Source organism: Dermacentor silvarum, chromosome 10 (genome assembly GCF_013339745.2).
Source record: "Dermacentor silvarum isolate Dsil-2018 chromosome 10, BIME_Dsil_1.4, whole genome shotgun sequence".
Lineage (NCBI taxonomy): Eukaryota > Metazoa > Arthropoda > Arachnida > Ixodida > Ixodidae > Dermacentor > Dermacentor silvarum.
In genome coordinates, this window is record NC_051163.1 from 44,225,746 (window position 1) to 44,297,834 (window position 72,089).

At 48.2% G+C, this 72,089-nt stretch overlaps 2 protein-coding genes across 2 annotated transcripts in view; both read right to left on the bottom strand.

Annotated features, from left to right (window-relative positions):
• Positions 1–17,965: 17,965 nt before the first annotated feature.
• Positions 17,966–26,576, bottom strand: LOC125940778 (uncharacterized). Its single transcript, XM_049657344.1, has 2 exons — positions 26,150–26,576; positions 17,966–18,768 (listed from the first exon to the last, which is right to left on the bottom strand). Exons 1-2 carry the CDS (start codon positions 26,268–26,270, stop codon positions 18,176–18,178), a joined length of 714 nt encoding a protein of 237 aa, XP_049513301.1. The 5' UTR covers positions 26,271–26,576; the 3' UTR covers positions 17,966–18,175.
• A 32,624-nt stretch (positions 26,577–59,200) lies between these two features.
• The window catches only part of LOC125941008 (calcium-activated chloride channel regulator 2-like), an 18,717-nt gene continuing 5,828 nt past the window's right edge, over positions 59,201–72,089 (bottom strand). The window contains exons 2-3 of the mRNA XM_049657884.1: positions 70,834–71,133; positions 59,201–59,227 (exon numbers count right to left, since the gene is read on the bottom strand). Coding sequence (XP_049513841.1) covers positions 59,201–59,227; positions 70,834–71,133 — 327 coding nt within the window. The remainder of the gene's footprint in view (positions 59,228–70,833; positions 71,134–72,089) is intronic.

A 72,089-nucleotide genomic window follows, 5' to 3' on the forward strand; every position in this document is an offset into this window, starting at 1 on the left:
GATGCCAATAAATCATCATCATCATCACCATCATCATCATCATCGGCTATGCCCGGTAAGATTACTGGATGTTATATTGAGCTCGGCTACGTTGTGTGGATATGATTGCTCGTTGCATTAAGGCGGTAATTGAATCACATTTTGGAAGTGCCTAAGCGAAATGTGGTCCCTTTCGTGTGCGTAATTCATCAAGAAACCTCTGGACTCGCGCAACGCTACTATTTCGCTATATGTTTCTTGTGACACGCCACTCTATATATAGTGTACGACAGCGCCCATCAGAGCTACCTTTGTTCTCACCTGTCCGCGTTCTCTCGTGAAAAACGCGGTACTCTGGCTTCGAATCAGTGGTGTGTGCAAGAAATTGCTGCAAGTTGTCCTTTCGTGTGCTGGAGTCTGTATGCAATTAGTGTTTGCGCCGCAAACCTTGTCGGTGCGTTTGATGATTTCACATCTTCAAAGGTAAGAAAGTTTCGCGCTTGCGCGCATTGTTGTAGCTTATAGATCATGTAATAAGCTCTGCGCAACAAAAACAGTGAATTCAGAGCGTAGATTGTCCATGTTGTTGTGTACATTTCACAGACAGTTTTACTAGAGTTTCCGGTAAATATATTACCTCTTATCGCTTACCTGCTTTCTGCAGTGAAGTATAGGTTACCACCACTGATTGTTAGGACTGAAAGGGTAAACATTTATGTAAACGCTGAAAGTTACTGTTTATTCGGAAGTTTCCCAGGCAAGCAATTCTTCCGTATATATGCATTTTGCAGGTTACGTGCGTACTATATGTCGATTTGTGCTGGGCAGCGCGAGTGGGCACGCGACTTCTGTGTTATACATTAGCTTTTGGCAAGATATTTTTTATAGGTACAGATCAGTTAAAAGTCCAGCTTCGCGAGAACTTGTCTGCAATGTTTGTGTTCATGGATGCACTCGCACAGTTGTCTTCCCTATTGCATGGCAAATATAGGCCAATATTACAACAGCGACGTGTGTCCTTAATCGACACACATCAATCAGACGCTGGTACTTTTTCTTATTTTCATCTGCAGAACAGGATGGCACCTTTTGTGATTATAGTTCAAAGGAATACGGACACAAAATCTGAAAATTTTACGAAAATGCTGAAAATGAATCCTCAGTGTGTGATTAGACCGAAAAAAAAGCAGTCACTTTGCTCATTTTTGAGTCGATGGCTTTATTTTTGGCGTTTCTGTGAGCGCGCGCCTCCCCGCCCGACCCGCGGGAGTTGGAAGGCGTGACGTCACGACACCCTCCTCAGATAGCCAGCCGGCCGGCCGCGCTCATTCGAAGCGCACCGACGCCGCCATCGCGAGCATGGATTCAAGTTCGTGCCTCTACCAGCGATAAGTACACGTCTGAAGACGAGGACCATTCTAAATTGGCAAGAAATATTACCGCTTACGGTTACGAGGCTTCTGCATCAAGCGACCAAGAAGAGCAAGCGGCCGGGGACGGGCCTGTCAGGTTTTCGCGAACCGTAGTGCGAAGATTTCGCTCTGCAAAAGACACTCGTGCAAGAATTATTTGTCATTTCCTCTATTAACTTGCTTTTTCAAGAGCGCACGCAGGCGAGGCAGGTGCGGGCTACTTCAGCACTGCGTGGATGACTGAATAGTAGTTTATGCCATCGGCGTGAGCAACTGCACAAGAAGGCTGCAAGTGAACGAAAACAGTTGCGACATCTTTTCGCCTCTTCTTTTCAAACGCGCCGCTGATCATTTCTGCCTTGCGTTTTCGTGAGAAGACCGATGGCACAGCGTCAGGCTTTAGGCGTTGCCTTTTGCGCGGCGTGCCGAGGCTTTTCAAAAGCACAGCCAGGCTGGTCACATAATCATCGTCGACGAAGTGGCCCGCGCGAATGAAGTCATTTTTAGAGGTCTCCAGGCTGGGCGCGATGGCCGACAGACAGGTATCCAAAGTTTACGCACCTTCTCGTCTTTCGGAAACGTGTGCGACGGCGTATCACAACCGACGATGCTTTTCTAACAGCCTTGGGCGCTGCAGTGCCTGGCTATTTCCTTCCGCCGCGACGAACGCATCAATACCGAGTGACGACCGCGGGAAGGCACATGTAAGACGCGCCACCTGCGTGGAACGCCGACGGAGACAATGTTTCAGATGGACCGCGTGCGAAGATCGCCGACGGTGACAAACAAGTGCTACAATGGAACGCCACCACCAGAAAGACTGCGACGACTGTTGCCGACCTTTGCCGGGCGCGGGAACGCGCGGGGGTGTTATGACGTCAAATTTCAGCTTCGGCCGACGGCCGCTTGGAGGCTAGGCGCAGCGGAAAATAACAAAAAAAAAACGATGTTTTTCGTTCTTTTTTTCAAAGCAGCTTGTTGTATTCTCCATTCCCGACAGTTCAGCTTTTGTTCTGACGCAAAAAAAAAAACACCCGCAAACTTTTGTGTCCATATCTCTTTAAGACAGTAGGTTGCAGCGCTGCATGAAAAGTAAGCTTTGCAATTTTGTAGCGATGCTTTCCACTCGATGTTTGCCACTCTTATCAACCACCGTTCACGGCCGGCTGTTCCAATTAATAATGCAGGCGGAGTGTCAGTCAGACCACCGAGGAAAAGGAATAGCCTCGGAAAAGGCATCGCTACAATGTCGTGGCCTAGGTCTAAAAAGATTTTTTTCATATGCTTAAGAATTTTCTTCAGAATCGATTGCTCTTTTGGTTTACTACATATTTCAGTCTTGGTGATGATTTTCCTTGTAGTCTGATGTTTGCTGCTGATTGTATTTCCGCCTGAATTTTACAACGTAGTAGTGTAACCACCTGAGACGTCTGTACAAATAGACACAGATACCAGACACAACTAGGAGACGTCTGTAGAAATAGACACAGATTGATGTAGCGGGTTGTTTGAGGGCTCTTTTCAATTCCACATGACACTGTAAATCACACGTTTGCAGCTTCACATCGCTATAAATTGCAATGTTAAATGCTATGCGGATTCGGGAGGCATGCCTACATCCTTTAGAATCCTGCTGCATTGCTACACAATGGACAGCACAACAATGCACCTGACCTGCCTGATTTTACAAGGTGCGTACAAAACTGTCGCTGTGCTGTGAGTTGTAGGATATAATTGTGTAATATGCAATCATATTACTCTGTGCCGTTTTCAGGATTTCTAGTAGCATATTCGTTGCACGGTATCTTTTGGTCATCTGGAGCTCCCTCATTTGAATGAATTAAACTAAAGTAGCCCCCTCTAAGATAAATAGTAAACGGGCTTGAGTAACTTTACAATATACACTCCATACAAACTGTATATTACTCTTGACAGATTGCTTCTTTAAGAACATTGTTGAGAAGCATGAGATGTCAGATGTGTATATTTGTGCCTTTTCATGAGGTAGCCGATAAAAGCAGAAGGCTTTGGTTACTTGTATTATTACGCAGTCTTGTGGAGTTCGCTCCTCACACTATTATATGTATACCGGCATGCCTACATTCGTCCTTCTAATTGGTCCCAATTATGTATTGCAAACCTCACTTCATCGCCTAAAATGTAGCAGCATGAAAACATAAAATTTGTTGCTTTATTAGGTAGCTGTAGAATTGCTAGTCACAGTATGAGAGTTCGATTGTTCAAGTAAACAATAAACCATTAACATTTTAATGTCGCAGAAATTTGTGAAGAAATTTCTGTGTCATAGAATATGTCACAGAAATTTAAGGTGGTGATAACGCGGTATAGAAAATTGGTCAATTATAACAGTCAGCCCAGTAGAGCAGTTGCAAGTAGAGCACTGCACGGGCTCGGGTTTACCCAAAAGCCCGGGCCCGGCCTGGCCCACGGGCCGGGCCGGGCCGGGTAGGACAGTTTTTTCATGGGCTCGGGCAGCGCTCGGGCACGGCATGTGCTTTTTGACCCGGGCTCGGGCTGGGCTCGGACTTTCTGGTGGTGTGCATGTAACGTGCAGCGAGTTATCCTCGCGCGTCTCGACTCTGAAAAACCTGTGGCCCCGGCGCAGCTGGAACCTAGCAGTGCTACTCCTGTGTACCTACCTTTCCTTCTTCCGTCGTATTTTGCGCTGTTTGAACAGAATGTAAAAGTCTAAAAATACGGAAGTCGCCTCAACCCAAAAGATGCCATTGTATTCCTTACCTAAATCAATGTAATTAATGCTTTCAGCGCGGTGCAAGCGCGTTCGCGACTTGCTCATTCTTCAAAGGCGAATTGGTAAAACGATGACTGGTAAGATAAGATACTTCGTCACTCGGCTGAAATATGGCACTGAGTCCATCCATGATAGCACGCATGTTCTCAACTGCCCGACTAGCAGCAGCGCCTTACGCTGCACCACGGAGGCACGAGTAGGTTTCTTTCCCATTTACTCCATCCATGCGCTGCGCTCACAACTGGTCGTGGCTCCGCTTCGGCTCTAGTGTACTAGAATACGATCGAGTGGTACGATCGGCTGGGACGGCGCATGCTTTGCAGTAAGGCGCCCGATGTGGAAAAATACTGTGGCGGCGCTGCGATAGAAGTGGATCGGGCCGCATAAAGGTCGCGCCGTTGGAAACTGCTGGCTATACTACTCGGCAGGGTCATTCGTACTACTTCGCGCGCTCGGTATTTGCGTTAGACTGCTCAAATGGTGTTCATAATTGCACATTACATGTATTATGCCATAAATTCCTTTCATTCTCTTTGTTTTACTTTTTAAAATTGCGCTCGGTGATCTTTTTCGGTCTCGGGCCGGGTTCGGGGCGGGCTCGTGCCTAAGGCAGAGGGATTGGTGGGCCGGGCCGGGCGGGTAACGTAGACTATTTCCGGGACCGGGCCGGGGCCGGGCCAGGGTCTCGCCATACAACTTTTGGTCGGGCTCGGGCTGAAAAAATCGGCCCGTGCCGTGCTCTAGTTGCAAGCCACACCATAGCAGCGTAGCTGAAAGCTGTGCTGCCAGTGCGGCTATTCCAGTGTGTCTAATGTTGTTAAAGCCTACTCAACTTGCCAAGCGAATAGCACTTGGTGAAGCAGATGCTGCTTTCAGCGTGATGTTGTAGGCACACGTACAGAGCGTGTTTGCCTGCTCCCTTTTGTGGCATGCTGAAGGAAGTAATATGTATTGCTAAAGGTTCAGTAGTTGGCCCACCTGCAGCACCTGCAACTGACAAATAAAAAATTGTGTAAGAACTACAAAAACTTCGAGAAAAGATAAAAAGTGCACGGGATATTATAACACATTTCAATTTTGTATTAGTATGCGCACGCGACTAACTTTCTAAGCACAACACCGTATGGCGTAGACAGCAGTGTGGTGCGATGGTAGGCCTGTGATATAAGCAAGCTTTCATGGTAAATACTGACAAGCTCTTGCTCATGGCATAGCGAGGGCCTCAACTTCGGTTACCTTGATGCCATGAGGTAGCACACGAAGGTTTATTGGCCAGTTGCCTGCTGCTAAAGTTAACGTACAACTTAGCAGCTGCTGCAAGAACGGTTAAAATAATTTGTCAGCAGTTTCATACCTGACTAGACAGGCGCATATGAACAGCACAGTCTGTTTCAAACAACGATTTCTTTAAGGCTCCACTGTTGCCCTGCTGTTTTGTTGATGAAGTATCCTTTTGACTTCTGCGCATTTCTTCGCTGTGTGCATACGGGCCAAACTGTTCTTGCGTATATGACATTTCTTGCAGAAGTGAAAAACGTTTTGCCTTTGCTTGTTCTGTTTTTCAGGTGCCCTGTGAGCTCTCAGCCAAGCACCACATTTTGGAGGTCTGCTGTGAGCAGCTGTGGCATATCGAAGTAACATACAGAAAGTTCAATAAACGACTTGTAGTTTCAGAAAAGCCTTTGCAAAGCATATTCAAAAAATTATTTTAAATGATCAAGGACTTATCCAACCTTGCAAACATTAAAATTTATATTTGTGAGAAAAACATATTTAGAACAACAGCAACACTGCAGTGAGGAAGGTACAAGTGGTACTGCAAGTGTTATATTATACTAAAATTATTATCACAGAACAGTTTTGCGTGAACTTCTGTGCCCTAGCAGAGTTCCAATCAGTATGCTGCATCATGTAGGGAACAGTAACCTTCTAATAAAAACCAATGCTAAACATGAAAACTCATAAAATGTGCCTATGTATAAGATGGGCACAGGGAACTCTTCATCTATGTATGTCTGCGTAAAATACAGGATGCAGGATTTTATCAATAGGGCTACATACAGGATGCATAAAGGTGGGACTCATCAGGGAAACATAAAAGCAGTGGGCAAATTCTGGGATACTTAAAGGACGGTAACATAAAGCATACATAAAAGACGCACGCATGCAGGAAACAAAGGCTGTTTCGTCATGTGACATTCAGGAAACATACAGCAAACATAAAGGGCCATAATCACTTTTCATAATTTACCATCTCATCGCGCGACACACGTATTGCGATGTCTGGGAGGTGTTAGGGACGTCCCAGTACTTGTGTCACGCGATGAGATCGTAAACTCGTCTCTCTTGGTGTTTGTGGTGCGGCTTTCCACACTTTCCAGTTTCTTCACGCTTTTTAAGTCTTTGATGAATCCTTTGCCGCTTTCTTAATTTTTTTAACATGCAGTGATATCGCGTCACATCACGACACTCGCTGCAACTGCACGAAGCTGCCCGCTGCTTTGGGCGCTCAAGGGGTGGCGCCCAGCCAGGGCTAACAGCCCTAGTTTGCCCTTGATTAATGGACCACCAATAAACGCGAGGGCCCCCTCGGCTGACTGTGCGACACGGATAAATATTTGGCATGCGAAAGTGAACAAGTGCGACTTACTTGACTCTGCCGAAAACAGCAGTGGTGCGCGCTTGCCTCCTCTCTTTCTTGCAGTATATATCACGACCCAGAAAACACGTAGAATTTGAACAGCCGCGTGTTTTAGAGGCTGTTGTGTAATTTAATGGCAGGCTTGTGCGGAAAAACGCACGGTAAATGCAATCTCGCCGCCCGTGCTTCCGTTCACAAGAAGTTTAACGCGAACGCGCTGACTCGCGGCTTTCGTTATTTGCTCCGACGAGGGGCGCTGCTCAGAAGCGTAGGTCGTAGGAGAAAATATAGGTAGGATAAGAGCTTGGCGGCGCAACCAACCACCTCGTTTCAAAGGGGATCCTCATACCATACCATACCATACCACCCACCCACCCACCCACCCACCCATCCGTCCGTCCGTCCATCTGTCCGTCCGTCCGTCCGTCCGTCCGTCCGTCCTAGGGCCGCTGAACCCTGGTTGGGAAGACTATAGTGACTCCAAAAAGGCTTCTCGTTGTGACCAGAGTGGCTCGCTTCTGACTTTCTTCATCTAGTCCAGGGCCCCAAGGAGTGTGAACAGCTGGCTGACACCCAGAGTGTGCCATGTACATTCTTAAACCAGCTATAGATGCAAAAGTCTGAGGCTCAGGGTAGTTGCTTTCATCGAAAAGGGAAGTAAGGGCACCGGGAGGATTTAGATTGAATTCATCCTTCGATTAGATTAAAGGATTAAGTTTAAAATCAAACAGCAACTTGTTCCAGCTGTCCCTGCATTGCATGCTCATTTTCAACGCGGCTGGATTTACAGTCACCCCTATCCGATGCCTCTCTGGGAATTCACTACATTCTAAGAAAAAAAAAAGGGTCAAAAGTGAGTCACAGCAACGTGACTCGCTTTTTCTGTGCTAAGACCCCCTTTTGCGTGAGTAGAGTCACAAAATAAGGGTCAATCCTTCTGCATGAGTCAATTGACTCCCAATGGCTTGCGAAGAGCCGTCATGAAAGATCGCGACTTCTTTGTGTGCAGCAATTAACGAAAGATTTTAATGTAGGAAAGAAATACCAGATAATTTCGTCTGGCTTAAGCTTGCTTCTGGTTTAGGCAGACCCCCAGGGTTTATGTCCTGGTTGTAATGCAATGTCTCACTCTTTCGTTCCATGAAGAAGGGTAAAAAAAAGGACACCGACCACTGAAAGAATGTAAGAAAAGATGTTTTGGCTCCCCTGACGGGAGCCTTGTCCACGATCTGTTGTTCAGATGGTGAACAACGCTCCCGTCACGGGAACCGCGACGTCTTTTCTTGCGTTCTTTAGTGGTCGGTGTCCTTTTTTACCCATCTTCATGATGCCTCCCGACCAGATGGGCTTCCGTCAAAACCTCGACTTCTTTCGTCCCATCTTCTGCAATGTAGATTTTCCTTGACCATGTCTGTTGACAGCTCGCATGCTTAAGCGATAGCTGGTTTCCTGTGTTAAGGAATACCAGGTTTTGTCACGCTGGATTATGACCATTAGTAAATCTAAAAAAAAAACAGATTGGCTACTAAACAGAGCACATCAACCAGGTAACAAGTTCAGTGGATGCACTCAACAGTGCCGATTATAAATGTAGTTATGTGACGAAAAATTTTATTTTCAGGGTTTATGTGCCAACACCGAGATCTTATTACACGGTAATGGGAAACTGCAGTTTAATTTTCAGCAGCTCGGTTTCTTTAACGTGCCCGGAATTCATGGTTCACAAGTGGATTTGCATTCTGCCCACATTGGAATGCGGCCGCCGCGCTTGTAATCGTACCCGTGACCTCGAGTTCAGCAGCACAATGCCACAGCCACTGGGCTATCGCGGTTTGTTGCGTTCCGCGACCAGAAAGAAACATCACCGTACACTACACAGCTTTTGAGCCCCCTTAGAAATATATTAACAAAAAGTCGCAGTTTCGCCCGAAAGACGAAACTTTGATAGCTATAGCAATGCATTAGACAACTGCACGAAGCGAGGTTCGTAGTTTCATCGGCTGTATAAATTGCAGTAAACATTCGTTTACTAATTACATTAGCAAGCATGAGGTCACGCGCGCACGTGCTAACATGAACAAATCTCGCTCAATTGATCGCGAACGCTTGCTGTCACAGCGCTGGCGTAATGAGCGCAAACAGAGGGGACCGAACGCTTCTGCTGCCTCTTTCCTTCAACGCGTCTCCGAAACTTTAAATTACGCTACCTCGGCTCACCCAGCTTTTGGACCCATCGGATATTACCTCTAACAGGGCGAGTGTGGCGCAATACCGGTTTCAGAGCAACGGCAAGAGGAGTCGCGCGCTAAACCAAGGCCTCCCTTCCCCCGGCTTTCACGCGTGTTATCACGTTTCATTGCGCGCCCATCAAGCCACTATCCATCGCGGCTCACCCTCGAACACTTGCTCTCACGCGCGCAGTCACGGCGCGGGATAGCATCTTATCGCACTTGGACTTCATACGTAAGCGCACGGCAACGCCAACAGATAAATTTAACCGGTTGTGTCCATACAATCGCTATCACAAATAAACGGGAATAGTTCTACGTTGTTTAAATTCATGGCTCTTTCATTCGTGAACATTATTCACGTGAAGAAAATTATCAGTGAGCAAAACAATTATTTTTTCAACGCGAGGAAAGAAAAACTGAAACTAGTGCATGTGTTGTGCGGCCCCAAAGTGATCCAAAGCCGAAGCCATCGAAAGCCTGGCGCCATTTTGTAGTTGTGTTGCATGATGTGCGAGCAACTCGTGTGCGAGCACGCTGTCGTTGTTGAATGGCTCTGAAAGCACTGCGTTAGGGGTGACTGCATCCGTACGTTTCCGCAAGTTGCAGTCGGAGCTTCTTTCCGTGCTACGCGATTTCGACGACAAGGACGGCCAGCAGCAGCGTGTCGCCGATTTCGTCTTTGCCGACATCGAACAAGTGCAGCTCGCCGGAACGTGGCAAGCACCCGAAGTCTGCACTGCGTTGTCTTTTATTGTGATGTGAGAGATAGTAACGCACAGAGACGGCCAGATGCATATGAAAGCCTGCCAACATGGAGTGACTGTGCCATTTTTCTCTTAACGTCTCAGGTGAGTATATCAGCTTTCGTTCGAGTTTACAAACGGCGCGTACTCGGCCCTTCCGGTTTGGCTACATTTTGCGCGGCGTTTCTCTTGGCAGTTAGAGACATGCGCGCGGATGCATGCGAAAATACTAGTGGCACACGGAGGCTTCAGGAGAACATCTGATATTATAACAAAGCTGTACTGCTAGGAGAAACACCGTTTTTATCGATCCTAGTAATGAGCGGCATGTCGCATTGAAAAATCCGCAGAATAACAAGTACTGCATAGCTTGAAGTGTAGAAAAAAATAGTAGCACCAATGTGACATTCGCTGCCGAAGACAAGTCGTGGAAAGCGTTGAAGACAGCTTGTGTATCTTGAAGATTCGCTAGCGCTTCAGGTACATTACTGATAATAATAAAATCACTACAATGCTGTATAATCGTTGAAATTAAATAAATTTAATGTCTTTTCTGGCTGCAGGTCAGAAACACATTAGCTAACAATCTAAACCGATATATATATAATGTATTATTTCTCAAGTAATCTTTATTTTCACTGTTACTATTTAAAAGCACGAATTTTCTGCAACCTTTATATAGTGAAACCTACTAGGGTTTCAAAAGCGAGGTGTGTTCTGTGGTGAATTTGTAATATTATTACTGGTTTTTCTATTTTGTGTCTTGTGTTTCATGGAAAAAAGGGTCCTTTCATTTGTATTTTTATGTTAGTATATTTGTATTTGTATATTTGGCAAGCTGAAATGAGTACATTGCAAAGTTGTACCTCCCAGTGAGCTGCATATGAATCCACCCAAGTTAAACCTTTCTTGGCTATTGTAATGTACGTATAAAAATTTCAAGTACAGCTGTAGTTGGCAATCGCTGTAGGATATTTTATTGTAAAAGTGGAATTCTTGGTATTATTTTACTGTGACCGCGTTGAATGAAATATAATGAGGTGTGGTGTATTATTTTACTAATTTAATTTTTAAAAGTTTCGTCTGTCATGCACAGATTAGTTTACCTTGCTGTAGAAACAATGCTGTGTTATCTCCTACTCTACTGCTGTTTTCCTGCATATTTTTGTAATTTTGAAATGTATTTTATTTTAGGTATTGAAGAAGCGGCAACAGCCACAGGAAGTAGCCGTCTTATCCAGCACGTTATGGGTGAGAAATCGCGCAGGCACTTTGGAATTTTTCATTAGCAGTATGATGCTATATGTTGTAATTTTTTTGTCCTCATTCCTGTCTTATTCATTTCAGTATTATTGTGCAAACGGTAATACGTTTACATAGAGATAGAGTAATCGATCAAGGACGAGACATGGGTGGAGGAGACAAGACACACAAGCCTCCTTTGTCCGTGTCTCAATGTTGCGCAGTTACTCTGTCGTTATCTACCAACAAGCCAAAATTTCTCTTCAGTATGTTTACTAATTCTGTTATTCAAATTTCATCAACACAACACTGAAAAGACATATGTACACACACAGGAAGACTGAGACTTCAAATGATGATGAGCCATAGAACAAGAAGCATTGCTGGAGCCAATGTTTCGAGAAGGAGTAGGAGACAAGTCCTCTTGTTGACGCGTTGGCTTGAGCGACACTCCTTGTTCTACCACTATTTACCGTTAAAAGGAACCATTATTGCTCATGCTGAAGTATCGTGCATTATGGAATAAAAATTAGCAGGTGAAATGTCAAGAATGTGAAAGGTTTTCTGTATTCTAATGCTAGAGCCAAGACAGAGGCAGAAAAACAAGAATAAGATTTAGAGAAGCACACTATTATTCTTCACTACCCGGTTGGCCAGTTTGATTCGCAGCTTGCACTTTATTGCATTAATGACCATAGAAATTCGTTAATTGAAGTAGCTTGATAATTTCCTTATGTCAAGAGACGTTGAACTTAGATTAATGCAGGTTAAAAAATATACAATGACATTTTAAAGCGAAGCTTTGTACCTCTACCAGCCAAGGGTTCTGTCGTGTCCGTCGTTGTAATCAAAAAACGATCCCGACGAACCGCTAACAATTGCAGGTACAGCAGTATAGCTTACTTGAATTCAGGCATTCAGCGTACAACTAAGCACTCGTTTTCGCAAGAAAAACCACAAAAACAAGCTTCAAAGTGATGAGCCAACATGATGGATGATAAGGGATGCGGGCAAACAACGGAAACAGGCTCGGCGCGGTCCGTAAGATTAGATTGCAGCTGTTGCAAAGCTTATGCAGCTGCTTGAAAGAGGGTTGACGTCATTCGAAACCCTTCCAGCCTAGTAACTGCTTCGGTTCATTTTCTAGACTACCCCACTATGGGTAGACCACGCAAAGAGTTAGCACTCGTGTGCTTCACCAATGCAAAACAACCAACCACCATTCGCGGAACGTGCATTGATTTAACCTTGGCAAAGAATGTAACTACAGTGAAAACTGAAAATTTGAGTGTATATCACACCGATCATAAAGCAGCATTGAACATTGTTGTGAAGTAAACAATAATAAAGGACGTGGTTAAAGTTACGTTGTAGTGTGTGAAATATCAGGTCCGCCGCAGTCACCGTGAGGGTGGCGTAAAAAGCTTCGCTTTCCAACCACCTTCACAGGGTGGATTGGCGGGCAATTTTTTAAGATGGCAGGCTTGCAGTTGACAGGCACATCACTTCATGGCTTGAGCACAGGTTCGGGTTGCACGCTCTTTTTTGACTTTACTGGCATTTTCATATACATAACTGCTGCTTCGTTTTTGTCGGGGTTCTAGTTGTGTTGTAGGACCTAACTGTTTACCTTTATTTGTATTGGTAACCATGTTACACAGACAACTGCTGCATTTTTGAAAATTACGACATGGTAGAACTTCGAACATTTGTGCAAATTTGTTGCAGGTTGAACTTGGCGGCTCCTGCGCCTGCCTTCCGCCACCACCCTGTCCCCACTGCGTCCACTAGAAAGTTCGCAGCCTTAGTGATGATGCCAAGCAGGCCGACGGCAGGCAGCAAGATGCAGGTAAATACATGTAATCCAGCACCGTCCTCTTGACTGAAGCAGCTTGTAGCGACTCGGCAATGAATTAACTTTCAAGTAGTTTAGACGCCCCACTATTGGTGCAGCGATGCTCAAGTCCACGCAATTTGTTTTAGCCACTTGTTTTAGCCAATTTGTTTTAGGCTATGTGGACTAGACGATTTTGATACTAGTATAGACCACTTATACCATTTTTTTCTTGCTTAACACAAAAACTATGTTGATAAAGCTTTACCAATTTGAAAGCAATACAATGTGCTCTCAGATCTGGTATTTGACATATTTTTCCAAGGACTGCCGCATTGTTAAACCTGCGGATAAATATACGCCAAAACTGAGTTTTCTGCAAGTTCATCCTCATCTTTGTGCACTTCTGCATGAGATATATAACTCTGAAACCATTTTGTGTACTTAGCACATGTCCTGAGCACTTGGATCAAGTTAGTTGACAGCTTTTGCTAGAAGCCATTTCTCTGAAAATAAAAGTGGGCCATTTTGCCCATTTTCACGGCCCATAATAAACTGGACAATGGCCAATGCTCAAGGGATACAATTTTAGGCGTAAAACCTCTTCATTCTCCTGACAAAAATTTGTTCCGCTCTCATATTGAAGGAACCGGTATCTTGGCTACGCCTTTTGGTACCTTAGAACAAAACTCACAGAACTTACGCTAGTTCGGAGGGCCAACAGAGGGCCAAGTAACGTATCCTTGACATTACGTTAGGGTGCAATTATTGATACACGCAAGACAAAATGACAAGCATTCTATCCTATAAGTAGTTCCTCACATTTATTTATACTTTTTGCACACTATTTACCTTCAGTCTGTTGACCTGTGTCGGCTTTCATTATTAGCTTACCATCATAGATGGTAAGCTTCAGATTTGTCCTATGGTGAAGAATAATATGGTGCTTATAGATGGTGGGTTTCTGTTTCTCAGGTTGCCACGAAATTCTACCCAAGCTGTGCCACACACTTGAGCCAGGCTTCTTGGAAAGGATGCATAACCAGACTCCATGCGTTGATGTCGGATGATGCCAGGGATGAAGGCAACCTTTTTTGCTCTAGCATTCAACACTTGGTGACCCCTCTACATGTTTCACCTATTTCGCAGCTGTACCTCGGCTGCCATCTATCCAAGCAGCATCGCCAGCTGTGACCACTTATCGAACCATGAGCAAATATTGGCGTGAAGTGTTCCCTAAGTTTGACATTCTATTTGCTCCTTAAGATTCTTAGCAAATATTCCTGTTATAAGTTATGTGTTTTTAGTACCCAATTTTTAATATTTCCTTTCTCTTGGAATTCTTAGCATCATCTCCTATTAAATCTGTATTTATGCCCAGTTTCTCGTACTTCTTTTGTACTTGTGCATGTAATTGATAGGTTCTTAACTCTTGTAATGCATAAGGCTAAAATGCTGACTTATGTCATGTTTTGTTCATTTATTAATTTGCATTGCTGTGGAATGTTAAAAAATTTAACTTAACTCGGGCTCTATGGCAAGATAAATTCAAGAGGAACATACTACTTATTTCAAGCACCCATTATTTCTGAAAAAGGAAATAACATAGGAGTGTGCAAAAGAAAACAGTATTAAAGTATGGAAACCTGGCTTCCCGTCATAAGTGACGTGACTTCCTTTCACTGCAATGATACCAGTGGCACTGGTGGACAACGTTTGAAGCATGAAACCCATGATACCCTTGGCATTCGTCAGCGTGCCAAATGGGTTTACCACACTTAAGAATGCCAACGGTATTGTAGGTTTCATGCACATTGGTTGTGTTACACCTTATGAGTATTGCATTTCTCGAACATGAAGGTTTACAGCAGTGCTTTGAATGACAAATATATTTCCTAATTTTCATAATTTATGAATGCAAGAGTAATGGTACATGTACGCTCATGTAAAAATTATTTTACAGACTATATGCCCATAGATACACGCTTCTTCTGATGACATAGCAACGGTGGTGGCGGGATGTATGTCTTTATTTCAAATTTAAATATTGCCTTCCAGACCTGGGTTAGTCTACTACATTGAAGATTCTAGGCCAGAGTCCCTGCACTAGAGGGAAGTGAATTAAACTAATAATTTTAAACATGAAAATATCTTGTTCGTGGCACCAATTTCACAATCAGCAAGGTTCTTTCTGCATTCATTTCCAAATTTGTGATATATTTTATATGACTGGCTTCAATAATGCGAGAACAAATATTTGTTTACTGTCAACCCAGTTGATGGCACCCATTTGCACACCATTCCTTTACAGGCTAAAAATTCTATGTATTAATGGGGTGTTGAAGGTTTTGCGCACAAGAGCACTGCACGGGCCGATTTTTTCAGCCCGGGCCCGTTTTTACGTTGGAGTCCCCGCCCGAGCCCGATCAAAACTTTTATGGCGAGACCCGGGCCCGTCCCGGGCCCAGAAATAATCTACGTTACCCGCCCGGCCCGGCCCACCACCCCTTTACCTTAGGCCCGAGCCCGGCGTGAGCCCGACTCGAACCTGGCCCGAGACCGACGAATAATATTTTTCAGAGTTGAGACACCCGAGAATAACTCGCTGCACGTTACATGCACCCCACCAGAAAGCCCGAGCCCGGCCCGGGCCCGCGTCGAAAAACCCGAGCCCGGCCCGGGCCCGAGTCAAAAAGCACACGCCGTGCCCAAGCCCGTGAAAAAACTGTCCTACCCTGCCCGGCCCGGGCTTTCGGGTAAGCCCGAGCCGGTGCAGTGCTCTATTGCGCACTCAATGTTAAGGGATCCAAATGGTGGCATAGAACAGAATGCAAGAAAGAACAAAGGAATGCAAGTAGGGTATGGGGCTTTGTAGGCAGACGCTTTGGTGTGCTATTTCTAAAACTTCCTACGGTCTGCCTGAAGGCATTGCCCAACGCTTCGGCTGAATACATTGGCAGCCACATATTAAGGGGAAATGCTCCTCGAAACTAATTTTTAAGATTTCTGCGAGAGATTTGAAACAAAAACTTGCATAGAGTTTTGTAGATTTTAAGTATGTCAGTGGTTTTTGTGTAGCTGCTATATTTTTTTAGTTATGTCCTACACAGTGGCAAAGTATCTGCGGGCACTTTATTGTATATAACAGTTTTACAAGAATCATCGTACTGTGTCTTATTCAGCTCCTTGTAGACTGCAAAGTGCTGATATCTACCCAAACAGCATGTAAAATTACTGAAACTATGCAAAAAAATCATCGCCATCAGCCTATATTTATGTCCACTGCAGGATGAAGGCCTCTCCCTGTGATCTCCAATTACCCCTGTCTTGTGCTAGCTGATTCCAACTTGCGCCTGCAAATTTCCTAACTTGATCGCCCCACCTATTTTCTTGCCGTCCTCGACTGCGCTTCCCTTCTCTTGGTATCCATTCTGTAACTCTAATGGTCCCCTGGTGATGTACCCTACCCATTACATTGCAATTTCAAGTAGATATTAGCATTCTACATATCTTGAGTATGTATGCCAAATTTTGTTAGTATCGGACAATTGTAAGTGCACGAGGTTATTCTCATGGGACTGTGAAAAAATTATTGAAGTGTACTGAGCTTTACTTGCCTACTCCCACTAAATTTACATGTTATTTGCATAGATATCGGCAATTTGCACTTACAACAAGCTATGTTAGCTACAGCACAGTGTTTTTATGAAAATTTAGTACAGAAGAAAGTGCCCGCAAATATCACTATATATTGTGCCATTGTTTAAGACATAACTGAACAAATGTAGCAGCTAAACCAAAATAACATATGTGAAATCGGCTTGACGAACTCTCTAATTGGCTTAATTTTCAGACCTCTAGTACAAAAAAATTTTAAAAACATTTCGAGTAGCATCTCCCTTGAACACAAGATTTAATAAACAAACGTTCCACGCTCTAGCACTGGAACTTCAAGTCAACCACGACGCTGTGCACAATGCCACGTCAAAGCTGCCTACAATCAAACAACCAGATATGTTCACTGATTCTTTAGCGGCTATACAAGAACTCAAGAAGGTTGAAAAGGCGATGTAAATCTGAGGCGATACAATGAATAGAAAGACGTCAAGGTACACTGGATTCAAGACCATGCTGCGAACCCTCACAAATATGCTGCTGACCAGCGGGTACAATACCCTCCTAATGCAGATCTTCCGTCTCTTTCCCTCCCACTTCAAGCCCTTAACTCAATCCGAGCCCGTAAAAATGTTCTCTAGCAGGACACACGCGCTCTAATACCACCGTGTGTCTGCTCCCTCCGCCTTCAACTTACTACGGCGGAGAAGTTATGCATAGGAGGCTTCTGTCCGGGCTGGCCCTTACACCGGCTGTGTTCTCAACGTGGAACTGGTCGCATTTACCACTGGGTTCTAAGTGCCCATGCTGCTCAGTCCCAGTGATGCAGGCAGGTGCGTATCAGCTGTTGGGGACCAGGTCCAGGCTAACAATCGGAACGCTCGCAGCGCACAAAAGAAATTGTGTGACGTACGTTCCCTTCCCCCCGAATTCCGAAAAAACCAAATGCTCGTGCGCACAAACTTCTTGCGGTTTTCTTCTTCGGTACTGGGCGTGTCAAGTGCCTCATGCTCTCCAGCCAGCAGTCGTACTAAGAATGTGCCAATGGCACGGTTTGACGGAGAACCAATCCCCGTTATACATGTTAACTTTTCTCACCGCCATATTAATACTGCAAGCATTTACAACAATGTCCCTGCAGCCGCCCCCCCTCCCCTTCTTTCTTTTTCTCTTGCTTCCGTGCCTTTTCTTTCGCTTCTTGGTGAGATCATTCCATGAGCCAATCTGCGACTAATTATTTACACGTTTTTGTTGCTTATAGTTCATCATGCCCATTGTATAATCGGAAATAAATGCCACTTTTGCTCTAGGAATGCGTTTCTTACGAATTGCGATTCGTACAGCACTTATAATTGATCATCTAGTTTGCCGCAGAAAGCACGGGATGTTCACATGCTTTTACAGAGTCTTTCGTGTGCGCTGCAGGACCAGCTTAAGTGAATAAGGCGCCAAAGCATTTCTTGGCAAATGGGAGGCACACACTGAATTCGACATTAGCAAACTCTGTAGGCAGAAATTATGTTTTATTGTGGTTGCAGTGGTGTTGAAGAAAGTAATTCATATGCGCAACAGTAGTTCTAGGCATTAGGTAAAAATCTTCGCCGAGACACCAGGCTCATTTAAGGAACAGATGCAAGCCCAGTAGTAAGGCGACCGGAAATCCGTGTTTTGTGAAGTTTATAACTCCTAACATATTCAAACACTTTCACGCTGGCGAACTTGTAGCCTCAGCTAGTTCTGCAAGGCCCTTGTCCACAACTCCAGTATCACTTCCGCCCTTGCTTCTTTTGAGAAACCAGAGCACAGCAGAAGCCATCATTACTGCTGCCACAAGAAGAGCCAGGAGCCATAGCCATGGCGTTGAGGACGTAGATGAAGTGCCGTCATCGCTGTCATCGTCGGCGGAGTTGCCTTGTGAGGATTTCGGGCTACTTTTCCCAGCTGTCGTGGGCCTGGCCGGCAGGCCTTCTGGAAGCTTTGAGGTGTACTTGTTGCCATGGTAGCCAACTCCAGTTTTCGACCAATCGTCGTAGGCCAACTGCGCTATGTTTGATATCCCAGACATCAGGCCGTAGCTGTTGTTCACTCTAAGAGCAAACTTCACTCTCCACATTGTGAAATTTTCTCTTTCCTCTGCCAATTCACGTGTAAGCGAGATTGTCACAACGTTAGTTGTTCCTCCCGGTCTAGGTATCAGGTCGCCCTGAACCAAGCTCGTTGAGTCGATCTGCACTTGGGACTCGAAGTGTTCGTCCAGGCTTTTGAAGTCTTTGCTCGCTCGGATATCGATTGACGAAGCTGTTAGAGAGGATACAGAAGAACACCAAAGAAATGTTAGAGCTCCAGAATGAGTGAGTCATTCTTTCTGACAGAATATTGATAGTAAAGTTCCTAGAGGAGAGGTTAATACGTATTTTGATGCCACAGCAAATGTACACCTGTACGTTCCTACACTTGATGAATAAACCATCTCAAATGACCACTCGCTCAGTCACTCGCAGGGCCACAGCAGCGAATAAAAAGCAGGTTCCATCAAACAATTCATTTAATTTGGAAGACAACCACGGCTCATTACACGAGTACAAAAGTGGATTTTTGATAACCAGTCGATAGGCTCATCTGTGTTTAAGAACTTAAACAAGAAACACGAACAACGACATCAATGCGTTTATTGTTATACGAAAGGCCACCTGAACACGAGTTTTTGTTGGACGAAACATTTAATCTAGCCCAGGTGTATAGGGCAGTTCCACTGCGACGAGGCCTGGTCGTACAAGAACATGCGTCGGATACATCGGGTATTGGGAAGTGTTTGAAGAGACGCCGGTATAGAGAATGAACTGTACCACTTATAGCGCATATATGTGATCACATAAGAAGAAAGCAGAAAACGGAATGGCGCCCTCCTCTCCTTTTGTTTTCGCATCTCCCCGCGGAGCCTGGCCAGAATGTGGCCGACGAGGCTGCTTTCGCTTTCATAAAGATGGCGACTATACAACCTGCCCCAATCCATCAGACTGGTGCACGTTGTACACCTAAAACAATATTTACAATTTTAGGCAGTCAAGGCAAACAAAGATAATTTGCCAGGACGATGACGCTTTATTTTTTGCTAATTTTCCTCAAAAATGTGCAGAACACATATCACAGTGACTTTGGGTAGTTGCGCGATTAGCATTTAAGCGCTATACCAAGAAAACATTGCTGAATATACTTTTAAGTACAATCGGCTCTGGAGGAAGTCGGCTAATAATGGTAATCACAATTCACGCATACGCTACAGCGTGTACACGTTTGAATGCATTAATGGAGGCTTCAAGCACGTTCTGTGCCGCAGGCACTGCTGAAATTTGGGTCCAGCATTTCTGGCTTCGAATAATACAGGGTGCCACAGCAAACGTTAGCCAAGCTCTTACAAATATGAAATGGAATATACGAGGACGCAACCAGTGATATTATGTCAGCAGTGACGTACAGCATCAGGAGGATATTTTTTTTATAACTAAGCTATGGAAAATAAGAGGAGAATAAGGGACCAACTTTTTAATTGCTGAATTGAGACGCGAATTCTGATGGAAAAGTAATAATTGTGTTTCAAAACACCCGATTCAGCTTTTTTCTGTGTGCTATACCTCGGGTAATAATTTTTGGGCGTTGTAGAGAAAACGCGTGAAATGTGAAAATAGCCGCATCATTACGCGTCTCTCCATGACACCAGCGCTCCCAGGCGTTACTCCAGATGAACGCCGTGTTTGCACAGCGCCACATAGAAACCGCGCTTCGTTTATTTGTGACTAGTGATTCATGCGCACTCTAAGCATGCAGCACGTCTATGCTGTAACCATTCAATTCATCCTTGTGCCGCCTAAACAATAGAGATTATATCACAGAGCACGTGTTAAGTAATCCAATGCGTCCCACTTTGCATAGGTTGCATCACCCAAGATTACGAACCTATACAAACAGGTTCGGAAAACACCGATAAACTAATATTACGTAAATGCAATGTATCGACCCTTTGGCGTATTTTACGCAGAATAATCCCCCTGCCGAGTATACTAAGCACATGGAAAAATAGCTGATGGCACAGCATAGTGACCTCGAAATGAATGTTCCAGTGTATCGAAGTATCCTAAAATACAAAGTAGCAAATGCCGAATCCTGTATATTTATCAAGCGAGAATTTTATGTGTGTATCTCGTATCATCATACAAATTACTTTCGCTAAGTTGTAGATGTCTTGGCAGTTGTGCCGGTGGTGGGGACGAACTTCTCTCGCTCTAAAATCAACGATTTTGCAAATTTGGAGGTATTGCATTCATATATTTTTTAGCGACTTGGTACTACCGCAGCCGCTGCTGCCCAAATGTCTTCGAAAATGCCGCAAGCTGAAGCAACAAACATGTTTAAATATCTGCGCCAGGAACTGCACGACATGCGTTCTTCAAGCTTGAGCGAGGAAAGAGGGAACAATGCAGAAAAATTAAAAATAGCCTTGGAAACTTCAATGCGAGATTTGAAGAAAAAAAGTTGTCACAGTTTCACCTGAAAGGCGAAGCATCAATTGCGATAGCAAATTTGAAGACAGCTATACGGAGTAATGATAGCAGCTTTATCAGCTGTATAAACTTGGACATGCAGCAGCACCGGCAACACGCAGAACTGTTGTCGACGCCGTCGGCGTTTTGCCCGCGTTCGCTCAAAATGCGTGCGGCGTTGGCGACTGTTGCCAGAGCCTCTGATATAAATAAGCACTTGGTGCCGCAGCTAAACGTCGCCTCCCTTCCCTCCCCCCTCTCCCCCACGGCCAGTCGCGCGTCGGAAGAAGGAACGTTTGCTCTACATATATGGTGATTGTAGAGGAGGAAAGAGACGCCCACTTCTGCAGCCCTTAAATGAGCACAGCGCAGAACGCGCGTTTGTTCTCCGCCGTGCGTTCACTCCCCGTGAAAGCGCGCGTCCCTCGCGCCCTTTCACTCGCACATACAGCGTTCGGCGCGCGGCGACGATTTCATCTCCATTGACGTCATACGGAACCTCACGGCGACGGCGACGGCAGAAATCTGCCTTTGAGTGTCCATATAATTGCTATCGCAATAAAATTACACCATCTTCCCGTAGGGGAACCCCGAGTAGTATGCGAAGCAGCCATGGGGTCGTCTAAAGGTAGTTTTATCAGCTGTATAAATTTGGACATGCAGCAGCACCAGCAACGCGCAGAACTGTTGTCGACGCCGTCGGCGTTTTGCCCGCGTTCGCAGCGAAAGCGCGCGGCGTTGGTGACTGTTGCCGGTGCCTCTGGGGCGCCTACCGTCGCGCCTCTAACCTAAGCTGCTTCGCATTATCGCGCGCGGAGCCGCAGGTGTGGCCATTTGTTGCGCATTCCGGAGAGGAGAGGAGAGGAGGAATGCCGAGAGTAGAGGAAATGAGACAAGGAGAGGAGAGGAGGGGGAGGAGGATGTGCATGCGCAGTAGGGGTGTGGAGCACCGGGGTATCATTCGGGCAAAACGCCGGAAGCGTTCTACAGAAACCGGAAGCTGGCTTCCGGAAGCAAAAGCGGAACCGGAAGTGGAAGCGGAAGCGGATAGTTCCGGCTTCCGGAAGCCAGAGTTTGGCGTACATTCGCAGTAGGTGTGAGGACACTCTAGTGAGGACGCACGGCGGATGGATGGATTGAGGGAGTAAGGGAGGGAGGGATTGACATAGCCCCGAGCATAGATGCTTCGCATCTAATAAATCTATAAATTGCAAAAGTTTCTGGTATTTTCAATGGTGGAGGTAGGAATAATTTATCAAACTATTGACTCTTTTCGCGGCGCTCACGTAGGCGCTGCCATGTTTGATCATGTGGTGACGCGTCCATTGCTTGCCTCAGCTACCTCCTTTGCCTCCGTGTTTACAATGGCAAGCGCGTGACGCCGGTGCGGCGCTGCAGCCCTCCGTTTCGACGCATATCGTAGACGGCGACTGTGTGGACGACACGAAGCTTTGGCCACAGCTTTAGGTAGAGGACATGCAAGTGCTTTCAGAGCTCAATACGCCTTTTCCAAACGGCTGGAGCAGCGTATACGGTGCTTGTACTAAAAGCGGGCCTAGAAATATGTATTCCAAGCGGTCCAAGCTTTCGGCTTATGAATTAAATCAGGATCAGTGTGCTCTGCCTTATTTGGCAAACATTTTGAAGCAGCGGCTTGTCATGTTTCTGACTCAGCTAAGTTCCTCGGTGCGGCCACTATTTGTTTGTTTATTTTCAGCCTAATTACTCGCTGGTGTACTCTGCTGCGATAGATTTGTTCTTGCGGCGCACAAAGCTTAGCATGTAAATGTTCTGCACTTTGTGGTAGCTTGCAGCAAAGACGTATTATCGCTAGTCCCCCGCTTACTCTGTGGACCGTCACGATATGTTCAGCTTCCAACATTCGTGTCTTGTCAGTGTAGTCGCCGTCACTCAAGCTTTGGCATATTCATTCAAGTCAGCGCCCATTCGATTATTATTGATACTTTGGTGATAGGGTGGGTCTAAGTTTGCATGCGAGTAGGGGTAGATGTGTGTAAATCACGTGCGAGAAACTTACTATGCCAGTAAGTGGCGTTATTTCCTTTTGTAACGAGCGGTACTCTCTTAAGTACCGACGTTCCAGAGTTGATAATTCTTCCGCCAGCGCTGTATAGCTAACCTCAAAAGAAAGGAATTCTTTTTTTTATCCTCGAGGAAAGCCGTGCATCGCGAAGGGCGGCAACACAGGCAGTTGTAAGAGCGGTGACACAGGTTGATTCCTTTCCTTAATATGCGAATCCCTATTTTTGCAGCGAACTACTGCACACGTCTTCCCTTTACCGACACATTTTGCAGCATGAATTAGGCACAGTGCATTAGTGCACACACAGTTGCATTTCCGACAGCTGATCGCAAAGCAGGGCAGAAGCAGTAATGGTTTCGTATTCATGCGCATTCGCTGAGGCAACGTATGGCACGCCGCCGAAAGCGCTGTCTCGTTCCTGTAGAACAAACTGCTCCTCGAAAAGGGTCAATATAGACCGATTTTTGCTCTTCCTTCATTTGAAAGTACATTGTGAAGATGCGACACAGACGCATGTATTATTTTCTAAATGAGCACCTTACGATGACACCGATTCAGTTCGGCTTCGTCAACGGAAAATCTACAGAAGTAGCACTTCTATATCAAAAAGAAGTGATTTTAGATTCTTTTGAAAAACAGGCTTACGCTATGGGCATTTATGTCGACTTCTCAAAAGCCTCCGATAGGCTTCATCACAACGCTTGGCTTCAAAGACGCAACCATTACTGCTTTCGTGCTTAATTTTTAGACCTTATTACCACATAACTAGTGCACCAGAAATAACAAGTCACAATAAATCATTGCTTATCAGATATCAAAGATGGCATCCCTCAGAACAATATACTTGGCCCCCACTGTTCAATATCGATGTCAACGATATACTTCGCCTTGACGACAGCGTTCGATTTGTCATCTGTATGACAAATCATGTATATTTCACACCAACATATATTTTTCAGAAAAATCGATTGGCAATAACAGTAAACAACGCGCTTGATTGGCTGTAGGTCTGCAGTACCATTTCCTCGTTGACTCTAAACACTTCAAAAACAAGCCATTTTATTCCGAACTAGAAATAAATCAATCATCTCATCACTCTCACACTTAATCCTGGGCAGCACTAAGTTAGACATTGTACCAATTTTAAACTGTCTAGGTGTGACGATATGGCAAGCATCACAACGTGGCGTGGGACATTCATATCAGTGATGGTGTTACCAAACTATCGAGACAATTAGGTATGTTGACTAAGCTGCGTTTTTTCCTCGCCTACAGACATCAAAGTAGTAATCTCTAACACCCTATTTCAGTCAGGCCTTACATATGCACACCTGGTGTGAGTACGTACCACCACCAACACAAATATAGCAATATTACACAGACTGCAAAGAACGATTATTCGCATTATTGCTAATGTCCCGTTTCATGCTCACGCCACTCGTCTATTCGATTTACTGGTGATAAAACCATAAACTCAACTTTGAAATCATTTATTATTCCGCCGATATGAAACAGACCGCAAGAGGAGTTATTTGTTATCTGAATGATGCAGTTCCATCACAAATATAACCATAAATATCTCATTGTTTCAATTACATGTTGCTATGGTATTTTTGCTATGGTGTGATTTTTAGTGTGGTATTGGTAAGGTATGTTTGTTATTGTAGTGGTACAGTTGGTATTTGTATAATATTGGTATAGCATTGGTAGTATTGGTATTATATATATAGTAGGTGCAGCGATGGTATGGCATGGTGCTTTGGTTTTTGTTTTCCTCCTCTTTCGGTTCATTATATTCATCCTTTCATCGTTGTTATTTTTCTTCATCCATTATCCATATACTTCGACATTTTATATGTAAATACATGGACATACATAAAGTGTGTATTCTGTGTATGTAGTGGACATTAACATCTACGCATTAAAAAAATGTGTGGTAGCATGCCTAACTTGCCATGTTTACGGGGCACATTCCTCTGTCAAGCCGATTGCGGCTTTTTGATGGTGTCACCCAACACTTTATTGTCGAAATGTAGATTTCATATTACTTCATTTGATAGCTAGTTCTGTGCAGTAGAAACGTAAAAATGCCTGCCTACCCTATGGTTGGCATCCCGAAATATCACGACTAGGCTCTCCTCACTTTGCCTAGGTCAAGCGTTTGATTTCCTCTGTTATATTCATTTACTGTTGCTTATCGCGCGCGGAATTCGTCACAATGGACCGCGTGTGCAGGTTTGATTATTCAAGCACCAAGGTGACTGTGTCCTCAGCAGTCATCATCAGCAGCAGCTTATGTCCACTGCAGGATCATGACATCTCACAGCGATATCCAATTACCCTTGTCTTGCATTAGCTTATTCCAAGCAAGCGTGCCAGCAAGTTTCCTATATACATCGCAACCCCTAACTCTCTGCCGACCTCGACTGCGCTTGCCTTCTCTTGGCACCCTTTCTGTAGCACCAATATACCACCGGTTACCTGCCTACACGCTGCATGCCTGCTCAACTCGATATTTTTCTTTTAATGTCAACTAATATCGATTGCCTCCATTTGTTCTCCCCTCTACGCTGCAGTATTACTGCTTCTTCGTGTTATACGCTATTCAGCTTTCGTTCTATCGCTCGTTGCACTGTCCCTAGCTTCTTCTTAAACTTCTTTGTTAAGCTTCATGTTTCTGCCCCCTTCGTTGGTATCACTAGAATGCAATGAGTGTTAGACTTTTCTTTCCACGGATAGTGGTAATTTATCGCTCATGATTTGGTGAAGCCTCCAGTATGAGCTCCAAACCATCTCTGCTGTTCCGAAGATGTTTTTTGTTTCGTCATCAGGATCCCCTGCGAGTAATTGACCTAGTTAAACGTACTCTTGCATATATGCTAGAGGATGACTGCCAATTACGAATAATCATTATCTTTACACTCTATTACCGTTGTCTTCTACATTTCAACATTCAACACTACTGTTATACTTTTTCGGTTAAAGTCCTCAATCATTTGCTGCGGCTGATCCTTATCGTTGCGGAACAGGGCAATGTCATCTGCAAATGGTAGGTTGCTGAGTTAGACCACGGTGCGCTTTCAGAGCCAATACGAACCAGTTCCATGAGTCTTGTGTTTCCCTGGCCATGTCCAGGTCATGGTCGCCAGAAGAGTGCCATTGTTTCCTGGTCTCGCCTTAGAAACATGCAGGTCCCTGACAGCCACTGGAGGCACCATGTGTTCGTGCAGGTCGACTGTCACTTCGAATGATCCTAGATCGGTCTCCCTCTGGAAAGGGCCGATGGGCTTCGCTTGTGGTGGCGGGGCCGGCTTGAAAGTTTCGTTGCTAGTGGGAAAGCAGCTTCTGTCATACTCAGCGCCGGATTTGCAGTGCCCTGAAATAATGTCGCAATTGAAAATACTGAAGCCAGGTTTCGGTTTTGAGACACAACACGCGGCTTAGCCCTTGCTTTCAATAACGATCCATGTGTAGACAATCTCTGCGCCGTTTTTTATTCGATGTAAACGATTTTAGGTGGCGAGTAAATAATTGCATCGACTGGTCTCTACTATATAGGGCGCTAGCCAGAACACTAAGCGCCCTCGACTAAAGCCAGCTTCGTCCACGAAATTGGCGCTTTGCGACTTTGCAGCGGCACTTGGCGTGCACGGGAAATCGGCATTCCTTCTTTCCTTCCCCTGAAATACCTATCTGTTCCGCCGTAAGCTACCGGAACGGGCCGTAAAAGTTCTTTGGCAAGACGCCCAGAATTTGTCATCGTGGCGCTCGCTGGAAAAGTGGCGCTCGCTGGAAATGCTGCTGATGGCGAAAACACTTAATGCAAAAAAGAACGGTTGCATACGAGTTCATATTATCGCTAAAGCTCTTAGCAAAGATATGAACACAACACTCCATAAAACGCAGGTGACCAGCAAGAAAAAAAGTCGCAGCTTCGCCTGAAAGGCGAAGCATCTATTGCGATAGCAAATTAGTAGATATATATACGGAGTAAGAATAGTAATTTTATCGGCTGTGTAAACTTGGACACATTCGCTTACTAATTGAACCAACAAGCATGGTGTCACCGCGCACAAGCAAGCACTCGACAATCCCACTCGACGACCGTACACAACCGCTGTCCCAACGCTTTAGTGAGCAAGTACAGCTCAGCAGCGAGCGAAGGTTCGTGCGGTCTATCGCTTCAACGGAAACTGAGCAGCGAAAACACAGCGCATACAAAGCTATGAGCCCTCTGCAGATCGCTTTCAATATACGGTGCGGGTGACCGGTCACAGCCGCTCAAAGTACAAGTGCTCAGTTGCGGGCAGAGTAGAAGCCGCACCCCTTCCCTTCCGCGGTGCCTTCCCGCTTTCCTCCTTTTCCGTGCGAGAATTAGTGGCCAGGTCCCCTTGCGCCGTTGGTGCCGCAGCACAACGTCGCCCCCATCCTACCCTCTCATCGCCTCTCGGCTTTTCGCGCGACGGTCGCGTTTGCTCTCCGCCGTGCGTTCGCTCTGCGTGAAAGTGCGCGTCCTCCTTCGCGCGCTTTCACTCGCACATATAGCATACGGCGTGCGGCGACGATTTTATCGCCGTTAGACTTCACACGGAACCTCCCGGCGACGCCGACGGTAGAAATGCGCTTGGAGCGTCCATATAATTGCCATCGCAATAAAACAGAAGCACACAGTGACAAGCGCGCACGTCAGCTTAAAAAACACATATCGCTGCTCTATCAACCTAATATGTTAGATCATCTTAAGCGGACAAGTTTAATGTATGAAATTGGAGCTCATGTGAGTTTGTTACAATGTTTACGAGTGTTTTGCTAGAGTCGTAATCGCATAACAATGGTATATTTTGTACCATTGTTTAATAAATCGGTTTTGTTCACTTTAGATGCATTATTAGTTGCAGTTTAAAGAATCATAATTTTGATTGCCGAATGAAGAGTTGTTAAGTTAAGAGTTGCTATTAGCTAAATGTTGGTATTTTAACAAATTTACCAATAGTTCACAGCCTAAATCAAAATTATGTTTCGAGCAATGACTAGATATAAACTTTTCCTCGTAAATGCAACAAATGTCAGCAATTGGCGCATCGGTTGCCGATAAACACTATTTTTTCTTTTCCATGTATATAGACAGGAGGCCCCGAGCTAAGGCTTCCCCTTGAGTTCAATGCTTACTGATATAAAGGTGCCTCGACTATGTATTCGACCGCTGTTTTCATACTGTAGCCGAAGCATAAAACAAATCCGTTTGGTTGTACTGTAGTCAAGCTTTGGCTATGTTAACATCATGTCTTTTGTTCTTTTCCATGTTTCCACAGACGCCATCATGCAATGCCTAAAAAGCCACAAACCTCACGCTTTTGCCTCTCTCTAGTCAGAGCATGAAAACGTCGCAGTTTCGCCCGAAAGGCGAAGCACCGAAGTGCGATAGCAAATTGGCAAAGAGCCATACGAGTTAAGGATAGTACTTTTATCGGCCGTATCGACTTGTAAACATTCGCTTGCTAACTAAATTACTAACAAGCATAGTGTCAGCGCGCGCCGTAAACATGAACGCATCACACTCGATGACCGCGGACACTCGCTGACACCCCCTCCCTACCCTCCCTCCGATGCCTCGCAACGTTGGGTGCCTCGCGCGCGGCGAAACACGGCGCACTTGCTGCCCGCTTTCCTCCCTTTCGCGCGGACGAAATCGAGCCGCGTTTGTCGGCTCCTCACCGTGTTATCACCATTGGACATTATAGGGAACCTCACGATAACGGCGATGGCAGAAATTCTCTCTGAGTGTTCATACAATTGCTTTCGCAAGAATAATTGAATTGAACAATGTTTATTTCAGGTAAAGGACGGTGCTGAGCTGTGATAATCGGTGGAAAACAAGAAACGTCGGAGTGACTGCATGAAGTCGGTTATGTACCATGTGTTCAGTGTTCAATAAGGCCCATTTATGACTCACGTCAGTTACAAGTGGACTTCGACGTCAATCAGTCAATCATTTCTATTAAATACGAATTACGGAGGCTTCCTGCCGGTGTGGTTACGAACTTTCGACCTCAAACTCATCTTGTATACTAAGTTGCTTCTCTGTACTTCGACAATGTGAATGCCGTATTCCTCATTTAGCCTCGCATGTTTACCCGTAATCTTTCCTCACTTTCACCTGCCAACGTCCGCCCTTCCTTACCCTCGCCTTACCCTCGCCTTACCCACGACAAATGACCCGACGTGCACCATTTGTCATATACCATTGTTTGCCACGGGCGCGTGACGTCATCCGTTACGTAACACGTGGTTTGTCTTTCAAGTCATGTCAATAGTACAAGCCATTTGTACTCACAACGAAGCAATCATGGGATTGCTTCGTTGCAACAAAGTGGAGTGACCATGTCTGACGGAAATGTTCGATAACTCACCAGGTTGTAAGGTCAACAGCCTGTGGGGTGTAATGGCGCTTCCTGAACAAGATCCGCAGCAGGCTTCCCTCGTCTCGTTACCGTTCACGCGTGCCTTCACGGCGTACCTTCCTTTTCCAGCAAATTTGGTGTAATATTCACTGTACTTTCCGTCATCGGGATACACATCTGCCCCTGCAAATTTGCGGCAGGGACTTGATTATTGCGTAAGCGTGAGCGACAGCACAACAACAACATAATTCCGCAATCTCTGCAGCATGACATATTTCGTCGCGCGACGCTTGGGTGGGTGTCACGTAGCAGACAATCGTGGTGTTGACTATTTCGGTTGTTTCTTTCTGTAGCTTTATTTCATAATTTATGAGTCGCATATATATATAGGTGATGGTTCACGTTCATTCAGCAGGATGACCGTAAATGAGGAAGTGGAAGCGCGTGCGATGAAGAAATAAAGCCCAGTGTGCGGGTCTGCATCATGGTCTTTTCGTCACATTAAGTCGACAGTATCAACCTCAGGAGCATCATGAGCATATCCAAAAAGGTGATCAAGATTCCGAAGTACACAGGAGCAGAAGAGGACGTCCCTTTGGACAAATGGCTACGCTTCTGACTCCAAGGTGACAACCGTAGGGCCGCTTCAGCGATCACCTGGAAGATGAGGCTTTCCGCTGGTATCTGACTGAGATTTTAGACAGCTGAGAATCGTGGGAAAGATTCAAATAAAGCATGCTGGAACGATTTGCTGCGACCGACGAGGATCCATTCCGCCAGTTTACACATTGTCGCCTGGAGAGAGGTTAACCAACCAAGCAATATTAGGAAGAAAAAGTACAATTGGGCCGACGCGCAGATTTGAAGGACGCCCACATCGTTTCAGGTTTGACTGACGGTGTGCCTCAAGAAATGGAGATGCATCTTGCAGCGAAAACATTCTCAACGCCAGCGCACGTGGTTTTCAGCTGCAATAGAGGTACATCGGTCTTTGCAACACGCCGACATTCACCGTTCGGCAAGGCGGGTAGTGGCACAGTCTGATCTTGCAGCGCAGCGTCAAGACTCAGCAGTACCGCCTCGCATGCCCCCCCCCCCCCCCCCCCCCCCCTGGGGGGGGGGGGGGGGGAGTGCCGACACTGCGCCTCGGCTGGACGGAGACGACAGCTTCACCGGCACAACGAATTCCCTCGCCGTGAAAGCATTTCCGTCTTTGCCGTCGACCAGGAAAACGAGGAGGGCGACCCAAAGCTGCGTTGATGCTGTTTGATGCCCTTGTGAACGGGAATACTGTGAGGGTGACTCTAGATGCAGGAGCTATACCATTACCTGTATCAACGAGACGGTGTTCAAAGCTCTGAAACTGCAATGACTCAAAGATCCATGCACTACCATTCAACAAGTCACCTCATCAGCAAAAACATTGGGTCGCGTGCAAATAGAACTGCAAAGAGGAAATTTAAGACATACAGTCAAAGCACATGTGCTGCAAGGCATGAAGACAACTGTTACTTAGCCTGGACAATGCCTGCTCAACACCACGACTTTGTACCAAGGCAACAATGTTATTCAAACTCCTCCGACGTCTTCAGCGTTCACGATTCTTCATTGCAAAGTGTTGTCTTGTCCCATCTCGAGGAGTCTACACAAGCAGCATTGAAGGACGTTCTTGAGAAGTATGTAGACATATTTTCAAAATCCGAAATGGACGTCAGATGCATCGCGAGAGAGCAACACTGCTATACATTGACCAATAACGTTCCCATTCACCGACCGCCAAACCGATGCTCTCAGGCCGACAAAGCGGAGATTGCAAGACAAGTTGCCTGTCTTCTCGAACAAGGTGTAATACGCCCTTTCTCACCTTATGCTGCCCCTGCCATCCTAGCTGAAAAGAAAGGCGAAGGCCGTACCTGTTTGTACATCGACTACCGGAAACTTAATGCCGTTACACTACCAGACTATCAGCCTATCCCACGCATCAATGATGTGCTACATAACTTGGGTACGTCACTATACTTTTCAACTTTAAATAATACGTCAGGATATTGGCACGTTCAAATGCTTGGAGAGGACATTCCCAAAACGGCTTTGTCACATCTGATGACAATTATGAATTGTTAATTATGCCTTTTGATGTTAAGAAAGCCCTTGCCATATTCAAAAGGGCTGTAAAATCAGTAATCACAAAGCTTAGTTTAAAGAATGTTCTCCACTACTTTGATGACATTGTAGTGTTTCCTAAAACATTTGCGGAGCATAAAAGTCACTTGCAAGTTTTATCGGAAGCCCTGAAGATTGAGAATGGTAAGGTGAAGCTCAAGAAGTATCATTTTGCTCTCAATTCTACAGACTATCTTGGACAATGTTTATCAAGGCAAAGTGACATCCAAAAAAAGCAATGTTGAAGCAGTGTTACCGTTGACGTGATGATTTATAGGAACCATCAATGTCTACCGGCAATACATTCGCCATTTCAGCAATATCGTTTATCCTCTTACGCGAATGCTACGCAAGGACACTAAATCGGAATATGGGACGTTCAATGTGAAAAGGCTTTTAATGAAATGAAGAAACGGCTAACCGAAGAGCCAATACTTAAAATATTCAACGCCGACAAATCATGCCCTGTTTACTGAGATGTTTCAAACGTAGGCATCGGGGCTGTGCTAAAACAGCCAGAAGACGAAGATTAAAGGGAATGTTCGGACGGCCATGTTTGTCTCCGTCCGGAACCTCCTGCTCGCGTCACACATATACTTATTTATTTATTTATTTATTTATTTATTTATTTATTTATTTATTTATTTATTTATTTATTTATTTATTTATTTATTTATTTATTTATTTATTTATTTATACTGTTACGTGGGAAGACGCAGACGAGATGCAATATACAGGTATATTTATAAACATATACGACACACTTGGAGAAAGGACAACAGCCCGCTCTAATCGTCGTTGTCGTCGTTTTCACACTGCTCGTTTCTTCGTTTCGTAAATACTGGCCTAAAGCACTACCCCCGGCGGCAAAAGCATCAACCCGGAGCAACTCAAGGCCGGACTCGGAAGAAGTGTAGCAGGCCTTGAGCCTACTGACGTGCACGGCATCACTGTATACCATCGTAGAGGGAGAGGTCGAACTGACAGGAGGAATTTCGTACGTCACTGGCATCACCTGGCGCAGCACGAAGTAGGGCTCCGTGTACCGCGAAAGGAGCTTCTCGGAAAGTCCGACGGGACGAGAGGGCGACCACAGGAGTACGTGCGCACCAGACGAAAACTAAGTCACGGTCCCGGGCGTTGTACAGACGCTGCTCAGTGGTTTCCGAGGACGTCAGTCGTGTACGGGCAAGCTGGCGTGCACGGTCGGCCAGGATGATGGCGTCGCGCGTATGCTCGCTTGCTGAGGTCACCGCAGGAGGAAGTGCATTATCAAGGGGGCAATGTCGGTTCGCGACCGTAACGTTGATAAAATGGAGAAAATCCGGCGGTGTCGTGCCGAGAAGAATTATACGGAAATGTGGCGTCAGGAAGGCCAATGTCCCAGTCATGGTGGTCCTTCGAAACGTACATAGACAGCATATCTGTGAGGGTATGGATTAACCGGCTCCGTCAGTCCATTGGTTGGAGGATTGTATGAGGTGGTCAACTTGTGTTGTGTGGAGCAGGAACGCACAATGTGGGCGATAACTTTCGACAGGAAGTTATGACCACGGTCAGTAAGCAGCTGTCTCGGGGCGCCATGAAGCAAGATAATGTCACGCAAGAGAAAGTCTGCGACGGCAGTGGCGCAAGTGCTCGGGAGAGCCCGCGTATCGGGTGGCGTAATCGGTTGCAACGGCTACTCACTGTTCCCAGAGAATGACGCCGGAAAGGGGCCGAAAACGTCTAATCCGACACGAAATAACGGTTCCACAGGGACGGTAATTGGCTGGTGATGACCGGCAGGTAGCACCTGTGGCGTTTTCCGACGAAGGCAGGAATCACAGGCCGCAACATAGCGTCGGAAGGAGCGAGCGAGACCGGGCCACTAGAAGCTGCGGTGGACGCGGTCGTACGTGCGAATTACCCCAAGGTGTCTTGCAGTGGGGGTGCGTGATGGAGCTCAAAGAATACAGTCCGTCGTAGATGTTTAGGCACGACAAGAAGATCAGATCCGCCAGGCCGCAAATTTCGTCGGTATGAAATGCCGCCCTGGAGGAGATATCGGCGAGCGGAGGCGTCGGTAGGTGTACAGTGCAGACGCTCGACGAGTGCTCGCAGCGATAGGTCCCGGTACTGCTCACCGGCGATGTTAGCGAAGGCAGACACAGAGAAAATGCCTTTGGCGGTACTTCTGTCGGCGTCGTCAGGCTCGTCGACCGGGTAGCGAGACCGGCAATCAGCAGCCTTGTGTAGACGGGCAGATTTGTAGATGTGACAGTTCGAATATTCTTGGAGGCGTAATGACCAGCGACCAAGTCTTCCTGTAGGGTCTCTCAGTGAGCACAACCAGCAAAGTGAGTGTTGGTCTGTGACAATTGAAAAGGGACGGCCGTATAAGCATGGGCGGAACTTCCCAACCGCTCAAAGTAGGGCCAGAGACTCACGCTCAGTGATGGAATAGTTGCGTTCAGAGGGCGAGAGCGATAACACGGTCGTTGCCACGCTGGTGTTGTTCTGGTATTGCGCCGATTCCGTGGCCGCTGGCATCCGTTCGGACTTCCGTAGGCACAGAAGGATCGAGACGGGCCAGAATGGGCGTCGTTGTGAGAAGGTCGATTCGCTGCGAGATCGCAGAGGCCTCATTATGGCCCCAATGGGAAGGGGCGTCTTTCTTCAAAAGCTCGGTCGGTGGTCGCGATATGGCCGCGAAATTTTTGACGAAGCGGCGGAAGTACGAGCAAAGGCCGATGAAGCTGCGCACATCCTGTACACGCTTCGGAACAGGAATGTGCGTAACAGCATGGATATTGCCTGGGTCCGGCTGGACTCCGTTCGCGTCAGCGAGATGTCCAAGCACCGTAATCTGGTGACGTACAAATTAGCACTTTGATGCGTTGAGTTGCAGACCGGCTCGACGAAAAACGTCGAGGACTGCTGAGAGGCGCTCGAGGTGCGTCAAGAATGTAGGGTAGATTACTACAACGTCGTCCAAGTAGCGCACGCACGTGGACCATTTGAAAGCGTGAATAACGGAGTCCATCATGTGTTCAAAGCCCGAACCGCATCACTTTATATTGATAAACACCGTCGGGTATTGCAAAGGCAGTCTCCTCGTGGTCTAGATTGTCCACGGCAATCTGCCAGTAGCCGGAGCGAAGGTCAATATATGAGAAATAGCGACCACCATGGAGGCATTCAAGGGCGACATCAATGCGAGGTAGCGGATACACGTCCTTTTTTATAACCCTTTAAGGTGCCGATAATCAACGCAAAATCACCATCAGCAATCTTTCTTTTTCACCAGTACAACAGGTGACGCCCATTGACTACACGAACGTTCCATAATGTTCTTGACAAGGATTTTCTGAACTTCTGTGTGAGTAACTTGACGCTCAGCCAGCGACACTCGATACAGGCGGCGATGAATAGGAGGTGCATCGCCGGTATTTATGCGATGTTTAACAGCTGTAGTTAAGGCCAAAGGACGATCTTTTAAAGTCGTGGTTTATCGTGGTATGAAAACAGAACGCGGTAGAGCTCACGACCGTGCTCAGATGGTATGTCCGGCCCAATTATTTTCTGCAAGTAGGCGATGGCACAATGCATCCCCACGTACCTCCCCCAAATATGTTACGAACTTGGGATAGGGCAACTCGTATGATATCTGAAGGCATCAAATTTCTCGGAGACGAGACCCTCGCTATGTAATGAACGAGAGAAGGGAAACTGAGGGCGCCGTTTTGGGAATTCACTGCGCAAGTACATTCACGAAAGCGCACTGCGTTATCAACAAGATTACCTTATAAACAAGTACACGTTATAACTTTTAGATGCGCGCTTGCTGTGTGCATCCTCGATTGGCACTTAACAAATTGATGGGGGCATAAATATAAAAAAAGCATCTGCGCTTACATGACCATCGTTTAAATTATTACGGCCGGTAGGGAATTTAAAAATACTGCATAATTAAAGTTATGGCGCAATATTATGTGCCACTTACCGGCAATGAGTTTACCTGCTGAACTTCTGTAGCGAGTGTAAGTTTTATCGCTCCGATTGTCTTGCCGCATGTCCTCGGCATGAGGTGTCCTCGGCTACCTCTCATCCTTGCTTTGTTCGGGGCCCTACGATAACGACAGGCGTTTCGGGGACGCCTTATTAAAGGTACCACCTTCATGTAAAGGTGACCTGGCACCTTCATAAGGTGCCATGCCACCCCCAGAGGCTATCGAGCTGAAGGGCCCCTCAACAGGCCCCATCGCAAGCTTGAGTTCAACATTGCAAGTTCTAAAAGGCCCGAGGAGCGTTTCGCCGATAAAATTTTTCAAATGAGTTCATTATGGGAGAATTAATTAGCTGTTTTGTAATCATACCACCAGCAGGCGAGCGTCACTGCGATCGGAGACTCCCTCTCCCTTTGCCTCAAGCTAGCGTCCGCAAGGACCTTCCTTTCCTGTTTTCTCCCATACCGCAGCCGAGGTGTTGCGTCATGGGGACGCATTCTGGGAAGGTCGCTTTCGGCTATACTCTTGCTTCGGCCATCAGGCGCGTGATTATTGGCTGGATAAACAAAACCCAATGTGCTGATTGGATGGTTGAGGTCTACGTTATCTTCCGAGAATATGTCCCATGTTCAGGCGTGCAACCCAACCTCTGCTTTTTTTTTTTCTTTTCTTCCTGTCTGGCTGCGCCGCGCATTTACAGCGGCGGCGGTGCATCTTCCGCTTTAGAACATTAACCGAAGTCACGTGTCATGGTGAGCTACGTAGATAGCATTGCGTTTTGCGTCACGGCGATTAGTGCGTGTGACCCTTGTCTCTCTGGCTGGGGTCATAGCTTCCTCAACAGGGAGGGCACGTGGTGTTTTGAACTCTCATCTGTTTTGGGAGGCTAGCAGCACTGTAAAAATTGGAGGACGCTTAAGCTTCGCCTTTAAGACTGGAACGCGACAGCGTTTTCAGGCCGCGTTCGCATCGCGTTTTTCTTTCACTGGACTTCACTGCAACACAGAACGTGGGAAAGTCAACTTACAAAGACCAAGCTTACACCGATCCCCTTAAAGTCGGCTTCACTTTTAAACAGAAATGCATTGCTGGGAAGACGTATTTTTAGGGGCAATGTCAGTCGGTTTATATTAAAATGTGGAGGCCCTAGCTAGCATCTTTTTTGTTATTTTATTAATTGTTTGCTAATGTTCGACGCGCGCGCGTGTCCAAAACGCATTAGGCAGGCGAAGTCTCAAATTGACCTGCCGAGGAAGCGAGTGCCACTGGATAGCATTCTCGCAAGTAAATTACCCGAGCGCGCCGCTGTTGGAAATGCTGGAAATGGGTTTGTGATTGAGTTTCCTCGTAACAGAATTATATTTTTTTTCGTATATACAAATTACAATCCGACGCCATCATGTCTGTAGGCGGTGGATAAGTCGTACTTTATCATTTTTCTCACGGGTTTCACTCCGACGAATCCAATTCTTGTTCCCCAAAACTCTGCACCACGAGGAGGGCCTCCGCGGCCAGGGTGGTTGTGAATGATTTTTTTCTGACTACGATGCCAACATCCCCGCCGACGCCGACGCCGGATTTTCTGCGACACAGGGCCATTCACGTTATCGCGTTAATACTTGCCAGACACGATTGCAAGCGCGTGATTTATAAGCTGCGCTTCTCTGAATAAAATTGCCGAACCTGGTGAGGGCCTTTTCAGGGCAGTACAGCGTCCTAGTGTTTCCCCGTGGTGCAACTATTATTGACTAACGCGCACCGAGTGTGTTCGAAAACGTATTTGTGCGCTGCCGTCATGCCTAAGTCTAAACTAAGCCGATTCATCCATCTGGTGCAGTTCCATAATGCATACCAGACTCCACCGAGCTGAGCGACAAGAGGAACAAGCACAATATAATCCGTACCTTTGCCGTTGTCGAGAAGTGTCAAGGTAGTCAATCGACCATACGGGTCAGTTATATAGGCCACAACTCTCGCATTCAAAACAACCTTGTTCCCTTTGGTGACGTAGGCAATGATGACCACATCGGATTTAAGGGTAGGTGCTTTCCTTGTCATTCGGTAGGTGGCAACGATGGGTTCAGTATTGTCTTCAGGTTGTGCCATTACCCTCACGTTGATGTCCATAGTATCATTCTTGGTACTGTTGACCCGAAGCGTCCAAATGCCCGGCTTGAAAAATAAATAAAGCATACGTTCAAGAAAAAAAGTCAACGATAGGTAAACATGCAGACTAGAATCAGCGTTTCGCTCAAATTCTCACTCTTCTGCACAACACACTAATCATTTAATTTTGCCAAAGGCAAAAGCGCCCCGCTAATAGCACCTTCTAAGCTGACCATATCGACTTATTGCTTTGATCAACAAGAAATTTGAGCAACGACCTAAGATGGGACTAGTTTGCTGACTCGTACACAAAGAAGTACAAACAGGTATTGCGAAGCTTTAGACCAGACTATCACAATTTTGTCAAATGTAAAATAATGACAGCAGACTTATGCGACCTTGCAGAATCACAACCTAAATACCAGCGGTGCTGTTTATTTCCAGCAGTTCCAATAAGAATATCAGTTGCCGGTAATTCAATCACGCACTTGAAAACGTTGCGCTTGCATAACTTCTGTTTGAAACCTTGCCCACACATAACGGTTTTTACCACACGTCAAGAAATCTTTACAATGGCAGTAATTCATCCTCACACAATATTTTATGCCTAAATATTGGGCATGATGTCTACTTCACCCTCCTCCACCGAATTCGACTGAATTTGACCGCAGTTGTATGCACAATTTTGTAAGAGCATCTGCGTGAATTCTGCGTTGTTATAACACATTTTTAAGACTTCGGATTGCTTGAATACGTAATTTACTGCAAGCTCTATTATTATAGTCCGTACACTTTGAATTTTGCCTAAATATTACCAATATCATGCCACTTATTTTCGCAAACGTTCATCAAGGTGTCTTGTGCAGTTCACTCAGAACACCGGAGAAATCAACTAGGAACCATGACCCCCTTCTCAGCGAAATATAAGCCTTGTTTAGGCTACGGTGATATCAGGATAATTGGAAGTATAGATGATAGTGGCCGCATGACACTTGATAAGACGATTAAGAATTTTTTACAAAGGCTGTGTTTCATCGACAAGGAATTAAATAGCAATTTCTCATAGAGTCCCACCTTTTATGGGTAAACATCATCTTTGTCGCAGTTCTATTTCTGCTAGGGCAACAGGCTAAATTCTGCTTCGCTGATAAGGCACCCTGATAACGTTCTAGAGTGCTTTGTGCGTAATTCGTTAATAAGGCCCCAATGAACCAACGCACTTTCAACCATGGCTCCACGTCACCCAATATTTCAGCCAACAAAGAAGCTGCCTCGTTTTTATTTCCCCGGGGACATCAGCTGAACATCGTATTGGCACGCGTACTTGTTTGTCCTTTCCCGGTGACTGCATTTCACAGGCTAACGAATGTTAAAAGTTATCGCTCATCGCAAGTCGCGCCTTTGTGTACCTGAAGCTTCTCGAATGCTATCGCGGGTTCTATCAGTTGACCATGTTTTTCGCCGAGCCTTGCGTATTCACATTGCTTGCGTAACACGAATGACAGTGCGTACATTGTAGAATTAATTTAACCGAGTATCAGTGATTTCGCTGTAAAGGTGAATGAGCCATCTATAAATATCCAACGCGTCTGATCCGCAGATCAAATATCGACGATCGATGAGTGTGCTCACTGCTAACATTGTTCTCAGTGCAACTTTTTGCTGGGAACAGATTCGTCCAATAAACATTTCGTTCCGTGACGAAGTGTTGAGCTGTTGTGGTTGTTCACGGCTAGAGTCACTGGAAAATAAAAGTTCAGAGTACCGCAAAGGTACGCGGCATGCCGGCAACATTGGGCGGCGGAGGCCATATTACAGTGTTACTAGATGGAGGTAGGGTGTCTAAGGGCCGTGAGGCAAAAAGTGCGGAAATGTTTGTCGCATGGATGCGAGCTCATGCGACAGCAGCGCCGCCGCCATAGGGTTTCCCGTCGCTCATTCCTGCTGTTGTCAGTTGTGCTTCTTGTGCGCAGCGAGCGTGTGCGTCGAACTTTGTTAAGGCAGAAAGTTGGGCTAATTGGTAACGAGCATTATGAGACATGATCACTGGAGTAATTAATAGGTCCTGTGCTTTTTTTATTTAGTCCCTGTCTTGTTACACTACCAATCATGTCTTATTATGCTAGAACTTCGTGTTATTAGTTATCTTTTTCTGTAGTTTATGAAGTTCAAACGACGCATTCGTTGAAAATAAAGGCTTGCTTTTCGCTGAAGTGTTGTAGTTTATGAAGTTCAAACGACGCATTCGTTGAAAATAAAGGCTTGCTTTTCGCTGAAGTGTTCCAGATTGAATTAGACACAGCGGCTGCCACCGCAATATAAAGATCTGAATGCAATATAAAGTATTGGATTACTTTTAATGATCCAACTTTAAAATAACTCATGTAAGAAAAAAACATACGTGCTCCTATGTTTTGGTTCCGATGCCTTGGTTCCAGCGTGCAAGAATAATATTGTTCGAGAATGACGGGCGATGCTGCGCGAACTAGATCAGCCTGAATGTTTCGGCCGTCGCGTTACATGTTCACGGAGTGGAGAATTTGCCTTTGATGTGGCGCTACTGCTTTCATTAGCAAGTCGATTCAAGTTGAGAATGCCATGAGAAGACTACAAAGCGGACAGATTTTATGACGAAAAAATTGCGTGTATGTGCTTGGCTGTGGGTGCGGGAGGAAAGAGTGCGTCCGCACATTGCGTGAGTGTATGTGCGCGCGTGTGAGCGCATGCGTTTTACTACGAATCTGTTTGCACGGACCCTGTGGCGTCATTGTCGGACTTCGCAAAAGAGGGGCCACGTGACCTAGCGGGACAGGAGAGGGAAAAATAGCTCAACCAGGGGAAAGGGGTTGCAGTGACCCTTTTCCTCAAGTGATATTTCTGTGTGTGCAGATGAAAAGAAGAACGAGGAGGTGGTTGACGTAAGTTGCACTCACGTTGGAAGGGGGGAGCGTGAGGCGCGCCAACCAATGGCGATGTAGGAAAAAAGTAGGTCGACGGACGAGTTGGGTGTGAGAGGGGTTCGCGTTAGCGTTGGTTGTATATACGGAGCTTTACATTTCATCCCCGCTACAACTATCGGAATACCACGAGTAGTGCATACTACGGAGGATGAAGCTGCCTACCGCGAGCGTTAGCGAGAGTTGACTCGTGAACGGACTCGTCGCTTGCTCTCATTACTGGCGCGCAACAAAGGGGCGGCGTAACATGCACGAAAAAAAAGCACGGCAATACACAAAAAGAAACCTCACACGAAAAGAAAAAAAGCACGCATTGAGAGAACCGCAAAAAGCACTCGTAAAGCATGGTAAGCACGCAAAAGCGAAAACGAGGCGAAAGTATGGTGAAACAAATGATTTACAATATGGACTGCTTGCGAAGTTTCACTTTGTGTAACTAACACAGTTTCGCTGTTCGAGACATCTTTCACGGAGTCGAAGAGATGGTGATTTTTCTTACTATTTGTGTGTACGTCGGTACCTTTTCATGGAAGCTTACGCATGAAAGCTTTCAGGTGTGTGTCCGTGTGCATATAGTTTTGTTGCAGCAGCGCTTGCACACACTTGCTTGTGGGGTTTTTACATCGGTCAGCGCGCAGGTAGGCACAGGCGCGCCATTAATTAATTCCAAGGCGGCGCGAAGCACAGCGATTGCTAGCAAGTTACCGAGGCGGAGAAAGCGTCGCGTCTCGTCACTCCGACACGCGCTTGGCTGGTTTTGTGGACACTGATCCCACCAGAATGCGGCGCGTCCATTGTCGCTAGCGTGCCTACAGCTTCTCCCTCTCCCGGCGAGGAGACGACCATTCAGGCTCCCTAAAAGTGGCACGGTTGTTAATAGGCACCATGCACAACTTAAACGACAGTTAGATAGTCAAATTTCCTGTACGTTTCACTTGAGCGTGTTGACTTGCTGACTTCTGTTGTCGCTGGTTTAAAAAGAGCCCGCCTCCAACCAATTTGGAAATCCGGGATGATCTACGGACTTCTCACAATGCCACGATCGAGTAAAACCCCATTTGCAAATATTTGTAGGCCAGCTGTCATGCTAGGCTGAAAAAGGGTTTTTCGACACGAGCGCGTGTCTGTTTCCTTTCTTCTCCCGCCTTCACGCAATAGTTTTCTTTTTTTTAGAAAGAATCTCGTAAATAAATTACTTCACATCTTCTCGAAGCCAACGCTTTCTCTCCCGTTCCCTAGCATTCTCTCGCTGGACGTACTCTGGGTCTCCGGCTCGCCGTCATCGTTTTTTAATCGGCTAAACGTAGTTACGATTCCTTTAGCGCGGTCATGCCTGGACCACGTTCAGTCTGTTAGGATTGACTTTGAGCGGCATTGCCCGGACCACGCGCAAACACATGAGAAACGGCGTGCCTAACGATCTCGCTCATCAACATCAACAGATGTGTCCGTCGCGAGGGTCAGAGATACGTCAGAGAGGAAACCTGCCGTGGCACCTTGCGACCATCTCATTCCCGCTGGGCACGGTCACCCCGCTATGGTCACCCACCCTAACTACTTCGTCTGGTTTACCCTGTGCTGCAGTGGGGGGAGGAGAGGGGGAGAATGCCCGGATGGTGGAAGGTATAAGAACGCCAGCAAGCAGTCACGTGGAGAACACTTTTGCTTTGCCCGAGCGTGCAGGTGCATGCACGCCGAACGTTTCTTGTATGTTTTCTTTGGAGCACACCACTCACCCGCAACCATGCATTAAACTTCTGTTACTTGCTTTTACGTCGCGTCATCATCACTGCCGGACCCTATTTGATGGTCAACCTGGTTCGAGCTCCAAGCAGACACTGTTGAAAGGTACCCCCGAACCCCGGCCCGTAACAACTGGTGGCAGCGGTGGGATCCACTAAATCCCAACCCGCTCTGCTACTGGATGCCAAGCGGTGATACCTGGATCTACGAGCCTCGTCTACCAAGTCGCAACTGAATGCAGGGTTTGTGATGGTCTACGCCGGATTCTTGGCTGCAAGTTGGTGAGTGTGGGACTTGCTTTGCTGAGTGTTGCCAGGTTTTCTTGGAGTGTTAGAACAGAACGGGTAATTCGAGCTATTTTTCTCGCCTAGTTAGGTTGCGGCAAGATAGTTGTGTACAGTAGAGAGAGCAGCACTGGAAATAGCCATGAATCTGACGTCGTTCTTGAAGTCGTTTTTGAAGTCGTTGCGTAAATTGGAGTTGTTGGAGCTAGCGAAGAAGTTGCCCCTGGATGTCATTGACGCACTCCAATAACCAGAGTCCTGGATTTCATTGACGCACTCCAAAAACCAGAGTTGATTGAGGCTATTCTTGCTCTAGAGGCTGAGGATGATGAGCTTACGGAGTGCCTAGAGACCACTAGAGAGAGGGAGACTGCAGGCAGAAGAACTTGAAGAACGGGAACGTAAAGAACAGAAAGAAAGGGAACACGCACTAGCATTAAAGCGACTCGAGATTGAAATGGAACCAGCTCGAGCAGCAGGAGAGAGGAGCGATGGCAACAGTGCAGGAGAGCGCGTATCATTAAAGATGACAGAGTTAATGCGGCCTTATAATCTCGGAGAAGACATTGGTTTGTTCTTGGTGAACTTCGAGCGGACGTGCGAGAAGCATGGGTTCTTTCGCGAGTAGTGGCCACAGCGTCTGCTCACACTGTTACCGTGCGAGGCAACGGACGTAATCGCTCGCTTAACCAGAGAGGAAGCTGAGGATTATGATAAGGTAAAGTCCAGTTTGCTGAGAAAGTATAGGCTGTCAGCGGAAGCGTTCCGGCGGAAGTTCCGCGAAATGGAAAATGCTAAGAATGAGTCCTATATACAGAGTTTGCATATAAGCTTATGTCAAACATGGAGGAATGACTCAAGGAACAAAAAGCCTATGGTGATCACGCGAAGGTTCTTTAGTGCTTTGCACTTGAACAATTTTATAACCAATGGCTTGAGAACGCGAGGTACTGGGCTCAAGATAGGCCAGAAATTAGCGCGGTAGCCAGAGCCACTGAACAAGCCGAGGAACTTGCGACGCGCCGGCCTCGCCAAGTCAGCGACGGTCGAAAAGGTCGACGGTCGACGATCTCAATTTCAGGTTCGGCCGGCCGAAGCTACGGCCCGAAAAGAGAAAGAACGAGACTCTAATTGATAGTACCTCAGGACGTAGTACTTCCGGGTCGGAAGGGACCCCTCGAGGTGCAGCAGAGCCTCAAAAGAAATCAGCTCTTTCTTTGCTAAAACTGTCATAAGCTAGGGCAAATTGCTGCACAATGTGACGAGGTAAAGGTAGTGCTTTATCGGTTGGTTGCAATGACGAGAATATGAAGCTGCGCGAACCATATATACGCGACCTCGAGGTAAACGGGAAACCATGTGGTGTGCTGCGTGACTCCGCGGCTACCATGGACGTGGTTCACAGCTCTTATGTGGAACCAGAGACGTTCGCGGGTAAATGCGTCTCGATAAAGCAAGCTGTAGGAACTGACAGTGCACGTCTTCCGGTCGCAAAGGCAGCTTTTATATTCTTTGTATCTCATATTTTTTTGTAACCCACCCCTTATGTATTACACCGAAAAGGGGTCTTTAAGGAACTAAAGTGAAAGTGAAAGTGAAAGCTATTAACGGCCATTTCGGTACAGTTGAGACGCTAAGCTGCCGTATCGCCTACACTTCCTACGCTAGATCTTACCTGTTCTCAAATAGGTAGGATCAGATTCTGCGCGACAAAGGGCTAATGTTCGAGGAGGCTAGCGTGATGGCACAAACGAGACCGAAAGCTCGTGAGTTAGCTGCGGAAAGGCACTAAAGTGGATGGCGGTTCGCAGTTTTAGGAAGCGGAGATGGATAATTCCTCTGCAGGTGAAACAACAGGAGTTTGGATCCGCGCAATCAAAAGTACCCGTAGTAGCAGCAGCCGACGACTTTTTGGAAGAACAGTTGCCAGATTTGGTTGTTGCGCCCACGTCGGAAGGCCTACAGCGGCGGTTAGAGATAGAGAGTTCAGCCTTGATTAAGGGACTAGTCTCTAAAGCGCAGCTGGAGCCTGAACAAAAACGGAGTTGCAGGAAATGCAGCACGAATTTCAGAATTTATTTGTAGATAGGCCAGAAAGGACATCGGTTCTTACGCACGACATCGAGCTCACTTCTTCGGAGCCGGTACGTTCAAAGGCTTATCGATTGTCACTGCGCCAACGTGAGATTATGGATGCGGAAGTGAAAAACGTGGGCTCCAGGTGTGATCAAGCCTTGCGAGAGCGATTACACCTCGCCTTTGATCCTTGTTGAGGTGCCGGGCAAGGATGCGCGTCCATGTGTAGATTACCGCAGGGTAATCGCAATCACTCAACATCAAATGTATTCTATACCAAACATCGAAGAGCGCATCGAGAAGGTTTGTAGCGTCCGAATGATTTCCATACTGGATTTAGTTAGAGGCTACTGGCAGGTTCCGCTCACCGAGCAGGCTAGTAGATATGCCGCCTTCATTTCGCCGTTGAGGATGTTCCGCCCTCAGATCCTAAGCTTCGGTTTGAAAAATGCCCTGTACTGCTTTTCAAGCCTTTGAGACAAAGTGTTGAGAGGACAGGAAGAGTTGCCTTGCCGTACTTGGATGATGTCGCGATATATTCCACATTCTGAACGGAGCATATGCAACATCTGAGGGCAGTGTTGGCCCGCTTGCGTGAAGCCGGCTTAACCTTCCAGGCAACAAAACGTCAGATGGCGCAAGCGGAAGGGATCTATCTCGGTCATGTCATCGGACAGGGCCTTAGCCGTCCCTCTGAGCTAAAGGTGGCTGCAATACGAGATTTCCCGCAGCCCCGAGCAAAGATATATGATCTTTCTTAGGGTTCGCAGGGTACTATCCGCGGTACATCCCGAGGTATTCTGAACTAGCTAGCACTATGACCGAAGCTCTACGAAAAACTGAGCCACAGAGTGTCCTGTGGGACGAAAAAAAAAAATGAATCGGCTTTCAACGCCCTGAGGAGCGCGCTGACGAGTCAGCCCGTGCTATGACCTCCGGACTACACGAGGGGATTTGTGGTTCAGTGCGATGCGAGCGAGTGAGGCATGGGCGTCGTACTATGCCAAAAGAGAGAGAAAGCGAGGAGGAATTGTCTTGTTATCTAGTGGGCTCGAGGTTCATCGTAGAAACGGATCATTGTCCTCTCAGATGGTTGCAGACAACGACTTCCGAAAATCGTCGCCTCCTGCGTTGGAGTCTCTCTTTATAGCAATATTCTTTCGAGATACTCTATAAAAAGGCAGCTCTCAAAGGCAATGCCGACGGCTTAGGTCAAAGCCCCTAGATCAAGAGGCAGCCTCGATCGTTTCATCCAGGTCATGTTTTTTTTTTTCCTGACGTAGGATTGGAAAGGTTTTATTTTTGTTTACGCGGTTGGGTTGAGTCACATCTTGTGAAGCGTATAACAAGTTTATGCATGTATTTAGTGCTGCTGTAAGTTGGTAAAACTGCCACTTTTGAGCGGGGAACTAGCCTGGCAGAGCTCAGTTGGGATTTGCCTCGCGCTTGCTGACTGAGCGGCTGAGTCTCGGTGAAGTTATGCAGAACGCATGCGGGGAACCAGAAACTGCTGCGGACCCTTCTGAGGCATCTAGACTCTGACCAGGACGTTGAGCTACGTTGGAGAACATCACAGTGTTTCGTGCTCAAGATGGCCGTGTGACAACCGACGACGACTGCAAGCACCGACCTGTATCATCCCTCCGGCCAGCGGATGCCGTCCCCTGCCCACCGGGATCTCCTTCTGTGGCGGGGCAGTTTCTTACGATTCGCTTAGAGCGGAAAATGCCCGGACCACGTGCAGTCTGTTACAATTCACTTTGAGCGGCCATGCACGGACCACGTGCAAGCGCATAGCAAACGGAACGCCAGAAAGCAGCCACGTGGTGAACACTCCTGCTGTGCCCTAGCCTGCAGGTGCATGCTCGCTGAACGTTTCTTGTATGTTTTCTTTGGAGCACACCGCTCAGTCGTAACCATGTATTAAACTTGTGTTATTTGTTTTAGGTCGCCTTGTCTTCCCGGATATACCCTCTCCGATGGTAAACCTGGTTCGAGCTCCAAGCAGACGCAGTTCAAGGTTTACCAAACCAGGGTCCGTAGCACCGTAGTGGGTACAATCGGTATCGACGCTGGCAGTCTCGCTTAGCAGCGCGCCACGATTCTTGGTAAGCGGCTTCTTCCTCGGCACTGCAAACCTTCCTTGGCCTCCCCATGTCTACAGTCTGGCGCGCCGCCGCCGCACACTGTTGTGCCTGATGGTCCCTCGGGACAAACAATGCTGCACCGGCAGACTCGCAGCTTGGAGTGCTGTTCACGCTTCGTCGTGTTTTCGAGGCCAAGGAGCTGGCGACTAATTCAGCGTCACCTCGTGGCGAATGAACGAGCAATTATGTCTCGTATCTTCGGCCGTTCGCCTGCCCGGAGCTGATGGGCGAGCCTGAGTTCTGGGACCCCAGACTGCAACGAGTCATCGGCCCCCTGCATCGCTAAGACGACAACGTCGCTTTTGGGGTGTTTCCGGGAAGCACCAGCGCCCGCCCGGGCTAACTACGACGGGACTCGGTGACGCGCAAGCCAGAAGCCCCCTTCCAAGACGACAGCAGCCGCCGCCTTCCCTGAAAACGGTGGCGCCACCCGAGCGACCGCGCGTGCCCGCCGGGCTGCAAATCTCTGGGGAGAGGGTAGAGAAGAGGGAGGCAGCGCACTACGCCGCGGGCTCCACCCGGGTCGCTGTATCTTGAAAGCCATCTACGGCAGGGGCAGAGTCCTGTGTTTTCGCGGCTTCGTTCGCGTTGATGCGAGCGGCGGTACGAGGTTCGCTTCTCCCGCAGCTGCAGCCACGCTTACTCACTACAGCGTTTTGACTGAGTTTCCGCGGTCATCGATTGAGATTCGTTCATGTTTGCTTGTGCGCCCGTGACATCGTGCTTGTTAGTTTAGTTAGTGTGCCTATGTTTACGAGTTTATACGGCCGACAAGACTAATATCCTTATTTCGTATAGCTGTCCACTAGTTTGCTATCGCAATCGATGCTTCGCCTTTCAGGCGAAAGTGCGACTTTTTTTTTCTTTAACCCCAGCTGCCCGTCTGATACAACAGGATTATTATTACCGCGCAGGTGGTGGATCACATTGAAGTGAGGCTGAAGAGTGGCCCCTCTCCAGCACGTGCATTCTGGCCCCGGAAAAAAACATGATTAGAGAGAAAGATAGTGCACAGTGCGGGATGTACCCTAGGAATGAAAATCGTATTAATAATAAGAAGTAGACATAGAATGCTAGTGTACAGTTATGTAAAAGTCCATTAGCTCAAGCAGGCTAGTGGCCATTTATCGACGCCACGTTTCCAAGGAGATATTAGAAATTACCAATCACCATTAGGACGCCATCTCTCGTGTCTACTCCGCAACATAGGATGTCATGGGCCAAGCCGAACGCAAGCTTTTACATTTTGTGCTAGGAAGACAAACGTCCATACAGTGCTTCCCTGCAAAATATACTGTGCGAAATCGGGGGTAGAGTATAATTATTGCTTTGCTAGTGAACTTACCTGTGCTGGGTCAGGTATGGTTATATTGACCACGTCACTAATGATAACAGTACGGCAGCTTGTGCAGGGCTGTCCATCAGGGTCGATGAGCCATATGCGGATATCTTGCTCCGCATGAACTCTAGTTAAGACTGTTGCTTTCTTTGTCAAACCAATATCGATGGCGAATTCGAGACTCGTCTGATTGGTGAAATTTCTTTCGTCGTGCAAAATCTGCATAGCGAAATAAATATTCAAGTTACCTTCAGACTATGTCCAAACGCACAGAACAAGGAGCAGTTTCATGTTAGGCTTAATGATAAGAAAAAAAATCACATATTTAAGGATTACAAAGAGAAACAACTGAGGGATTGAAAACCTCATCTGCCGACGCACCAAGCGTCATACCATTGTATAATTATTAATGATTACGACGGGAGCCTTAGATGGCTCAAGGGTTGGATATGTGACCGTCCAGAAAATTTGATTACACAAGAATTGACTGGCACCTGGGCTGATGGTACCACCAATGATGGCCGAACCCACCACCTTTGGCGGGAGTCGAAGAGAAGACCGTTGGTGCGAGTCAAACCCACGACAATTGGTGTTACTTAAGGCGAAGTTAAGGTGCCACCATGATGCCACCAACAAAGGTTGTTGGTTTGAGTGCTTATTTAACTCCACCTTAATTAATAGCTAGTTAAGACTCGAACCGACGACCTTTGATGGTAGTCGCACCTTAGACCTTTGGTGTTAATTAGTACGAAGCTAAATAAAGCGAAGTTCATTAAGGCAGAGTTAACTAAGGTATTCAAACGCACGACCTTTCGTGGGAGAAAACAATAGGAAGTAACAACGCATTCGAATGAGAATGTAAAGTAATTGTGAGTGTCAAGTACTCGTGAGCAAAGGCTTTCGCTTTCATTCTCTTCAGCTTACGCTCAAGCGATTCAACTTTTTTTATTATGTTAGAACGTTTCCTATATTTCTCGCATTTCATTGTTATGTCTTCCCGTTTTATTGCGAGAGCATTATTTGGCTCATTGTGCGACCCCGCCGTCATCAGGAAGCCGTGGCAGAAAAACGGCACACCCATTACGTCATCTTCACCTACCTAAAAAAAAACAGGTCCTGATGGTGCCCTTCCAATGGAGGGTAAAGATGTCGATGATAATGACAATGATGGCATAGTCGAAGTACTCCTGGTTTTTATAATCCGCTGCGTTTCAGTCATGGCAGAAGGCTTGAAAAGATCTGCAACTGCTCTGTGAAATATCAGGCAGCTATCGCCGCCAGGCCAGGATGACTCTACAGACCGGACATTCAGAGCCGCAACAACTACGAATTTTACTATTCCACAATCCGTTGTTGTGGACATACAAAGGAGAATGAATACTATCTTAGGAATGTCAAATAAAATTTGAATACAGATAGCATTTCCATATTTAAAAATTGCATGTAGACTTTTCCAGGTGAAGAGGGCCTAGGAGAGCCGACATCCCTGTTTCTTTATCCCGGACCAGAGAAAAGAAGTAGAGAAATAAAAAAGAAGAAAATATGACTACACTACGCCAAAAAAAAAACGAGATTATGCACTGTCAAGAGAAGAAAAATAACTATTAGTGATATTCGAACTCGCAATCTGGATTCTGTCTTTTTTTCCATCAGAGGCCTCTCAGCCTGACACTTGCGTTCCATCGTTGCGTGCCGGATGCAGCATTCAGACTTCGTTAGATGAGGACGTAGCCTCCGACATCCTGGCTCACGAGGCGCATCGGTCACACTCTGGCTCTCAACGGTGTTATAACTTTTGCATCTTTTACATCTATCCTATGGAAGGAGCCTGCGCACTAAATTCCCGTTGAAACCCTCGTAAGCACAAAAAAGTGATGTTTGAGCCGCTCCCATGGCGGCCATTTGCCATGCGGCGCCCGGAATGCACCTATTGAGGTGGGGACCCCTATGAGTTGGAGATAAATACCGCTTTCTAAGCGTTGAGGTCCCATATTGACCGAGCACCAGGCCGAAAGCGCGCTTCTACCTATTTTACTGGCAGACACCCGGCGGCAGAACTTGCCTCCCGCAGCCGCGGCAGATGCTCTTCAACAGGGCCGTCTGTGGTTGCACAAGAGGCACCCACAGGTAACTCGTATATCTCTATTGGGCCACCTTTCGAGATGTGAATCCCCACGATAGCCGAGCACCAGGTCAGGCAATATATCTGCCCATTAGGAAAAATGAGCTCAGTTTGCACCAGTGGCGCAAGGCTGGAGCACACAGCGGAGCTTGGGATCGACTAAGCTACAGCCAGGGTCGCTATCCCGATTACGCTGGGTACTCCAACGCATACTCTCGCCTTCTCGTTCTCGAGACTCAGCATCTTCAACTCGACGACGCCTTTTCTCGGCTGCAGCTTCGGCACGGTATTCCGGATCGGCTCGCACGACGCGCTGCAAGACGCGGCCTGGCGAAGCGTTGACATGTCGAGGGGAAGCGAGGTGCATGTGGTTTCTAGGCAACACGAAGTGACATCATGGCTAGACGGAGCACGTGCGCGGTCGTAGAAGCTCGGCGCGGTGGTGCGGAGCGGCGGCGAAGTGAGGCGCAGCTGTGGCAAGTGGTTGCTAGGCAACGCGCGGTGACGCAATCGCCAGGCGCAGTTTCTAGTCTACGCTATACGGGCCAACCTCTGGCTTGAACAGCTCCGCTGTTAAAAACCGTTGGGTTTCGGGCGGCACCGGGATTTGACCTCGGTATCTCGTCGTTTCAACGTCGTTGAAAAGAAAAGTGTACAATCATTGCATTCTACCGGTGCTAACATATGGGGCAGAAACTTCGAGGTTAACAAAGAAGCTCGAGAACAAGTTAAGGACAGCACAAAGAGCGATGGAACGAAAAATCTTAGGGCTAACGTTAAGAGACAGGAAGAGAGCGGTGTGGATCAGAGAACAAACGGGGATAGCCGATATTCTAGTTGACATTAAGCGGAAAAAATGGAGCTGGGCAGGCCATGTAATGCGTAGGATGGATAACCGGTGGACCATTAGGGTTACAGAATGGATACCAAGAGAAGGGAAGCGCAGTCGAGGTCGGCAGAAAACCAGATGGGATGATGTAGTTAGGAAATTTGCAGGCGCAAGTTGGAATACGCTAGCGCAAGACAGGGGTAATTGGAGATCGCAGGGAGAGGCCTTCGTCCTGCAGTGGACATAAAATATAGGCTGATGATGATGATGATGATGATGATGATGATGATGATCTCCCGCATAAAAGGTGGATCATTAACCCCTCGGCTACCGCTGTGGTGAAGCACGAGAGGTAGAGCGCCAGCATATATATCGCGAAAAGAAAACGCGCATTGTGCTGTGCTCACATTTCGCATCAGTGCATTCGTCATTTTCGTAATGAACACCTGAAGAAGGTATTCATTATTCGGAACCTAATTCTACCAACATGTCTCCTCTAGTGCTCCTAGAATCGATGCCGTTGTTGCCATCTGCTTGCTCACCAGCCTGCATTTTCCCCACTTTTGCACTGAAATCGCGCATGACTATAGTATACTAAGTTTTCACCTTTCTCATCGCTGATTCAACGTCTTCATAAAACTGTTTTATTTCTTCATCATCGTGGCTTGAGGTTGGGACGTAGGCTTGTATTACCTTCATTTTGTACCTCCAATGGAGCTTTATTACGACGACTGCCACCCTCACATTAAGGCTGTAGAATTCATCAATGTTGCCCGCTATGTCCTTATGGCCTAAAAATCGTACCCCGAATTCCCTCTTATTTGGAAGACATCTGTTGCAATGGACGTGGCCGTTAGCACTGTAAAAGCCTCACCAGTTCTTGTAACCTCACTAAGGCCAATAGTATCCCAGGCAAAGCCTGATAATTCCCCAAACAGCCCTGCTAAGCTAGCCTCACGCGAGAGCGTTCACGTGTCGAACATTGCCGCGTTTGGTTTTCAGTGGCGACCTGTCCGGACCCCGAGATTCTTAGCACTCTTTGCCGCGTCGAAAGTCTGACCGCCGCCTTGGTCGAGTGCTTCACATTTTAATATAAGACGACTTATAGTGCCCCTGGAAAAACGTCTTCCCAGCAATGCATTTCCGTTTAAAAGTGAAGCCTACTTCAAGGGTATCGGTGAAAGCTTGGTTTGGAAGCTGGCTTTCCTACGTTATATGTTGCAGTGAAGCCTACTGATAACCCAAAATGCGATGTGAACGGGGCCCGAAAACGCTATCGCGTTTCACTCTTAAAGGCGAAACTTAAGCGTTCTCAAATTTGTCATGCTCTGATGTACCCACGTTGGCACGTGATCTATTAAATTTCTTTAGTTTTGCTCCAATGCACACACGAAACCTGCATACATCTTTATATACTGGTAGCCTTTTACAGTTATTTTAACACAAACTTATTTTTCTATTGCATGTCGTGCGGCACATATTGCCACCAGCAGTAGTGGGTACAGTGCTAAGAGGCAGGCACGGACAAGAAGAAAGAAGTGCGCGTGCTTCTCCGCCCGCTCGATAGCCAGCCCCCAGCGCCGTGTTTTTCAGGAGCCGCTACCCTCAATAAACGTCGCGTCGCCAGTTCTCTCACAAGGCACGTGACAAAGTGGTGGAGGTGCGGGGTATTCCTCACCCATGTCGCACACCCCTTCTGGCAGTGGAACCACTACCCCCGTGCCAATCGATACGCCGGTCCACCGGGCCAGCCGCAGGATCCGGGGACTGCCTCCTGAAGACCCCGCAGCGCTTCAGACCATCTCAACCGGTATGGAAGGCGCCGCAGTGACGAACCGGTACACGCTTCAAAATCCACGGGTTCCAAAGTCGTTCCATGGCAAGGCCTTCGAAGACGTCGAAGACTGGATGGCCGTCTTCGACCGCGTGGCCGAATACAATGACTGGGACGACACAAATAAATTTCGAAGTGTCTACTTTTGCCTGGAAGACGGCGCGCTCACATGGTTCCAAAACCGTGAGCAGCAACTGATGTCGTGGCCTGAGTTCCGCCGTCAGTTACTAGACGCCTACGCCAGTGCTGATCGCCGCGAACGAGCCGAACGAGCAATCCAGGTCCGCGTTCAGCTTCCCAACGAAAGTGTTACCACGTTCGTCGAAGATATGACGCGCCTCTTCAGACGAGCAGACTCGGGAATGACCGAGGACAAGAAGTTGCGTCACCTGATGCGAGGAGTGAAGGAGCAGCTCTTCGCTGGTCTTGTGCGGAGCCCTCCGAAGACTGTCGCCGAATGTTTATCTGAAGCTGTAAGTATGGAGAAGATGCTGCAGCAACGATCGAATTTCTATGAGCGGCAAGTGAATCCGCCACCGATATTTTCACGGCCACCAGAGGCAACGATGACCACCTTCGCGAACTAATCCGCACTGTCGTGCGCGAAGAAATACAGAAGGCTTTCGGCACGTCACAAGCGGTGGTGAGCTCTATTGAGAGTGTCGTCAAATATGAAGTTCACCAAGCGCTCCGGTCGACCTGTCCTCTTCCTTACACCGCGCCTGCACCTACTGAACACCGCCGTGCGACCTACGCGGAAGCCCTGAGACTCCCTGCACCAACCCCGCTGTTAGTTCACGTGGCTCATCCGGTTACGCTTTCATCTGCACAACCGGTACCATACATCGCAGAACGACGCGCGCCTCCAGCGTTTCCCTCCGTCGCTCCTCCCGCTGTGGTTCCGCAGGAGCAACCGGTATATTACGCCGTCGATCGACGCATGACCCCTCGGAAGTCGGATGTTTGGCGCACACCGGACCGTCGGCCTTTGTGCTTCCACTGCGGTGAGGCAGATCATTTGTACCGCCAGTGCCCATACCGACGTCTCGGGTTGCGGGGCTTTTCCACCTATTCGCCGCCACCCCGACTTGGCCAACGACCTCGGGAGATAGAAGATTACCTTGCTCAACAACGCATGCCACCGTCTACCGGGCGACAGTCACGCTCGCCGTCACCACGGCGATTTTCCCCACCACCCCAGCGATATTCCGGCCCACGATCACCAAGTCCCCTCCGGGAAAACTAACCACAGCGACCTTTGGGGGCGAGGCCGCTGACAGTCGACACGCTGAAGACCTCCGATCGACGCGAACGAGCGAGGACACCGATCCGACGTCAACTGCAGATGAACGGAATGACCGGCTTTCGCTCGACATACCGGTGGTGATCGACGGTTACGCGGTTAGCGCTTCAGTAGATACCGGTGCGGACTATTCCATCATAAGCGGGAAGCTGGCGACGTTGCTGAAGAAAGTAATTACCCCTTGGAATGGCTCGCAGATTCGTACGGCTGGCGGTCACGTCGTTACTCCACTGGGAACCTGCACGACAAGAGTTCGGATTCGAGGATCGACATTCGTGGCGAGCTGCCTTGTCCTACACGTATGCTCCCATGACGTCATTCTCGGGTTTGATTTTCTCCAAGAATACAGCTCTGTTATTGACCTACGGGGAGGTGTAGTCACTGTTGTATAAGGCATCGCTGCCGACTGCAGCGCCATTAGATGGCGCGTGCTTGGGAGCCGGCCTGGAGAGGAAGAGAAAGATAGAATAAACAGTCAGGGACTGAGTAATGTCTGTAATGTCTCCTTCCAGTATCCTGCACGATACAACATATTTGGCGACGAGGATTTAACAGCCCATGTGCTACCGGCTTGCCCCTCATCTGTGCCTTCGATTGCTGCCTATCATCCTATACGATGAGTATTTCGGGACTACAACCGCCACCCCCTTTCCTATCCTCACCTGGACACCCGGTCATTCCATGGGAGCAATGGATTCAAGCGTTCAAGAACTACATGGTGGCGTCGGGCGCCTCCGACCTCCCTGCCATGCGTCGGAAGGCGATTCTGCTCAACTGCTTGGGCTTGGAAGGACAACGTATCTTCCAGACTCTGACGTCGGAGGACGACCCGCGCCTTTTGGCTTCGAGCGCCGCTGGAGAGACGTTGACGGCTCCTGGCCCCGATGAGTTCGACCACGCCATTGTGATCCTTGAAGACCACTACAAGAGCTCTGTCAACGTCACTGCAGCGCGTCACCGTTTCCGTCGACGTGCACAAGCCCCAGGTGAGACGGCCGTCGATTACGTCACCGTGCTACGAGGTCTCGTTGGAGCATGCAATTTCGGTGACTTGGCGGACGATATGATACGCGACCAGCTCATAGAAAAAACTACCAGTGAATATTTGCGCGAACGTCTTCTACTGGAAGAGTCTCTTACGCTTTCTCGGGCTCTTACCATTGCGAGACAGCATGATCAAGCGACAAGAGAAGCAAAAGAACTTGCACGACACGAAGCACAAGTGCATCACGTTAATGACGAAAACACTTCAGAGATGAAAGAGAAGCACTGTGGCACGTGCACATGCTATAAGAAGCAAACTGCAAGTCGTCGAGCCTTGCAAGAGCAAGAGTGTTATCGTTGTGGTTCTTTAGACCATCTTGCGAATAGCCCTGTCTGCAAAGCTAGGACACATAAGTGTCGTAAATGTGGAAAGATTGGCCATCTGGAAAAGGTCTGCAAGTCTCTCCGAAAGTCTGAGAAAAAAGTTCAGCATGTCGCGGAAGACGACAAAGATACAGCTGACCCAGACGATCACTTAAGTGTTTGTCACATCTGGAGCCGTAAGAAGGGAATTTATGCCGTGTTGGAAATTGAAGGAGTTTCCGTATCGTTCCTGATTGACACCGGATCATCGGTTTCAATCCTAGCCGAAGAACTTTACCAACGTCATTTTGCTACTGCATTTCCTCTGACATCAACATCCGTCCAGCTCCTCGATTATTCTAAGTCAGCAATTCCAATAAAAGGATGTTTCATTGCTCCAGCCGCATTTCACGGCCGATGCACTTCTGTTCTTCTGTACGTTGTGCCTGGAGGAACAACCATACTTGGTTTAGATGGTATCGCAGCTCTGGATATGAAGATTCAAGGATCGCCGCTCAGGTGTCTGCTAATGACACAAGAAACTCCTGTGCTACCTCCTGAATTACGTTCCGAGTTCGAGCACTTGTTTGAAAAACAGCTAGGAACTGTCAAGGGTTTCACTCACAAGGTCAGAGTTCGAACGTCTGTTCAACCAGTGGCCAGCAAGCTGAGACGACTACCACTCGTCATTCGTGAGCAAGTCTCGGCAGAAGTACAAAAATTAGAAGCTCAGGACATCATTGAGCGCGTCGACTCTTCAGAGTGGGTCTCACCAATTGTTGTAGCCAGAAAAAAGGATGGCTCGATTCGCATGTGCGTAGATCTACGAGAGCCAAACAAAGCTATAGTGGTGGACAGTTTTCCCCTGCCACAAACTGAGGAACTTTTGAACAGCTTGGCTGGAGCACAGCGATTCTCCAAGCTAGATTTAGCTTCGGCATATCACCAGTTGCCACTAAGTCCAGAAAGTCGTGATCTTACGACGTTTATAACACACGACGGCCTATTCCGCTTCAAGAGGGTTTGCTTCGGACTGGCATCGGCACCGTCAGCGTTTCAGAAGATGATGCATATGATCCTCAAAGGATGCAAATGCGTGTTATTTTACATTGACGACATAATCGTGTACGGACGCTCCCGAGAGGATCACTTGGTCAATTTGCGCGCGGTTTTGAAACGGCTCTCTGATGCTGGTCTCAGGCTCAATCATAAATGCGTTTTTGACGTCGCAGAGTTGACTTTCCTTGGCCATGTTGTCAGCGCCAAAGGGTTATTCCCACTGACGTCATCTATCGAGGCGATAACCAAGGCACCATCACCTACAAATATCAATGAACTTCGTTCGCTGCTGGGACTTGCAGGCTTCTACTCCAAGTTCATCCCGCATTTTTCTGATGTTGTGGAGCCAATGCGTGCTTTGCTTCGAGGAAATGCGCCTTTCGCTTGGACTGCAGCAGCACAAAGCGGCTTGGAGCAGCTGAAAACTCTGATAACGTCTTGCGAAGTTCTTCACCTTTTTGATCCTCAGTTACCTGTGTACGTTACAACTGATGCCACAGGATATGGATTAGGTGCTGTACTGCAGCAGGATAACGGAACATCACTGCAAACTGTCGCGTTCGCCTCTCGTACTCTGCAACCACATGAACGGAAGTACTCGGTCGGTGAACGCGAGGCCCTTGCCTGCGTCTGGGCCTGCGAGCACTGGCACGTTTACCTGTGGGGCCGACCTTTCATTTTGCGGACAGACCACGCTGCTTTGGTTACGCTCCTTTCAACGAAAGGCACAGGTCACCGTCCGTTAAGGATTGCGCGCTGGTCATCACGGTTGCTGTGCTACAACTACACCATGGAGTACAGGAAGGGTAGCGAAAACGTCGTGGCTGACGCACTCTCCCGGCTGCCCCTAGAGAATTTCATCCGCGATGCACCCGAAGAAGTATTTATATGTCTTCTGTCCCCAGTAGTTACCATGCAAGAGCTTCAAGAAGCATGTGCCGCCGATCAGGTTATCTCTCAAGTGAAGCAGTTTATCACTACTTCTTGGCCTGACAAGAAATCCTTGTCAAAAGATCTACTACCGTACTTTCACGTGCGATCTGAACTCTCTGTTGTTAGCGACGTTCTGTGCCGGGGTGACAGGATTGTCGTGCCTACAACTTTGACACGCCGTGTTATGGATCTGGCACATGAGTCACACCCAGGAATTAGTCGCACCAAAGCTCGTCTTAGAGAGTCATATTGGTGGCCATGCATGGATAATCACATTGAAGAACTTGTGCGCACATGTGTAACTTGCCAGTCATGCGACAAATCCGCGCGTACATCTGCAGCTCCAATGCAGCCCGTCACTCTTCCCGAGAAAGCGTGGGAAAAAGTCGCTATCGACATTGTGGGACCTTTCACGCAAGCTTCAGCCGACTGCCGTTTTGCCATCACAGTTATTGACTATTACAGCAAGTGGCCAGAGGTGGCTTTCCTACGAGATGCGACAACATATACAGTGAAGAAATTTCTACTTGAACTTTTCGCAAGAGAAGGATATCCACGCGGTATCGTATCCGATCATGGACCACAATTTTCTTCAGCGAATTTTGAAGAATTTCTCACAGAGCGCGGAATCACGCATTATAACTCTTCTGTGTATTACCCGCAAGCTAATGGTTTGGTTGAAAGATTTAACAGGGTATTAAAGTCATACATTCAATTGGCCCTGTTAGAACGCCGTGATATGAGAACAGCAATGCTTGATTACCTGCAAACATATCGCTGTACGCCTCATGCGACTACTGGTGTTGCACCCGCTGTTCTTCTTCATGGACGACAACCTCGAACCAGACTCGACATTGTGGGATTGCCTGACAAATGTTTCAGCACGGACCCTTCAAAGGCACTGCAGGAGTTGCGAGAGCGCATCAAGAACAAGCAAATCAAGTCGAAGCGTTACACCGATGAAAACGCGGTGCCAAGGAACCCAACTTCGTCGTTGGTGACTACGTCCGGGTTAAATTACCTGCAGTTCATGGGAAGCTATCTCCACAGTTTTCTGCGCCCAAGAAAATTATTGAGAAGCGTGGACCCGCCTCTTACCTGTTAGAAGATGGCCGTGTCTGGAATGCTTCCAAGTTAGCGGCCGTTCACCGCGAAGCTATCAGCAAAATGAAGTTCGGTACCTCTGCTGTCATGAACTGGTCACCGGCATCCGATAATCCCGCTACTGCAGCTGTAAATCACCCTTCACAACCTGGCACGTCAAGCGCGGATAACTATGAGAATGCACGCTTTAACCATGAACCACCTGCTGCAGAGCGCACGCAACAAGCTTCATTTAATCTGCCGGGATGCGAAGCCCGCGTGAGAAGAAGCGCCCGTAACAAGAAGACGCCGAAGAAGCTGCAGGACTACATTAGGCAATAATGGACAAACAACCGTTTTTTTTCTTCGTGTTTTGTATTTTTTTCCAAGAGGGGATATGTTTTATAAGGCATCGCTGCCGACTGCAGCGCCATTAGATGGCGCGTGCTTGGGAGCCGGCCTGGAGAGGAAGAGAAAGATAGAATAAACAGTCAGGGACTGAGTAATGTCTGTAATGTCTCCTTCCAGTATCCTGCACGATACAACAGTCACCTTCTCAGCAGACCGAGCACTCGACGGGTACGACCACAAGCGTCGAGACGACGCCCTTCGTGTCTCCACCGAATGTGTTACGCTTCCTCCGCGAACCAGTGTCCTAGTCGAAGTGATGTGCGGTGGAATGCGCGAAGGTGAAGTGGTCGCTGAAAGTAACTTATCGCATCTACTCATGCAAGGTGTTTGTGCTGCTAGAAGTGTGCTACAGCTTAGTGATGGCCGTTCTCAGTTGCTTGTCACCAACTTCAGTAACGAGCATCGACACCTGTTCCGCGGTACTTCGATAGCGTTTGCCGAGGAAATAGAGCACGTTGCTGAATGTTTTACCCCTGAACCGGTGAGGATGACTGACAAGTCACTAGGCAACGTCGACATTAATTCAGAGTTATCTCCAGACAAACAGACGGCACTGCACGAGCTCTTGCTTGAATTCAGGGAATGCTTCGCAAGTTCGTCTAAGGTACGCCAGACTTCAGTTACAAGGCACAGGATCATCACCTGCAACGACGCACGCCCGATACGCCAGCAGCCCTACCGCGTGTCGGCAAAGGAACGTGAAGCGATTCGTACGCAAGTACAAGAGATGCTTGAAGATGGCGTAATCGAACCTTCTAACAGCTCATGGTCATCCCTGGTCGTTCTTGTGAAAAAGAAAGACGGAACGCTACGCTTTTGCGTCGACTACCGGAAGCTCAACAACGTAACTAAAAAGGACGTGTACCCACTGCCGCGTATCGACGACTCGTTAGATAGACTGCGGCGTGCCCAGTACTTTTCGTCACTCGATTTGAAAAGTGGATACTTGCAGATCGAGGTCGACGAACGAGACCGCGAGAAAACTGCCTTTGTGACTCCCGACGGCCTTTACGAATTTCGAGTGCTCCCTTTCGGTTTGTGTTCTGCCCCAGCAACCTTCCAGCGAATGATGGATACTGTCCTCGCTGGATTGAAGTGGCAGACTTGCCTTATGTATCTTGACGACGTAGTTGTCTTTTCTGAAACATTTGAGCAACATCTTCATCGCCTGCGGAATGTGCTCGAAGCGCTCCTATCGGCTAATCTCACGCTTAAACCAGAAAAGTGTCGCTTCGGATATGAAGAGCTCAAGTTTCTCGGACACGTCGTCAGCGCCAAAGGAGTTCGACCCGATCCCGACAAACTTGCCGCTGTAGCAGCTTTTCCTCCTCCTGCCGACAAGAAGGCCGTCCGACGCTTCCTGGGCTTGTGTGCGTATTATCGCCGCTTCATCGACAACTTTTCGAAGATTGCGGAACCCCTGACTCGCCTTACCAGGGATGACACGCCATTTGCCTGGACGCATGAGCAACAGGCGGCCTTCGCTGAACTACGACAGCGCATGCAGTCAGCACCCGTCCTGGCTCATTTTGACGAAGAGGCTGACACCGAGGTGCATACTGACGCCAGTAACATCGGCCTTGGTGCAGTACTCGTCCAACGTCAAGACGGCCTTGAAAGAGTAATAGCTTATGCTAGCCGCTCACTGTCCCGTGCCGAGGCGAACTACTCTCCCACAGAAAAAGAGCGTCTCGCGGTCGTCTGGGCGATCACGAAGTTTCGCCCTTATCTCTACGGCCGTGCCTTTAAAGTGGTGACAGACCACCATGCTCTATGTTGGTTGGCAAACATACGCGACCCTTCAGGCCGACTGGCACGATGGAGCTTGCGGCTACAGGAATTTGACGTCACTGTAGTTTATAAGTCTGGCCGCAAGCACGAAGACGCCGACACGTTGTCGCGTGCTCCCACCGAATCTGTCAGTCGACAGCCAGAGGACGACGACGGCTTCCTGGGCGCCCTTACTACGTCGGACTTGGTCAAATGGCAGCGTGACGACGCTGAAATTCGACCTCTCATCGACCACTTCGAGGGCCGTCACACATCCATACCACGCCATCTACGTCGCGTCTTGAGGTCCTTCTGTCTACGAGACAATCTGCTCTACAAGAAGAACTCCCGTCCGAATGACCGAGCCTACCTTCTAGTAGTTCCCAAAGACTTGCGGGACGATATTCTTTTCGCTTGCCACGACGAGCCTACATCTGGCCACCTCGGCTCCTCACGAACGCTTGCTAGAGTGCGCGAGATGTGCGAACGGCTTCTGAGGTAGCACAGTTCTTCATGTGCCACATTGTATTGCGTCATGGTGCCCCATCCACTGTAATCACAGACAGAGGAACGGCATTCACGGCACAGCTCATGGACGAAATTTTTCAATTGAGCAACACCAGGCATCGCAAGACGACTGCTTACCATCCGCAGTCCAATGGACTTACGGAGCGATTAAACAAAACCATCACAGATATGATCTCTATGTACATCGACGTCCAGCACAAAACATGGGGTCGCATCTTGCCTTACGTGACCTTCGCGTATAATACCGCCGTACAAGAGACGACACGGTTCGCACCATTTCGCCTCGTTTACGGCCGCGAAGTACAGACGATGCTGGACGCTATGCTTCCGTGTCACGACACCGAGCACCTAACGACTGACGCCGAAGAATTTGCTGAGCGCGCTGAGGAAGCCCGCCAGCTCGCGCGGCTGCACATCGGTGAGCAGCAACATGCAGATGCACGGCGCTATAACATCCGTCACCGGCAAGTGCGCTACAGTCCCGGAGACCAAGTGTGGGTGTGGACCCCTGTTCGCCGCCGTGGCCTTTGTGAAAAGTTGATTAGCCGGTATTTTGGCCCATACAAAGTGCTGCGCCGCATTAGTGACGTGAACTACGAAGTCGTTCCAGACAGTGCGGCGCAAACACGGCGTAGACTACAACCTCGCCCTGACGTAGTTCACGTTGTGCGCATGAAACCATATGTTGCGCGTTCGTGATTATTATTTTTTTATTCATCTTTCTACTTACGCTACTGTTTGCAACCTCTCTGTTTCTTGAGACTGTACCCGTCGCGCTTCCCCGCTGCTGTGCTTTTGTTTTTCCTCTAGCTGTGATTGTGACCTTTGCACCTGCCTTGCCCATGCTGTTTCCCCCTCCTTTTCTAAAACCGCTTCTTGAGCATCGAGCCGATGCGATTTCCGAGGAAGGGGGGAAATGCCACCAGCAGTAGTGGGTACAGTGCTAAGAGGCAGGCACGGACAAGAAGAAAGAAGTGCGCGTGCTTCTCCGCCCGCTCGATAGCCAGCCCCCAGCGCCGTGTTTTTCAGGAGCCGCTACCCTCAAACGTCGCGTCGCCAGTTCTCTCACAAGGCACGTGACAATATAAAGCAATAAGTTATAAGACGCGATGGCGTGCTAAACGTAACGTCACGCAGGCACAGTCAATGAACGCTGAAACAAGCTCACGAAGATAAATGAAAAGCATAAACAAAGAAGGGCATGAGAGGGAAAAAAAACCGAAAAGAAAGAAAGGTCCGGACGCGCAATGTACGGTTTCATGCGCAGAACATGAACTATGCCTGAGCTCGGTTGTCTTTTTGTCCTACTCCGTGTCTGCGATGCTGTGTCCGGAACAACTTCGTAGTTTATGTCACTGACGCGGCGGAGCACTTTATACGGACCGAAATACCGGCTCAGCAGCTTTTCACAGAGACCACGACGGCGAACGGGGGTCCACACCCAAACTTGGTCCCCGGGTTGTAGGACTTCCCCGGCACGCTCTGCAAATTCCTCGGCGTCAGTTGTCAATAGGTCAGCGTCTTGACACGGCAGCATAGCGTCCAGCATCGTCTGTACTTCGCGACCGTAGAGAAGGCGAAAGGGCGTGAAGCGCGTCGTCTCTTGCACGGCTGTGTTATACGCGAAGGTCACGTAAGGCAAGATCCGGATCCCATGTTTAGTGTTGGACGTCCATGTACATCGCGAGCATGTTTGTGACCGTCTTATTCAGTCGCTCGGTAAGTCCGTTGGTCTGCGGATGATACGCGGTCGTCTTGCGATGCCTGGTGTTGCTTAGTTCAAAAACTTCGTCCATAAGCTGCGCTGTGAATGCTGTCCCTCTGTATGTTATTACAATGGAGGGAGCACCGTGACGCAAGATGATGTGGCGCATGAAGAATTGCTCTACCTCTGAGGCCGTGCCTCGTGGGATCGCCTGCGTCTCAGCATAGAGTGTTAAATAATCCGAGGATCACCCATTTGTTGCTGTTGGCAGACATAGGTAACGGTCCGAGAATGTCCGTGCCGACTTGGTCGAAAGGCGTGCGAGCTGCTTCAATTGGCTGAAGTAAGCTAGCCGGTTTAACGGATGTTTTCTTGCGGCACTGGCATTCACGACCGCATTTACAGGGCTGTTTGACACTCGCCGAAAACCCGGGCCAATAGTACATTTCGCTTACTAGCGAGTATTCGTGAAAAGCCTAAATGACCAGATGTCGGTTCGTCATGGCAAGCGAAGAGGACGTCGTCGCACATATCTCTTGGAACCACGAGCAGGTAAGCACGGCTAGTCGAACGAGCATTCTTATACAGCACGTTGTCTCGCAGACAGAAGGACGTCAGCGAGCGAGACAGATGGTGTGGTATGGTTGTGTCGCGGCCCTCTAAATGATCGATGATCAGTCGAATCTCAGCATCGTCACCCTGCCGTCTGCTCAAGTCCGACGAACTAATGGCGCCCAGGAAGCCGTCATCGTCCTCTGCTTCCTGACTGGCAGGATCAATGGGTGCGCGGGAGCGCGTTTCAGCGTCTTCATGCTTACGGCCAGACTTATAAACGATGCTGATGTCAAATTCCTGTAGCCGCAAGCTCCACCGTGCCAGTCGTCCTGAAGGGTCGCGCATGCTTGCCAACCAACAGAGGGCATGGTGGTTCGTCACTACTTTGAAGGTACGACCGTAGAGATAGGGGCGAAACTTGATGATCACCAACACGACCGCGAGGCACTCTTTATCTGTAGTCGAATAATTCGCCTCGGCACGGGACAGGGAGCGGCTGGCATACGCTATAACTCTTTCCACTCCATCTTGAAGCTGGACGAGCACTGCGCCAAGGCCAATGCTACTAGCGTCGGTTAATTAAAAATTAAATTATGGGGTTTTACATGCCAAAACCAGTTCTGATTATGAGTCACGCCGTAGTGGGGGACTCCGAAACTTTGGACCATCTGGGGTTCTTTAACGTGCACCTAAATCTAAGTACACGGGTGTTTTCGCATTTCGCCCTGGTATGCACCTCAGTATCAGCATCATCGTCAAAACGTGCAAGAACGGGTGATGACTGCAGGCACTGTCATAATTCATCAAAAGCCGCCTGTTGCTCATTACGTCACACAAATGGCGTTTCGTCCCTTTTAAGGTGAGACAGGGGTTCTGCTATCTTCGAAAAGCCTTTAATAAACCGGCGATCGCAGGCGCACAAACCCAGGAAGCGCCGGACGGCCTTCTTATCGGCAGGAGCTGGAAACGCGGCCACAGCGGCAAGCTTGTCTGGATCGGGTCGGACCCCTTTGGCGATTACTACATGCCCGAGGAACTTGAGCTCTTCATAACCAAAGTGGCACTTTTCGGGCTTAAGTGCGAGGTCTGCCGATCGGATGGCTTCCGTAGGCGGTGAAGATGCTGCTCGAACGTTTCAGAGAAGATGACCACATTATCCAGGTACACAAGACAGGCCTGCCAATTCAGTCCAGTAAGGACAGTGTCCATCATTCGCTGGAAAGTAGCTGGGGCTGAACACAAGCCAAAAGGAAGCACCCGAAATTCATAGAGATCATCTGGAGTCACAAAGGCTGTTTTCTCGCGCTCGCGTTCGTCTACCTCGATTTGCCAGTACCCGCTTTTTAAATCGAGAGAAGAAAAATAGTGGGCATGCCGTAGCCTATCTAACGAGTCGTCGATACGCGGCAGCGGGTGCACGTCCTTTTATTGCAACCAACACCGCCGGTCCGACACAACACTAGGGAAGCTGCGGAATGTGGGGGACCAGGTGGGCCGCATGGTCCGCCGGGTTTCCAACAAGCGCGGGGGTCTCAGATGCAAAGATGACTTGCGGCTGGCTAATTCATTTGTGACTAGTCGAATTTTGTATTCGACTCCATACCTCCATCTCCGCAAGCATGAGGAGGACGCCCTTGAGGTCATCCTCCGAAAGATGATTAAGCGGGCCCTTGATCTCCCGGTCAGCACCTCTAACCAGCGCCTTCTGGGACTGGGGATGGTGAATACGTATCGGGAGCTCAAGGAAGCTCATCTTACCAACCAAATCACACGTCTTTCTCAGACACTGTCGGGTCGCCGCCTCCTTGCCCGACTACACCTCCAACCTCTCAGACAGATGGAAGAGCGCGTACGTACGCCACAAGAATGGCGCTATGCCCTGCACGTGCGCCCTCTTCCCGGAACATGGCATGCACACACCATGATGGCAGACGCCTGGCTCGGGCGGAGGCCCTGCCGCGCCATTATGATTCCAAACCCGGCGTTTTCTACGTGGATGCCACCGGCCCACACCATGGGGGATGGTTTACGGCCGCGGTGGTCCACGAAGGCAAAACAGTTAACGGCCTTAGCTTTCGCGCTAGAGACATAACATATGCGGAGGAAGTCGCCATCGCGTTGGCTGCATCCGATTCTCGCTCTCAAACCATCATTACCCACTCGCCAGGGGCCTGTCGGAACTACGAACAGGGTCAGATACCATTCCTGGCCTATCGCGTCCTTCAATCTAGCTGCCGAACCGGGGACCCCGACCCCCGATACGTCGTTTGGGCTCCTGCTCACATGGGACTAGAGGGAAATGAGGCAGCGGATGCTGCCGCCCGCGCGCTTTCTCACCGGGCTCCTTATTTCTCTGACCCCGCCGATCAGGACTCCACCCCAAACCCAATCTACTCGTATACAGAAATTACAGCTTATTATCAATCCGGCCACGAACTCTACCCCGCCCGTGTAGAGGCCTCAAAAAGGAGGAGGAGCGTCTCCTGCTCCGTCTCTTCACGAACACTATGCTGTGCCCGGCGGCTCTTAAACATTTCAATCCGGCCTTTACTGGAGCTTGCCCGCACTGTGCGGAGAAGTCCTCGGACCTCTACCACATGGTGTGGGCTTGCCCATCCAACCCTGCCTTTTCCCCCTTACCCAACCCTACCCGGGAGGACTGGGAGGCTGCCCTGCTTGGCTGCTCAGACCTACGGGCCCAAAAGGCCCTGGTTAAGCGCGCCCAGGCGGCGGCTACTGCCACTGGGGTCCCGTACTAGGGACTCCACCTAGTGTTTGTAAGGGGCGGCCTCTTCAGGGTCGTCCCGAGCATACCTCCTCGTACGTTTTGCCGTACAAATAAAAGTTTTTCACCACCACCACCACCTTTTATTGCGATAGCAATTATATGGACACTCAAAAGCAGATTTCTGCCGTCGGCGTCGCCGTCGCCGTGAGGTTCCATATGACGTCATTTGGAGATGAAATCGTCGCCGCGCGCCGAACGCTGTATGTGCGAGTGAAAGGGCGCGAGGGGCGCGTCTTTCACGGGGAGTGAACGCACGGCGGAGAACAAACGCGCGTGTTCTGCGCCGTGCTCGCTCAAGGGCTGCAGAAGTAGGCGTCTCTTTTCTCCTTTACAATCACCATATATATAGAGCAAACGCGCCTTCTTCCGACGCGCGAGAGGCCGTGGGGGAGGGGGAGGGGGAGGGAAGGGAGGTGACGTTTAGCTGCGGCACCAAGGGCCTATTTATATCAGAGACTCCGGCAACAGTCACCAACGCCGCACGCATTTTGAGCGAACGCGGGCAAAACGCCGATGGCATCGACAACAGTTCTGCGTGTTGCTGATGCTGCTGCATGTCCAAGTTTATACAGCTGATAAATCTAATATCATTACTCCGTATAGATCTCTACAAGTTTGCTATCGCAATTGATGCTTCGCCTTTCAGGTGAAACTGCGACAACTTTTTTAGTCACGTTGTTGAGCTTGCGGTAGTCGACACAGAGGCGTAGCGTTCAGTCTTTCTTTTTGACAAGAACGACCGGAGACGACCACGGGCTGTTGGAAGGTTCGATGACGCCATCGTCAAGCATCTCCCTGAATTGAGCACGTATGGCTTTGCGTTCTTTTGCCGACACGCGGTAAGGCTGCTGGTGTATCGGGCGTGCGTCTTCGTGCGTGATGATCTGTGTTTAGTGATGGAAGTCTGGCGTACCTTGGAAGAATGTGCGAAGCAGGTCTTGAATTCAAGCAAGAGCTTGCGTAGTGCTGTCTGGCTATCGGCGGACAGTTCAGAATGGATGTCGAGATAGCCCAGAGACGTTCTCTGCTGTCTCCACTACTTCTGACGTGAAACAGTTAACGTTTGCTACTGCGTCTGCAAACGCTAACGAAGTGCCGCGAAACGGGTGTCGGTGCTCGTAGCTAAAGTTGGTAACAAGCAATTGCGAATGACCAGCACGAATCTGTATAACACATCGAGCCACACAAACACCTGACTTCAGTAGGTGTTCCAAGTTACTTCCGGCCACCGCTTCGCCACCACGGAAGCCGCAGCATGTGACGTCGATGAGAACACTGGCTCGTGGAGGAAGCGTTACACTGTCCGCAGAAACGCGTAGTACGTCATGGCGCCGTTGGCCGTCTTGCACGTCGATTGCTCGTTCGGCAGAGAAAGTTATACGACGCTCTTGCAGACCGATAATAGCGCCGTATTCCTGCAGGAAGTCAACCCCAAGAATAACGTCGCGGGAGCATTCGCGTAAGACAAGGCAGCTCGCTACGAATGTAGATCTTTGAATCTCCAACAGTAGTCGTGCAGGTGCCCAGTGGAGTAACTACGTGGCGGCCAGCCGTCCGAATCTGCGAGTTATGCCACGGCGTGATAACTTTCTTCAGCTGCGTTGCTATTTTCCCACTTAGTATTGAGTAATCTGCGCCGGTGTCCACTAAAGCACTAACGGCGTAACCGTCAATAGTCACTGGTATATCGAACGAAAGCCGGTCGTTCCTTTCAGCTGCAGGTGATGTCGGATCGGTATCTTTCCGTAACTGCGTCCGTCGGAGGTCTTCAGCGCTTCTACCGTCAGTGACCTCGCCTCCAAAGATCGCCTCAGTTAGATTTCCCGGCGGGGACTGGGCGACCGCTCGGGAGAATACCGCTGGGGCGGAGGTGAAAATCGTCTCGGAGACGGCAATCGCGACTGCCGCCTGGCAGACGGTGGCATGCGCTGCTGAGAGAGGTAGTCCTGAATGTCCCCTGGTCGCTGGCCGTATCGGGGCGGCGGCGAGTATGCGGAAAAGCTGCGAATCCCAAGGCGCCGGTTTGGGCACTGGCGGTAGAAGTGGTCAGCTTCACCGCACTGGAAGCACAGAAGCCGATGATCGGGTGTGCACCAAACATCCGACTTCCGAGGGGGCGGGCGTCTGTCGTCGACGTAGTGAACCGCTTGCTCCGAACTAAGGGCAAATGGAGCGGCATGAACAACGGGCGGCGGCGTGTCCCCAGCGTCGTAGTACGATATCGGCTGCACCGACTGAACTGACACCGTAGGAGGAGCACGAACGAACAGCGACGGAGAGGAAGCAGGGCGCGTCAGGGCTTCCGCGTAGGTCGCACGGTGGTATTCAGGTGGTAGTGCCGCAGCGTTATCAGGAGGCAAGGTGTAACGGAGCGCCTGGTGCAGTTAGTCCTTGATAATGCTTGCTATGGAGCTTACCGTAGGTTGCGGTGTTACGGTGGCCTTTTGCAACTCTTCACGCACTACAGAGCGGATGAGTTCTCGCAGACAGTCACCGTTGCTTCCTATGGCCGTGAAAATTTCAGCAGCAGACATGCTGTTCGCTTCCCGCTCATCCAGGTTCGAGCGATGCAGAAGCACCTTTTCCACGGTTACGGCCTCGGACAAGAACTCCGCGACCGTCTTCGGAGGGCTCCGTACGAGGCCAGCGAAGAGCTAGCTGCTCCTTGACCCCGCGCATCAGATGACGTAACTTCTCCTCCGTCATTCTTGGATCCGCTCGTCTGAAGAGGCGCGTCATGTCTTCGACGTACCTGGTCACAGTTTCGTTTGGCAACTGGACGCGGGCCTGAATCATCCGTTCCGCTCGTTCGTGGCGATCAGCACTGGTGTAGGTCTCCAAAAGCTGATGACATAACTCCGCCACGACGTCAGTTGCTCCTCGCGGTTCTGAAACCACGTATGCACGCCATCCTCCAGGTAGAAGTAGACGTGTCTGAGTTTTTGCGTGTCGTTCCATTCGTTCACGGATGCCACGCGCTCGAAGTCTACCATCCAGTCTTCGACGTCTTCGAACACAGAAGCCGATGATCGGGTGTGCACCAAACATCCGACTTCCGAGGGGGCGGGCGTCTGTCGTCGACGTAGTGAACCGCTTGCTCCGACCTAAGGGCAAATGGCACGATTTGCCCTTAGCCATGAAACGTCTTCGGGATTTGTGGGCTCTCAAGTGTGTACCGGTTCAACATCGTGCTTCCCGTGCCGGTTGGGGCGGTTTGAGGGGAAGCGCTGGTCATACCGGTTGATGTGGTGGGAACCGTAGTGTCGACGACTTCTGGGAACAGTCCCCTGATCCTGCGGCTGGCCCGATGCACGGGAGTGTCGACAGGCACTGCATTCGAATCGCGGATGCTTGGAGCGGACTGCGACATCTGTGAGGATGTGTACCCAGCACCTCCACCAGTTTGTCACGAGCCTCGCGAAGTAGTCTTGAAGGTTTAATAAACCGTAGAGTAGCTCGCCCTTGCCTGCTCCACCGTCGGGGCCGGGTGGAGCAGGGAAGGGGCGCGCGGTCTTCTTTCTTTTCTTGGGCTCGACCCACTCTTTCCCTCGACCCACTACAGAAGGTGGCAATATACGGGTTAAACTGCCACACCATTATATCCCTAAAGTTTCTCGTACTGTGTTTTATATTCTCGACAAAGTTATTCCTCAGAATTTTGAGAATGACAGTCCATAAACAAATGTCATCAAACAAAACACCAACAGCGCGTGCCTTTTATGTATCTTCTGAGACTGAAATGTTAAAAGTGTGAAACAACAACAGAAACCTAAAGAAATCTATTTTTTTTATTGGCCACGGCTAACCATTTCCTGCAGGATCGGCCCACGCAAGAGGCCGCGTTTCTACCAGAAAGCTCACCTTCGTGCATAGCACTCGCCGCCAGCGTTTCCCGGTAAACATTATGGTTACAAAAGCTGCAGTTGCTGGGGTGTTTGAGAAGCAGTCAAGAGTCTTTAAATACTATCGCGTTCCACTCTTAAAGGCGAAACTTGAGCGATCACGAATTGTCCACACATTTTCAGCCAGGTCGTGCAAAATGGAAAGAAGACAAGCGTGCTCCACTGCTGTTGTTGTCAGAGTCAAGTCGCGCTTGTTCGCTTTTGCATGCAAATTTATTTAGCGTTTTCCCATGCGAAATATTTCTCCCCGTCGCGCCCTCAGTCAAGGCGGCACTCGCGTGTAATTGGGGTTCATTACTAAAGGCGACACTCAAGACTCATATCCTCCACTGGGTGTCACCACTAAAAGACAATAAAGCTGCTAAATATCGCCATAGACGCGGTAAAATGGTGACATTAATACTGACCATAATGGGCCATGCGGCATCCACCATTCCGGGTGTGCTGGCTGTCTGAAGGGCCACTTCCATGTGGACGGCAGCGAATTTTTGACTGTCAGGGAAATAGAACACCCTGCCGTTCGTTGCAGCTGCCAGTTCTTCGAGCTTGGGGTCTGCAGCGGTTCCGAGTGCAAACGCGCTCACTTCGACGAGGGAATTCACGAGGCTTGGAATCATGCTCGTCAGGTAGGGCTTAAGGTTTTCCTTACCGTCAGTGACCAACATGACGATGGAACCATATGGAGGGTCATTGGGTTTGGTGAGCACCTGCACGTTTACAGAAATTACCTCAGCCCCCCAGAGCACTCGTATGTCACCTAAACGACCTACACGAAATTTTGCTGCACTAACGCAGAGAGAAGAGGAACAATGAAAGGTTTGGCAGCTCCATGCAGCATAATTTTGCGAGGGACGTTAATAAAGGTGCGTCGCGGAAAGCAGCATAGCTGTATGCACAATTAAATCCACTATACAATTATACCTGGTCAGTAGTGGGTGAACCAATCAAGCGACATTCCGACAGTCAACGTCTGGGCAATGTTGTCCATATACGGACAGCAGCTAGCTTTCTAAACATTTTATTCCACGCATAACTTTCATTCCTTCGGAGGCATAAAATATAATCTTGTCTCATGCAAATAGTGAACTGATTACCACCAAAAAGGTATTATTGTTTCAAATGTAAAGAACAACGGAAAGCCTTCTCAGTTGTCCATCAAGATTTATTAACGCTGAACTTCTCACAAGGCATGCTTGCTTTTGCTAATATTTTACTTTAATGCACTACTAAGCCTTCAGCCTTCACAGAATTTTCGGGTCTTTCTGTACATTCATATATATTTTATGTTTGCTCGGTTTCGTTTTTCTCTCAACTTTCACCACATGTCTGCATTCATTGGTTTCGTTTTCTACTGGTACCTTCTCTTCTATAGGTCTGTGACGACATTTATTAAACACCAAATATTGCGCCACAACATCCCGCCCCATAAGTCGCGAAGTGAACCTGCTACAAATTGCGGAAACTGATGTAGACAAATGGAAGTTCCTCAACTTTAAAATTTCAACGAAAAAGCAGAAGAAAACACAAAGAAAAGTGGCGTTTACACATTCTAAGTTAACTTGTGCAAAGGCGGCATACGCTGCTTTCAATCAAAACGCGGCTTACATTCAGTGGTAGCGTAAGCTTTGTTGACACTGTGGCCTTGTAACGACAAGCCGTAGAC

What these genes read in the sequence shown, in the direction of transcription:
- LOC125940778 (XM_049657344.1), bottom strand. Translation starts at nt 26,270, where the DNA reads ATGGTGCCTCCAGTGGCTGTCAGGGACCTGCATGTTTCTAAGGCGAGA. An exon ending in ACACAAGACTCATGGAACTG is followed by an intron (nt 18,769 to 26,149) that starts GTTCGTATTGGC and finishes CCTCTCTAACAG; the next exon opens with CTTCGTCAATCGATATCCGA.